General features: G+C 41.8%; 1 long non-coding RNA gene and 1 other non-coding gene across 2 annotated transcripts; one reads left to right on the forward strand and one right to left on the reverse strand.

The window, feature by feature from the left end:
* The first annotated feature begins 1,008 nt into the window (after positions 1 to 1,008).
* Positions 1,009 to 1,146, forward strand: LOC114805523. The gene has a single exon (XR_003753496.1). It is a non-coding gene; the product is annotated as a small nucleolar RNA SNORA7 (small nucleolar RNA).
* Positions 1,147 to 4,208: 3,062 nt separating this feature from the next.
* LOC114818203 lies at positions 4,209 to 42,218 on the reverse strand. The gene is made up of 4 exons (XR_003766037.2): positions 42,121 to 42,218; positions 41,257 to 41,566; positions 11,545 to 11,653; positions 4,209 to 4,801 (listed from the first exon to the last, which is right to left on the reverse strand). It is a non-coding gene; the product is annotated as an uncharacterized LOC114818203 (long non-coding RNA).
* Between the last annotated feature and the right edge of the window lie 29,871 nt (positions 42,219 to 72,089).

Consider the following 72,089-nt stretch of genomic DNA (forward strand, 5'->3'; position numbering starts at 1 on the left):
CTGCTCTCTGTGTCCCAGTGGGAAGAGGGTTTATGGAAATGAGAGAGCTCAAGCATCACTGTGCAAAAACAGTGTGTCAATCCCTTCACCCAAGTTCTTGGTCCTGAGTTTCAGGACTGAAGCTCATCCATCATATATAACAAGAGACTCCATCATCAATACTACTGTATGTGGTCTTATGTTCTTATATAGAAGGGAGATCTGTCTAACCTTGCTGCCTAAATAATATTAGTAATTATGGCATTTGTTAAGTGCTTACCATTTGCCAAGCCCTTTATTAAGCACTGGGGTAGTACAGGTATTCAAGTTAGATCTAGTTTCTGTTCAACACGGAGCTCACAGTCTAAGTAGAACTAGTAGGATTTAATTCCCATTTTACAGATGTGGAAACAGACATAGAGAATTGAAGAGATTTGCCAAAGGTCACACAGCAGACAAGCGGTGGAGCCGGGATTGCAATCCTGGTCCTCTGATTCCCAGGTCTCTGCTCTTTCCATTAGGCCACACTGCCTAAAGCTAAAGAGGGATTCTGCAGGCAACCACAAAGTTTAGACTATTTCACTTTGGTATGGTTGGTCCTACTTTATTTCTTCTTTAATTAATACAGTGATGTGGAGCTTTTCATTTCATGAAAAGATGCTCATGAGTGGAATAAGTTACTGGGAATCTGATGTTTAGACTCATTTCCAATCCTCTGGGAAGCTCTTCCAACTCAATAGACCGTGAACATATATGAATATTCTTCCTGCTGTCACTCTGGAAATTTTTGCATGCTGTTGTCTCTGCCCTGAAAGCACATATCTCAGAAGAGTCACTGCAAAGCTCAGGGAGGACGAATAATGGACACCAGAAGGCAGCCAAGGTCATTACCAAATTATACTAGGAAACCCACCGGGAAACCTACTCAAACCCTTCACTGATAAGACAGCACTGAAGCTACTACAGAATTCAGTTACCTCAACAGGACTTTGTCAAATGATACCAAATGAAGGAAACCACAGCATATTTCCCTTCTCAGAATCACATCTGGAGAGTTTTCAGTGTTCTTTCAGTCTCAACTACAGGAGGGAGAGTCAAGCAGAGGCCTACCCATTCCATTCTTAGCTTGGGCAGTGGCTAGCGAGTGGAAGGCAATCTGCTACAAGTCCAAACTCCCCTGTGCTGGGCAGCAGTTGCATGGGAGAGAGTCGAGGGTGGAGACTCAAGTTTACCGCGTGGAAGGAGGCAGTTTATTACCAAGTGTTCACCTTGGTATGGTCAGTCCTACCTTATTTCTTCTTTAATATAGTGATGTGGAGCTTTTCATTTCACTTATTTTTACTAAGAAAACTCTATTATACCCTACCAGAATGACTGTAGCTAGAGGTGGGACATTCTGGGAGAGATGTGTCCATGGAGTCACTCTAGGTCGGAGACGACTCGACAACATAAGACAAGACAGCATATTTAGAGAACCTACATGCTTCTGGAGAAATGATAGAATATAGCCTAGATCAAAACCCAGACCAACATAGAAGTAAGCTTGATTTGGGCAGAGAAGGGTCTATTATTGTTGTATTGTACCCTCCCAAATGCTTAGAACAGTGCTCTGAGCACAGTTAATGCTCAATAAATATGATAGATTGAATGAATGAATGGAGGTCAAGTAAGAGATGGGATTGAACAGTCTACTAGAGAATAGCCCAGAGCAACAGGTCCCATTTCGTTTTTCATTGCTCAATTATCAATTATATAAAAAACAGCTAATTCCTGCCTCTTGACACTTATAACACTAATAATAATTGGTTTAGGCAAATCAAAACTCATTTTTCCTATTTTATTACAATGTCTTAGCAATTCTTCAAATTAACAACTAAACCCTGACAAACTAAATGCGGGCACCGCATTTCAGTATAGGTGGTCCTGAAACAGAAGGATCTTAGTCTTTCCTGAAACTTGAGAAACTTGACTTGAAATATTCAATGGCTAGTGACAAGACAATGTCTAATGAGGAGGCAGGGGGCTTCCAGGCTGCTAGGATCAAAGCTCAGTTTTTCCCCTCTCACCGAGTTAGTCTTGAGAGCTCAGAAAGGAGATCAAAGGAACAGCTGATGATAGAGTAGAGCAAGAGAGGGTGATACAAGCAGAAGAAATGTGGCAAAATTTGGAACTGTGCAAGGAACATGCCTGGACACCATGGTTGTATTATTCTCCACCAAGCACTTAGTACAGTTACTGCACACAGTAAGTACTCGATAAATACGAATGAGTGAATGAATAATGGTTACTAAGTGGCAATCTGCTTGAAAATGAACTTGACTGCAACTTGAACTGGGCTGGGTTATGAAGTTTCTATTTCAGATTTTTCATCTTGCTTTGCCTTTCTACAGTCCCAAGCCTCTGAAAATGGAGTGCTCATTTGCTCATTTGTATACATTTTTATTACTCTATTTATTTTGTTAATGAGATGTACATCCCCTTGATTCTATTTATTGCTATTGTTTTTGTCTGTCTCCCCCGATTAGACTGTAAACCCGTCAATTGGCAGGGATTGTCTTTATCTGTTGCCAAATTGTACATTCCAAGGACTTAGTACAGTGTTCTGCACATAGAAAGCGCTCAATAAATACTATTGAATAAATGTTTGGTGATTTAAGAGACTGCTTCATATACTATCTCCCAGAAAGTTGGGTGGAAAATAGTGTCTCACCAATAAATAGGGAGACAATGAGAGGAAGCAAGGGAGAGAAGGCGGAGAAGCAAAAAGGCAGCAGAACTACAGGCCTGGCTGTTTCTCAGAGGACAAGATTCACTTGTGATCCATGTAGAACTGGCATCAAGTAGCTAATGAAGAGAGAGAAAATGGCTTAAAGAAATAAGTTATAGTCCTGTGAGGAGAGATGGAGGGTATTTGAGATGCATTAGCCTGGAAAAGGCTAAGGGATGACCAATTTACTATCTTTAAGTAAATAAAGAGGTTTCATATTAGCCAGTTGTTGTTCTCCATGTCCACAGAACCCAAAGGAAACGGCTTCATGGAAGTAAGTGTTGTTTGGGTTGGATAATAAGGAAGAAGGTCTTGATGACCAGGGTGATAGCACACTGATGAAAGGAGGGAACTAATGAAGTTTCCCCTACTGAGCATTTTAAGGAATAATAATTGTGGTGTTTGGTAAGTGATTACTGTGTCAAACACGGATCTAAGTGCTGAAGTAGCTACAAGCTAATCAGTCACTGTCCCACATGGGGCCTCACAGTCTTAATTTCCATTTTCCAGATGAGATAACTGAGGCCCAGAGAAGTTAAGAGATTTACCTAACGTCACCCAGCAGACAAGGCAGATCTGTGATTAGAACCCAGCGCCTTCTGACACCCAGGCCTTTGTTATATACATCAGGCCATGCTACTTCTCTATGAAACCTGGATGGTTTGGACGTCTATATGTCCGGAGGCAAGAGAGCTCAACCAGGGATCTCTAGAAGTTCCTGTATATCTGATTTAAGCCCATAGTAAGTTGGAAATAAATATTTTGAACAGAGCTGTGCATTTCTTCCCCAGCACCTTAAAGTTGTTCTTCAGGGATATTCTGACATCTTGGGGATCATAAGAGTGGGAAAGACAAGTGTTCGAATCCTAAGGGGAGGATATAGTCTCACCGCATTTGCCTGAATTTTAAAATATCAAGGTACAGAAAACATACGAAGTATGCATATGTTCCAAAGATCTGGGCATATTTGAGGGATTATAATTGTAAGACTATGTAATAACTTTAGTCACCAGTTTTTGACTACCTCTCCTTTACTCTCCCAGAGCTTTTTATTTGCTGACAAAACTCTGTGATCTGGATGCAAAAGATACAAAATAAATGCTTTTGATATTCATGATGATGACAATGATTAAACTGTAAGCTTGTTATGGGCAGGGACCACATCTACCAATTCTGTTGTATTATACTCTCTCAAGTGCTTATTACAGTGCTCTGCACATAATAAGCTCTCGATAAATATCTTTGGTTGATTGATGATGATGATGATGATGTGTCCTCTATGCGTGGCTCCTCTGGAGCCCTACCATTTTGCCCTCCATTCCTTCAACATTTGCTGATATTTTCCTCAACTATACAGGACACAAGGAAAGCCACAAAATCAAAGACTGTTGGAACTAAGCAGCTGATATTTTCAGCAACCCTCCAGGATAAAGGGAAAGCCACAAAATCAAAGATTGTTTGGAACTATGCAGCTGATATTTTCAGTACCATCCAGGATACAGGGAAAGCCACAAAATCAAAGATTGTTAAAACTAAGCAGGGACTTATGGTTACTCTAGCTAAGAAACGAGTTAGCTGTGTCATCTCTTTGCATGAAGAATGCTGAGAAAAATGCAGATCACTGTGGCCTCGGCAGCCATTCGTTCTGTGTCTGAACCCAGTCTCCAATTGGTTCCAGTGCTCATTTGCTTACAGGTAAATATTCCGTTCAAAGGCTTCTGCAACCGGAATGGAATCAGAGGGGGAGTTTAAGCAGGTCTTTCATCATCCACTAGGTTTCTTCTTCAGAACAAGCAATTTGAAACTCCCCTTCTGCTTTCATCCAAGGCCCAGCGGGACATCCTATTATTGATTGCTCTTGGTGTCCCAGATTTGATTCTCAGGATTTGGGTGGAAGAGCAACTTCTTTTGTAGGGAGAAGGAGATCATACAAGGCTCTAACTTCAGCAAAAAATGCTTTCAGATTATTGTCCATCTCTTCCTCTTCCAAATTCCTCTGCCAAATTCCAGTATATCTGGGAAGTCTTTCAGTGATAACTTTCCATGCACAACTCTCTGTGTTGAGATGAAAAAGTGAAGATGTGGGGAATTGTCAGGTAAGAGTGATGAAGAATTATGGGATGAAAAATTGGCTTCAAGGCAACACACCTGAATAACCATACCTTTACCTTGTTTATCCATTTTGTCTCATTTGGATTGTAGGATCCCATATCTTCCCACCTAAACCCTGTCCTCTTAACTTTCCCATCACTGTAGATGGCACCACTATCCTTCCTGCCTCACAAGCCCATAACCTTGACATTATCGTTTACTCTGCATAGTTTAATAGGAGAAGCAGCATGACTTAGTGGATAGAGCAGGGGCCTGAGAGTCAGGAGGTCAGAGGTTCTAATCCCAGCTCCGCCACTTGTCTGCTGTGCGACCTTGAGCAGTCACTTCACTTCTAACTTCTCTAGGCCTCAGTTACTTCATCTGGAAAATGGGAATTGAGACTAAGAGCCTCTCTTGGGACAGGGACTGTGTCCAACCAGATTTGCTTGTATCCACCCCAGTGCTTAGTACAGTGCCTGGCACATCGCAAGTGCTTAACAAGTCATAATAATAATAATGGTATTTGTTAAATGCTTACTATGTGTCAAGCACTGCTCTAAGCATTGAGTACCACCATTATTATTCAACCCACATATTCAATCCATCACTAAATCCTGTCAGTTCAACCTCCATAACTTGCTACAATCCATCCTTTCCTCACCATCCAAACTGCTTCCATGTTAAGCCAAGCATTTATCTTATCTCGCTTTGATTACTATATCAGCCTCCTTGCTGACCTCCCTGCCTCTTGTGTCTCCCCACTCCAATTTATACCTCACTCTGCTGTCTGGATCATTTTTCTACATAAATGTTCAAGGCCATGTTTCCCACTCCTCAAGAACCTCCGGTGGTTGTCCATCCACCTCTGCATCAAGCAGAAACTCCTTACCATCAGCTTTAAAGCACTCAGTCACCTTGCCCTCTCCTACCTCACCTCGCTACTCTACTACAACGCAGCTCACACACTTCACTCCTCCAATGTCAACCTACTCACTGTACCTTGATCTCCTCTATCTCACCCCCCAGCCTCTTGCCCATGTCTTGCCTCAGGTCTGGAACGCCCTCCCTCTTCATATCCGACAGACAATTCACTTCAAAGCTTTACTGAAAGCACATCTCCTCCAAGAGGCCTTCCTTGGCTAAGCCCTCATTTCCTCTTCTTCCACTCTCTCGGCATCACCCTGACTTTCTCCCTTTATTCACTGCACCCTCCACTCAGCCCTGCAACACTCGTGTATATATCCATAATGTATTTATTAATATTTATGTCGCCTCCCCCTCTGGACTGTAAGCTCTTTGTGGGCAGGAAAGGTGTCTGTTATATGGTTATATTATACTCTTCCAAGTGCTTAGTGCAGAGTTCTACCCACAGTGACTGCTCAATAAGTATGCTTGATTGATTGATAGGGACCAGGTTTCTCCTTCATGTTTTGCATCTTGCTAGGATAAATTTTAAAAATTAACCTAAGGAAAAATTGAAACATACTACTGTGGAAGTGACACTAAATGTGGAGACATAATAACTTCAGAATAACGTTTAGGAGATGCAATGATGAAGACCAACCATTACCATGTTGCACAAAATCTATGTTAATTTATGTGACTGCTCGTCATGCTCTAAGGAACTCATAAAATGAATAGTTTCTTTTATGGGCATCCATAAAAGACATCTGTTCTCCTGAGTGGAATCCCAAGACCCTTAGGGTTTGGCTGTGGCATCTACAGGGTTCTTGGAACCAAGAGTTCCATCGCTGGAGAAGTGGAAGAACAGAATGGGGTGAAGTTCAGGGAGTAGAAGGGATCTGACCTCACTCACATCCTGCAGAAAGGAAGCAGAACGAGTGGATGTATGAGGGAGAGGTGGGAGAGAGAGAAGAACAGGGACTGGAATGCTGTGAGGAAGAGTCCTGTGGAGAATGAGTGGAGAGGTATCGAATTTTAAAATAAATATTAGGTGGATCAAGTTTATCCTCATGGCATAGATCCTTGGTTCTAACTATTTGGCACATCCGTTTCCCTGGAATGGTTTAGTCCTGCCTCGAGATGAAATAAACCCTCTGGGTCACTTTGGGCCTACGTGAAATATTATTTTGCATACCCCACGCACAGGGAGAATGGAAGTGGCTGAAAAAAGAGAGATAGACAGTGCTGAATTGCAGTCAGAGATGAGAGGTGTATGACTTCAAAACATCCTACCCAAAAAGGCTGGCAAGGGCATAGGAGAAAACTACATCTCCCAACAGGCAAAGGGGCTGATTAACTACATTTCCCCTCAGCCACTGGGGATGAGAGGGGTTTGCCTCTGCTTGCCAGGAGTGAAATCCACACCCACATCTGAATTGGATCCAGATCTTTGAAAGGGGTTGCTTTAGGGTGGTGACAAGTTTTTTATGGGACTGGTCAGACTCCAAAAGTCCTTCCATCTGCCCTTTGACCCAGGGTTGCCCAGTGGATAGAGCACAGGCCTGGGGGTCAGAAGGACCTGGGTTCTAATCCCAGCTCTGCCTCCTGGCTGCTGTGTGACCTTAGACAAGTCACTCAACTTCTCTGTGCCCCAGGTACCTCATCTGTAAAATGGGGTTTAAGACTGTGAGCCCCATGTGGGACCTGATTAGCTTGTATCTAACCCAGCGCCTAGGAAGCTCTTAACAAAGCATAACAAAAAAACAAAACTCTGCTAGAAGACATTTTCACTCATGTTTTCCTGCCAGCCTGACCCAAGGGCAAGTAGTGAGTTTCTCTCTTTACTTAATGAGGCATGATTCATTCCTGCCTCCCAGGAGCTTACATTCCAGTGTGGTAAACAAGCATGAATATTGCTGCATTTACAAAAGTTAAAGGAATGTAGAAGCCGATAAAACACAAGTGGGTAGGTAAACAGATAAATACCTTAGATTATTCATGAATGCTGAAGACCTGAGGGGGAGCTTAATCAGAAGATATGCCTGAAGGAAGTGATTTTTGGAAGGTTTGAAAGAGGGAGGGATGTGGTTTGTTGAAGGTAAATAGGGTGGGCAGGCTAGCCAGGATGAATAGCAGAAGCAATGGATCAGAGTAAGAGAGAGCTTAGAGCCAAAGGCTTTTAGTTTTGCTTGGAAGGTGTGACAAGGGGATATAAATCCATCTAGACGGTGCCTGCTGCTAAGAAGAAGTATAGAAAATTGCCCTTTGACTTTTTTATTATTATTACCATCCAGCTTCTTTCCCTGGTTTCCATTCACCACAGGGTTCTATATCTTCCTCCCAACACTGTTCTTACTGTCCTGATAGCCCAGCTTGTACCACAGGGGAAAAGAGTGGAAAATCCCAGAGTCTGGACAAGTGCACCTGATTTTGCAGATTCAGTTTTTTGTTGTCTTAAGGGGAAGTCCTTTAGGAACTAAGCCACGGATGTGTTTTGACACCTCATCTACTTGCAGAAGGATAGAGCAGAGCCTGGCCGTTGGAACAGGAAAACTACATGGAATGGAGGGACTTGTAAGATCTCTTCCAAAGGAAATGGGCAAGGAAATTTTGGGGGTACTGTAGTATTGAAATAAGTTTGGTGCTACAAATTAAAAATGCATTTGTAAGATCCCAGAAGGCGATAAGAGCAAAGATATAGGTACTGTTATAGGATCTAATTAGTGTTGCATTTTTAACAAAATTTGAGACAATAATTAGGTCCCTGAGATCTTAAGGAATCTGAGCTGCAGCATCTTCTTCCTCTTTTCCAGTGTAAGCTCCAAAGTGCTATAATAGTAAACAAGGATGAAGGTTAGTATATCCCAGAGGGAATGTGGGCTTTGCCAGGCAGCCTGTGGCATGTTTTGTATTCATCCAGATAAGGATAATGAATACAGTATTTAAGCATTACCATGTGTCAAACACTGTTCTAAGCAATGGAGTAGAAACATGTCAATCAGGTCTGACAGAGCCCCAGTCCCACATGGGGCTCACAGTCTAAGGGAAGGCAGGTATCAAATCCCTATTTTGACAGCTGAGGAAACTGAGACACAGAGAAGTTCAGTGACTTTCCCCTGATTACATCGCAAGCAAGTGACAGAGCTGGGATTAGAACCCTGGTCCTCTGACTCCTAGGCCCTCGCTCTTTCCACTAGGCTACGCTGCTTCTAGAGAGGGGATTGAGGAACAGTGACCCCTTGGGTCAATCTCCAAGATACCCATTCCTGAAAATTCCAATCAGGTCCCTGGTATTATAGAAATTTTTCCAGCCTACTGAGGGGGAGGCAGTCCAGCCAGAGTAAACAAAATAGAAAAACCCCTTTTTTTTCCATTCCAAAGTAATGTCTAGGTAACCCTGAGGTGCTATTATTTTCATTCTTACTGCTGTTGGGAATCTCTGCTCTATTCCTTGTCATTTCCATGTGGCTTTCCTGTTTGTCTGAGATTTTGTCATCCACCTACTGACTGCTGCTGCTTATTCACAGGGAAATGAGGAAAGTGAAAGTGACTGGTCCCTTACACTCTATGGAAAAAGATCCATGCTCATTCTCTAATATGTACTGCAAGTGTCCAGTAAAGTATCAGGTAGCCGATGGGGGTCCAACAAATACCTGGAGGACTAATTGGAGGCAAGGTCCACAGGCAAAACTTTTCCCCAAAATGGAAAACTTGCACTTTTCTCATCCTGAATTACAAGAAAATGTAAATGCCTTAAGGGCAGGGATCATTACGTATGGTGTTCTGCACACAGTAAGCACTCAATAAAGACTATTGATTGGTGGGCCAACCAGTGGACCATTTTTTTTGGACTAAACAGGTGGTTTTTCTCATTTTTCTTTCTCTTCCATTGCTTGATCTCCTTTTCCCCTCTATTTTCCAGCCTCACCTCATTCTCTCTACCTCACCTGTGGTTTTTTCTTCAGAAGTTCCTTTGCCAGACTCCCTGTCTTTCTCTTTGTGATATCTCATTGGTGCTTTACCACTGCCCCCTCCCTATTTCCTAATCCAGTCTCAGTCTCCTCTCTGCCCTTACCAACTTGCCCTGCTTTTATGTACTGGCTAAATTTATGTATGTTTTACACAAGCATCCCCCGCCAAGGCATCTGGCTCCTTGCAGTCGTTAACAAAAAACACAGAGGAAAAGAGGATATTAATCTCTCCAATGAGATACTTAAAATGGCCTCAATAAACAAATTGATTACATTTCTCCACTAGACCACTGTCGGTCTCAGAGTTCCACTTCCTCCCTTTTCTCTCATTCCTCCACGCATTTCAATCTCCCATCTTCTTCTCCCTTGGGCTCCCCTACTCTCAAAGGACCTAGGATCTAATCCTGACTTCACCATTTTCAATCAGTTGTTCAATCGTATTTATTGAGTGCTTACTGTGTGCATAGCACTGTACTAAGCACTTGGGAAAGTACAATACATTTGTCTGCTGAGTGACTTTGGGCAAGTCACTTTACAGATCAGGTAACTGGGGCTCAGAGAAGTAAAATGGGGATGAAGACTATGAGCCCTGTGTCCAACTTGATTACCTTGTAGCTATCTAAGCTCTTAGCGCTTGACACATAATAAGTGCTTAACAAATATTATTATTACTATTAATTGCTTTCTCAAAGGCTCCCTGCCTTATTTAGGGTCCCTGGCCTGTGAAAGTCCAGAAATCTAGGCTTCTGAATTGAGGTCTTCTTCTCCAGTCCTGGTTCCAAGGTTCTTCTACTTGTCGGCCGACTTATCTGTTGCCTGGCCTCTTTTTCACCCACTGTCTGGACTCTGATGGGGTAAGCTTGAGTAAATATTTTTTTCTCAGCCAGGCAACATTTATCCTAACCGACATTTACCTAAATCAATACATTTTAATTGAAATTAATGGCAGTTAGCTTAAACCAACAGATTTTTCACTGAACCAAGTACATTAAGTCAATGTATTCCTCAAAACCGCTATATCTTATGTAAAATAATGCATTTCTCTCTCATCTACCACATGTTTTGAGTCCATCATGCTTTGGAAGCTAGTGAGTAGAGATGAAATTAAGGAATGGTAGTATCTTAGAATATAGGCATGCCTGCATCTGTTTCCTTATATACATGTGTGTACATGTTACTAATGGTGAGATTTCACAGGTGTTTGCATAGTCTGGTGTAAACAGTGTAGTCTAATGAGAAGCAAAGTAACCCAGTGGATAGAGCAGGGAGCTGGTAGTCAGAAGGATGATAATAATAACAATTATGGTTTTTTTTTTAGCATTTACTATGTGGTAAACATTGTACTCATTGCTGGGATAGATAACAAGGTCCCATAGGGAGCTCACATTCTAAGTAGGAGGGAGCACAGGTATTGAATTCTCATCTTGCAAATGAGGAAACTGAGGCACAGTGAAGTGACTTACCCAAGGTCACACACAACAGAGAAGTAGTAGAACCAGGATTAGATCCCAGGTCCTCTGACTCCCAGGGCTATGTTCTTTCCAATAGGCTATGCTGCTTCTCTGGGTTCTAATCTCAGCTACACCACTTGTCTGCTGTATGGCTGTGAGCAAGTTACTGAACTTCTCTTCCTCATGTGTAAAATGGGGATTAAGGTCTTGAGCCCCGTGTGGTACGTGAACTGTGTCCAACCTGATTAACTTGGATCTACCCCAGCACTTAGTACGGTGCCTGGTACATAGTAAACACTTAAAAAATACCATTTAAAAAATTGATAACTCCCTCCTCATTATGTGCATGGAAGGACAACATGCTGTTGCATTCTTTTCTTACCTTTTAAGAACCGTTTTTCATTCCTCCTCCCCAATGCTATCTTCCAAAGCCTGCAGGAGATTCATGGCAGGTCTGGTTGTTGTAGAATCATCTGAGCCTTCTTCTGCTGCTGATGGGGATCCACAATGAATTCATATTATTTAAGGTTCTTCTTCACTGTGTCTTTAAGAAATTTCTTTTAACTCCCCCACTTATCATTTCTTAATTTCAGCCCCACATACTATCCCCATTTTACTGATGAAATAACTGAAGCAAAGAGAAGTTAAATGACTTGCCCAAGGTCACACTGCAGACCAGTAATGGAGTCACAGTTAAAACCCAAAGCCTCTGACTCCTAGGTCTGTACTTCTCCCACTAGACCATGCTACTTCAACTGTTTTAGATTGCTTCCTGCCCTGTTGCCTTTCATTGGATTCAGATGGATCCTAGCGGCTGTGCTTATGGACCAGGGCAATTGCAATGGGTTTTCTAAAAGAGGCACCTGTGTTACCTGGGTAAAGTTGGCAATACCATGCTTAATTGGGCATATAATCACATTTACTCAGTGCACCTTTACCACAAGTTGGTGGCCATGAGAAATAAACTAATCCTGAGTTCTAGGGAGAACTCCAAAATGAATGGGTGGGTAAGGGGAAAGGGAACTAAAAAGTAGACTATGGTCATCTTGTTCAGCATTCAATTAAATTTATAATATAATTAGCTACCTAATTGCTTACCTAAACTTTGCTGATGAATTTGCTTGTGTAAATAATTATGATTTATTGAAAACATCAGGTTGCTAAAGCTTTTGTGCTCCATTTCCTACTTATCAAATTACCGAGGGAGAAAATTTGATTTTGATATTGTTTTGAACCTTAATTTTTGTAAATCACTCTTTGAAGATTTTATTGGTTTTTAATGAAAGAACCTAAAATAATCCACATAGAGCCACTCTAGTTTTCCTCACCAGCCACAAGGCTACCACTTTAGGGCCCCTTTTCATCAGATAACATGTCTCTTCTTCCCCCTTCAACCTTCCAAATGCTGCCCTATTGAAAGGTCAGTGTATACATGCTTTCTGAATTCTAAAGCAATTGAACCCATCAGAGTATCAATTCATGGTATCACAAGACAAGTGACAGAAGTACAATCATGTGGACATCAAATATCGGAAAAAAAATACAGCACTGAGAGAGTCGGGGAACCTGGACACTACTCCCAACTCAGCCATTGCCTGATGTGTGACCTTGGGCAATTCACTTCATGCGTCTGTGCCTTAGTTTTTTCATCTGTAAAAGAAGGAGAAAACATCTGTTTTGCCTCTCTCTTAGTACGTGAGCCATATGAGGGACAGGGAGTGTGCCCAATCTGATTATCTTCTATCAACCTCAGTGTTTAGGACAGTGCTTGGCACAGAATAAGCACTAAAAATATTATTATTACTGTTATTATTATTGTTATATTAGCCCAAACATGTTATCAGAAAGTAAAGTGCTGCATGTGAACAAGCCACCATTGGTAAGGGAAATGGTAAAGCCGCAGTAATAATATTATTTATTAAGCACACGCTGTGTGCAGATCACTGTATAAAACACTGGTAAAGAATCCACAACTGGGAATTAGGCATGGTACAGAAGATTTGAGAGGCCTTTTCTCTCCCTACATTTGGTAATGTAGTTGATGAAATGATTTATTTTGAAGTGGTGTTGTAGGGTAGAGGAGAAGGAGCAGTAGGGGAGAGGGGTTTAAAGACATCACATGAAGCTTTGTCTGTACCACCTAATAAAATGTATATAAACTTAATTAGAGCTGACTTTTCTTTTAAAAACTATGACTAAGTGTTTAGATTGATAACTGACAAGTAATAAATCCCTTCTGAATCCTTGTGACAGAAGGAAGCACCAAGACTCTTATGCAGATGCAGACTAACCTTCTAACACAAGAGCCAAAGGGTGTTGATAATAAAGGAAATCCAATGGCCATCCAAGATGGACTCAATTCCACATTCTAGTATTAAAAAGAGATAATGCTCCTTCATTTAAAATATTTTCTCTTTTTAAGGTGAGTGTCTATGAATTCAAGTTATTTATATATCGTAGTGTGGGAGGCATCTGAATTGGTCAAAATATCTTTATTCACTGGAATTTAAGATGATAACTCTATGGGATGTGTATAGGAATTTGAGGCAACAGTTAGTAAGAAGGAATTGGCCTTAGAAGGAAAACATGAAGCATTCCGACTTCATAGCTATACATGCTTCACTTTGTCAAACAATTAAACTGACATGATGAATTGTAAATATTAAGATTGAATCACGATTTTAGATGGAAAACACATTTTGAGGATGATCATATGAACTGTGGAGAATTTAGTCTGTACATACAATGTAGAATATATCGCTGACAGTAAGTAAAACTGTAGGTAAGAACGTTATCCATGCACAGCATAATAATAGAGCTGGAATCATATAACCAAGATGGAAATCTTCATGTGATTGGAAGCTGTTTGCAAAGAAAATGGATGTTTAGAAAACATCTGGAAACACTGTGTGCTAATATCAAGAGGAGAATCATCAGATTGAAGGCACTTTTTCCTCCACTTTTTGTACTAACCCTACAATTTTCTTCACATCTTTTCTGTTCCTTGTGGAGGAACAAGTGATTATATACATATCAACTGCCAGGCAAAACAGTGAGTCCCATAAAAAATGGGCAGAATTTCTTAGTACAATGAATAGTTTCCAAGCTGGAATTGTTTCAGGATTCAGTGTTAAATACCTCCCTGTCAGTGTATTTATGGCCATGTCTGCAAGGCCAGGCATATTTTTTGAAAGGCTTTTTTTCCAGTGGAAAATTCCTCTTTGGACCTGAATCTACATGGGACAAATGTAACTCTTAACCCCAACCTAATGTTAGCAGAGTTTGCCCCAGTTGGACAAGATTAATATTTTTAGATTTAGTCACCTCAGGTCCTGTCCCAGAAAACCCTTTGTTGGGCCATTCCCATTAATTAACATCGAGCATTTTGGACTCTCCCAGCCTCTCAGCCCTGTTCTTTCAATCTGCTGCCAATTGAGGAGGTTTCAAATGGGGGCACTGGCTCTCAATTCTCCCGCCTTCTTTTCCTTGCTCACACTGTTCCCCCAAGCCCAGAAAATCCACCCCTCACACTCAGCAGATCACAGATCTCCCTACCATCCAAAGCCCTCCTAAAATGCCACCACCTCCAACAGGCCTTCTGGTAATAACCACAGAGAAGCAGCCTAATCTAGTGGATAAAGTGCAGACCTGGAAACCAGAGGTCTTGGGTTCTAAATTTGGCTCTGCCACTTGCCTGCTGTGTGACCTTGGGTAGGTCACTTAGCATCTCTGTGTCTTGGTTTCCTCAACTTGCATCTACTCCAATGCTTAACATATAGTAAGTGCTTAATGAACACCACAAAAGAAATGAAAACAAACCCACATCACCCTAGCCTCCACAACCCAACTTCCAGCTAAGCATTGTTTTTCATTTTATTCCTGCCCAAAGCCCTTATATCTATCTATCATTTTTATTTGGATTTATGTTTATATATTCAATTCCTTATTCTGCTAATTCCTATGAGATCTTCCTATGCAAATAATAATAATAATGGTATTTGTTAAGCACTTACCATGTACCAAGCATTGTTCCAAGTGCTGGGGTAGATACAAGGTGATCAGGTTGTTCCACATGGGGCTCATAGTCTTAATCCCCATTTTACAGATGAGGTAATTGAGGCACAGAGAAGGTAAGTGATTTGCCCAAAGTCACACAGCTGATAAGTGGCGGAGCCAGAATTAGAACCCATGACCTCTGACTCCCAGGTCTGTGCTCTTACCACTAAGCCACATACATTTTTGATAGTTTTGTCCATCTCTCACTTTGGATTGCAAGCTCTTTGAAGGCAGGAAGCCTATGTCTTGCTTCTCTTTCACAATGCAGGGCTTTATACTGGGTAGGTGCTCAATAAATAGCACTGATCAAGAGTGTCCAGTCCCTCCTGGGTGTCTGGACCAATCAAGAACCAGCTAGGAGGACACAGTCTCTTAGGAAAACAAATCCTGTCTGCATGGCCTCAAACTGCATATGTGCTATTTTACAGGAACCAATACAGAGCAGAGGAAGGAAAACCCCTCTTTGTTTTAATCAGAAACATCAACTACTCAGCACTTTCATTTCCCGTACACATACCCTTGGGCCTGATTTTCTTATGAACCAGGGAAAGCAAAACACTAACAGAGAACAAAATGCTTGACTCAACAGATAAGAGACCGGGTTTCCTTTAAGTGCAGTCTGCAAATAAGTACCCATCTTTTACCTGTTTGCTGAATAATTTTCCCTCCAAAGTCTCATTCAGCCTTTTTTTGTATGGTTCTGGCCAAAATTGTTACCCAACCTAAGCGGATGAGTGATGTTAACAAGGACAATTTAGTGCCTTGGAAAAGTGATTTACGTGGCATCATGTGTCCTGGCTTTATGTCTTTTGGCCATTGTAGCCCCAGTGGAAATTGAATTCACTTAGTTCTGCATCTGTATAAATTATCATCCCCATCCTCCCTTTGCATCACCTATGCAGTTGCATCAATGCCCCCTTAGCACTTTGATACTCAATACATCCCCTGAACACTTACATACATATTCTTATGCTCAACTGTTTCACCAATCACCAATTTACTGTAATGTCTGTCTCCCTCCCTGGATTGTAAGCACCTTTAGGCCCTTTCCCAAGACCACTACACAAAGTAAGTGCTCAGTAAATACCACTCATCGACCCCAGATACATTCATGAATAAAGCCTCTAAAACCCAGTTCTATGACCAAAGATTTTTAGGAAACTGGAGGTACTAATGTCATTTAAAAGTTACAGATGCACGACAGTGAATATTACTTACATTTGTCTCACTGGTTCTAAACTGGGGTGGAAGAGAACCCAACATCAGCACTTTTTAATTATACTATTATGGTGTATAAGGTGGACCGGCAAGATGGCCCTCAAGAGGAAGTCAGCACTTTTTGAGTGAGCACCAGCATATTTCTACTTCACGCTCCATCCCCCTATTCTCTTTCAAATGGATCAAATTCCTTTTCTTTGGATCTTTAGCTTTTGTCCATTAGCGTTTCCCTGAAGACTATTTTATCAAACAAAGCAAAACACTTTAGAGAAGATTTTAAGTTCTTCCCAGAGTTATAGCCAATGCTTTGTTTATGTATAGTGAGCATTTACTGAGTTAGCACTCCCCAAAGGAAAATCTGGGTGGATATCAGAAAAATGTTTTAGGTAATTGCTACTTGGTTTGACCTCCTGGTATTTTGTGGTGTTTTAAGCAGTCTTAATGGTATCACCTGAGATATTTCTGGTTCAAATGAAGTTTGAAAGAGGGGTCTGTTATAAATTGTGAGGGAATCATTTTAAGCCTCTGCAAAAACCAGTGAAGTTGATATTTTAATGCTGTCCTTCAGGTAATATGGCATTCTCCACGAGAAGTCTCAGAGTTCATGATTCCTAGCAATTCCTTTAGAAAGAAACTTTCTTTTTGATCAGTGGATATCTCTTAGTCAGACCAGGGAGATTGGCATCAAGTTTTCCTCAGGGACTTGTTGATCACTTTTGTAAAGTTCAGAACTATTAGGACTTTTTTTCCATGGTAGCAGCCGAGCTTGAATAATACCCTTTGGGGGGGATTTGTTTTGTTGTTTTGGAGAGCAAATGAAGCCTTCTCATTCACTAATCCCATTTTTATTTCCATAGGTGGACAATGAGAACTATCATAAGCAAAGAGGGTGGAACAAACATTTAAAAAGCAGTGAGAAGCCCAGTCTTAACCCTTGGGGCAGAGCACCAGATTCTTGGGAAACCACCATAGGCAGAGAGAGTCCCCTTCTAGACTCTGAGCCTGTTGTTGGGTAGGGATTGTCTTTATCTGTTGTTGAATTGTACTTTCCATGCGCTTAGTATGGTGCGCTGCACACAGTAACCCTCAATAAATATGATTGAATGAATGAATACTTTAATAAGGAGACAAATATGAAAATATTTACAACTAGAGAGATCAAAAATCATTGAAAAAAGTGGATAGAGCTGCCATATACCTATTTTTCAAAATATAGTCCAATTCATTAAGATGTATGGGGCAAGGGTGCCATTCTTGCTAACTGGCATCATGAATCATCCTGAAAAGCAACTTATGGCATCAACAACGATTATTCACTACTCAAAATTCTTCAGTTCTTCCTCTACACCCACGCTGGAAATTACATGATTTGTATATCCCCAGTTTTGCTGATTGCCCTGATAAACTGTCTACTCAGAGTGCTCCACTGCTATTTCTGGTGACATCCTCAACCTGCATGTTGAAAAATCATATTCAAGAGATAGAGTCAGGATAAAGCCCTTCCAATTTGGGTAGTTTAAATTCAGTAAAGACTTTGAGGGGTGGGACTCTTAATCATTAGACCTTTTTAAAAATAATTAAATGAAGAAAGCAGTATTGCTCATATACAAAGTCATCAGCTGCATTTGCATATGCCTGAGTCAAAAGCTTCCTGGTAATCAATAAGGCACACGGAAAGCATAGGAAATTACCCACTTTCTCTAAAAACCCCTTCCCTTCTTTTTTTTTTTCTTATGTGCCCAGAGATCACATAATATCAGTAGTTGCCACATGGACATTATGAGTAATTTAGAACTTGTGTATCTTATTTGGCCTTTTACATTGTGAATAAATTAAAACTCAAAGAGATGAGAGTTCGATTAGGTGACCCCTTGATGACTCTTTCTAAACCTATGATCCCTAAGACTATAATTGGGGCTGAAAAGAAATGAACACTAAATCATTTTTCTTCAAATAAATGTGTCAGGGCAAACAATTCTCCTGTGGGAGGAACCGTAACCACTAGGAGATTGGATTTGCGTGCAAGAGTGTAGGCAAATGTAGGCAGGAATGAATTTGTGCTCCCCAGTGGTCTGAAAGAGGTGATGTTTCTTCTAAGTTACTTGACTTGGATATGGGGAGAATTGAGTTCATTCCTCAAAGCTATTTTGCAAAGGCTGACTTGAGTTCTCTAAGCTATAAGGCCCATATGGGCAGGGAACAGGCCTACTAACTCGGTTGTATTGTACTCTCTCAAGCATTACTACAGTGTCAAAGAAGCAGCATGGCTCAGTGGAAAGAGCCCGGGCTTGGGAGTCAGAGGTCATGGGTTCGAATTCTGACTCCGCCACTAGTCAGCTGTGTGACTTTGAGCAAGTCACTTAACTTCTCTGCACCTCAGTTACCTCATCTGTAAAATGGGGATTAAAACTGTTGAGCCCCACGTGGGACAACCTGATCACCTTGTATTCCCCCAGCGCTTAGAGCAGTGCTTTGCACATAGTAAATACTTAACAAATACCACCATTATTATTATTAATGCAGTGCTCTGGCTTCAGTAAGTGCTTAATAAATACTATGGAATGTTCACTTGACTATATGTTTTATCACCACCTAAAGGTAAAATGATATCTGCCCCAGATTTTGCATCTCTAGAGAAGCAGCATGGCTCAGTGGAAAAAGCCCAGGCTTGAGAGTCAGAGGTCATGGGTTCGAATCCTGGCTCTGCCACTTGTCAGCTGTGTGACTGTGGGCAACTCACTTAACTTCTCTGTGCCTCAGTTACCTGATCTATAAAATGGGGATTAACTGTGAGCCTCAGGTGGGACAATCTGATTACCCTGTATCTACCCCAGCGCCAAAAACAGTGCTCTGCACATAGTAAGCACTTAACAAATACCAACATCATTATTATTATTATCTCTGAGCCACAGTCTAGCCTCCTGTACCAGGTAATTAGGCTGTCAGTTATCTCTGATTTGGTCTAGGGTGGAAAGCTGATCTCTGAGAAGGATCTGGGTTCAGATGGCCTGCATCTTAGAAGCCTTTTTAAATCCAGTTTATGCATTGAGCATCCAACTCTAACCTGATGAGAGGTTGTGTTCTCACTGTCTTACACCTGACACAGTGAATATCCCAAACCCTTTAACAGCAATGGAGCATTTATATTCTTTCTTTAAAGTGTGTTATTGTCTTAATTGTGCCTTTAATAAACTTGCAGCTTGGAAGACTCAATTTGGGTTGTGATTGTGAAGCCCTGGGTGTCAGTCCGTTTGGCTGGGATGTATGACAGGACCAACCCAACCGATGATCTCCTGTGGTGCCAGTAGACAAGCCAGAATCTGCTTAACACGAAACTTTAGTGGCCCTGGAAAATTTGAGTGGTTTTCCAAGACTCTCTTTCCATTGAAAAATAATTTCTGGTGGGAAAATTCCAGAGATTTTTATATTTTTATTTCCAATTAATCCCCAAAATTCATTGAGCTTTTACTGTGCGCAGAACATTGCACTAAGTGCTTGGGGGAATACAGTGAAAGGAGTAGGTAGGCATGATCCCTAACCTCAAAGAGCTTCCAGTAAATATGCCACTTTGCCCCTCACATGATCATGTGGCTTTTCTCTTCCTTTGCCTCAGTCTTCATCATCAGAATAGCTTGGTAAACCAGGGAAAACATAGTCGGAACAGAGTTTCAGGATTCTGGGAGGGATTCCTAATGTTGGATCTCAATAGCTGCAGGGAAGTCTGTAGGGAAATCATCAAAACCTGGACTAAACACCTCACCCTCACCAGAGGGATTGGTGTCCCATAGAAATCCACATTCTTCTTTCATTGTGCCCAACAATACCAATGGACCAATCAATCTCAAACATCTCCAGAGGTCATCACAGAATTGAGGGGGATCAACTTTATATTAATGTCCCCTTCTAGACTGTAAGTTCATTGTGGTTAGGGAATGTATCTGTTACATTGTACTCTCTCAAGTGTTTAGTACAGTGATCTGCATGCAGCAAACTTGCAATGAATATGATTGACTGACTGACTGACTGACTGAATGACTAACCACAGTGGAATGGCCAGGCCAGTGGATAACAGTAGGAGAGGGATTTGCTCTTCTTGAGCAAAGTCTTCCTGAAGATCAGAACATCAGTAGCCAACCCTGAAATAATAATAATAATTGTGGTATTTGTTAAGCTCTTACTACAGTGCTCTGCACATAGTAAGCACTCAATAAATACTATTGAATAAATAAGCCAGCCACTGTACTAAGTGCTGGGGTGGATACAAGCAAATCTGGTTGGTCACAGTCCCTGGTCCACATGGGGCTCACAGTCTCAATCCCCATTTGACAGATGAGGTAACTGAGGCCCAGAGAAATGAAGTGACTTGCCCAAGGTCACACAGAAGCCTAGCGACACTGGGATTAAAACTCACAACCTTCTGACTCCCAGGTCTTTGTTCTATCCGCTATTCAATTCAATTCAATTTAATCATATTTATTGCGTGCTTACTGTGTGCAGAGCTCTGTATTAAGCACTTAGGAGAGTACAGTATAGCAACTGACATACATATTTCCTGCCCACAACGAGCTTACAGTCTAGAGGGGGAGACAGGCATTAATGTGCCATGCTGTCTTCCTTGAACAAAGGAAAAACAAAGGCAGGTCCACCACTACAGCGCGAGTCAATCTTGAATTGCAGACACAGTGACAGTGTACATGTTGATGCCACAGTGCTCTCTCTAGTTACTCTTGCAAATGTGAATAGGCTCTTATCTGTTTATGTATTTATATTAATGTCTGTCTCCCTCTCTAGACTGTAAGCTCCTTGTGAGGAGGGAATGTCTATCAACTCTATTGTATTGTGCTCTCCTAAACACTTAGTAAAGTGAGGGCTCTGCACACAGTAACCCCTCAATAAATACCACTGATCATCATTATTATTATTCTGGCATTTGTTAAGTGCTTACTATGCATCAAATACAGTTCTAACCACTGGGGTAGATACAAGTTAATCAGGTTGGACATAGTCCATGTACCTCAGTGGGGCTCAGAAGCTGAGTAGGAGGAAGATTGATTGATTCATCTTACCTACAGTACCGCTGTCTTCTAAAATGAAGGACAGATATAATAACATCTTGGTATTGTATAGGGACTTTATTTTCAAAATGTTCTCCCATTACTCATCTCATTTTTGCTCACACAACAGCCCTGTGAGGTAGGTAAAAAGGCAAGTATCATCTCCATTGTACAGATGGGGAAACTGAGGGTAAGCGACGGGCAGACTGGTGGCAGAGCTCAAATTCGGTTCTTACGTCTTTCAGATCGACACCCTTCCACTACACCACCCTATCTAATGTTAATAAGGCAGCTCATAATTCTGGGGTTTTGCACAAATAATAATAATAATATCATTATGGTACTTATTAAGTGCTTACTACATGCCAAGCACTGTTCTAAGCGCTGGGGTACATTCAAGTTAGTTGGGTTGGACACAGTCCCTGTCTCACATAGGGCTCACACTCTTAATCCCCATTTTACAGAGAAGGTAACTGAGGCACAGAGAAGTAAAGTGACTTGCCCTAGGTCACACAGCAGACATGTGGCAGAGCTGGGATTAGAACCAATGACCTTCTGACTCCTGGGACCCTTTTTTTATCCACTAAGCCATGAATCTGTAGTGTCTCTATCCACAGAAATTTCGGGGTTTGCTATATACCATAAGCCATTCCAACTCCCAGAGAAAAAGACTGTTTGATCTTAGGTGGAATAAAAAAATTTTAAATATGAAAATGAATATTGAGCAAATGGAGACTGGCTCCTTTTTAATCTGTCAGCATGTACTTTACATCAGTGCATAAACATTATTATCACACTCAGTGTGTAACTGCAAAAATTATCGAAGTCCTAAAAATGACTTTCGGTAGCTTTCTGTGGAATACAAACTCCAATGCAGTTAATGTAAAAACAAGCAGGTTTAGGAGGAAAAATAGACTTTTCATTTTCACAGAAGATTAGCCAAGGTTTCCTTCATTATCATCATACATACAAGGGTAAGTATTTTGTATTGAGTAAAATACTGTCTTATGACACATACTTGGCCTTGATAACAATTTCCTCTGTAGTCACATAAAATATTAACTGTTGGTGAAAAGACAGCAGGAAACAAGAAGATAGAGAGGCCCGACCCGGATCAGAGATTTTTTAACATTAACCTTCGAGTATTAAACTCTTGTAGTTGTGTATTTGTGGGTACATTTGGGCAGAAATATTACTGGTATTTTTTTTTCATGTTTATAGGCGTGACCTTTGTATTATAGTAGCCTGCTTTGAAGCAGAGTTATTTTTAATTGCTTTATGCGCCTATGGAGACCATTTTTTTGTCTCCTCGAGTTATATACAGTACTCAGGCACATATGCTTGGACAATGAATCTTTCAGCGCCTTGATATTTATGGTACCATTTGAATATGAGAGGAGGAAATGTTGTGTTTTGTTCTGGGTGTGTATGTTTGTGGGTGAGCGTGTGTGAGGAAGAATGTGTTTTCCTGTCAGCATTGCTGTATACTTAATGAGGTGACAGAAAGAATTAAAAATGACAGATTGTTTTGACTGCACTGGGGCCATCTGAGATATATTTTCCTCTAATACAGCTCAATAAACCCAGCTTGGGTGACGCTCTCTGTGTATGATTCATGGTTGCAGCAGTGGGGGTCATGGGAGTTTAACAAGAGGTGGTTTAGGGCCAGGCTGCAGGCAAATGGAAATTGAGGTCAAGAGACGAGGCAGGTGATTATGGACCAGATCTGCTGCAAAAATCACCATCAACGAATCAAATCGATAGTATTTAGTGAATGCCCTCTGCTTGCAGAACACTGTACTGAGTGCTTGGGCAAGTACAATAGAGGTAAAAGGCTTCTCTGTACCCTAGTATCCTCCTCTGTAAAATGGTCATAAACTACCTGTTCTCCCTCTCCCTTACACTGTGAGCCACACGTGGGACGGGCACTGTCTGATTTAATTTTTTTTCCCTCAACACTAGTGCTTGGCACAAAGGAAGAGCTTAACAAATACCACAATTACTATGATTCGCTTTGTACAGGCATGGATGATGATCTTTTCAATGAATCCTTAGAGGTTCAAATCGCAGCAATCTGCCAAAATAAACTTCTTCCATCTGTGGTCTCCTGGGTTTCAAGTGAACCCTAAAAACTCAACAGAGGAAATCCTCTGGACATCCCACAGCCCCCCCACCCTTACACTGACAGGAGATATAATTAAGTCAATAAGAACTATGAAGAGAATTATAATTTCGGTTAATGGAAAATAAATTGCAGGTATCGGGTGCGTAAAGTCTGATTATCATATTTTTTGTTTATGAGGCACAGATCTAAAATGAAAGATCAAGAAATATTTGAACCGGAGTAATTTCAGATGTCAGGAACTAGTTATTCTTACAACAAGCTCTCAGGTCCTGACAATATAAGCTGTTCGGTGTTAAGTTTGATTCCTCTTGGGAAAGAGAAGCAGGGCTAGGAGAATTAAAGTGACTTTGTACTGTAGAATCAACATATGCTATTGAGACCTCCAGTTGACACTGACTTTCTGGGGGTTTTTTCTTTCTTGAGAAACCTGTCGAGTCATCGCAGCCTGCCATGCCGGTAGGTTTCTATTTAAACTATACACTAAAGGGGTAGGAACAAGGACAAAAAAAGAGGGTGAAAAACCCAGGGGAAGAAAGTCATATATCAAAACCTGTTCTGGATTTAAAAAAAAAAGCAGCATCCCACTGACAAAATGATTGCCATTCCAATCATGAAGCTAGAGAAGAGGTGTGGCCCAGATGATTTGGCACAGGCCTGGAAGTCAGGAGACCTGGGTTCTAACCCCCACTTGCCTGCTCTGTTAGCTTGGGCAAATCACTTATCTTGTCTTTGCCTCAGTGTCCTCTGTAAAATGGGATTAAATAGCTTTTCTCTCTTCCCCTTAGACCGAGAGCTCCCTGCGGACAGGGTCTATTTCTGAACTGACCATCCTGTATCTACCCTAGTGCTTGACATCATAATAAGTGTTTAATAAGTGAATATCGCTATTGTTATTATTATTAATAATCGTAGTAGTACCACCAATAGAGAAGTAGAAGTAATTAGGAAAGAGGCCGGAAAACCTGAAGAGAGGTTATGTGACCCTATTTGGAGTCATGTTCTTTTTCCTCTGTGGCCCTTCATGGAAAAGAAGTAGGCAAATGAAGGAAACAAAACAGAGGCTGGGTGGCTCATCCAAATAGCATCCAAGGGACAATCTCTGTGAAAAGGGCCCATTTGAGACTATAATTGAGGATAACTACATCTTTGATTTCTGTAAAATCCTAGGACTCAGTCCATTAGTGACTCTCTTAAATGTTCCTCAGATTTTAACTGCTGGTGTTGAAAATGGAATTAGGAGGCGGATGATTTTAGGTTATCTTAAAACAGTTTGACCGTACACAAATCTCAACTTTCCACTATTTCTTAGGGGTTATGGGGTGATGGAGATGTAAGAGCGAACTCAAGGTATTATACCTGTGTCTGCTTTAAAATCCAGAGGAAGTGTAGAGGAAATATACTGTAACCTGAGTTGACAGTTGACAGGGAGGGCAACATTTTCTTAAACAACATTTTAAGCTTGGCAATGTGTGGCTGTAACAAATTGGATATAGAGGAAGAAAAAAATGAAGATCTTTCTTGGAGTTTTACATTTTAGAAATGTAATGTAGGCAATGGGAGAAATTTCCCCCTCACACGTGTGTGTTTCCTTGCAACTTCAATATGAGTGAGTTGCGGGTGCACATCTAAGGGTATAATTTAACCCAGAGCAAGTAAATCAATATATACCCATTTTAGAACGAAAAGAGAAGTGGATGGAAAAATACTGAAAGTAATCAGGCAAAGTAGTATTCTGAGGATAGCTTCGAGAGAACAAAACAAAACTGTTTTCATTGGAATCAATCATGTCAGTTTTCTTTAGTTTTTTTAAGCTGTAATTATCAGCGCCAAGTGGGAATCAGAGATTAGACCTCATTGGTGCTATTTTAAGTTGTGCTTCTTGACACCTGTGTCTTTTGGTGAATATGTTCTGGACCAACTTAAGTATTCCTGAGAATTCCCCCAGAGGGGCTGATATGGAGGTTGCTGGGTAGCTCTCTTGAGAAAACCAAAGTGAGAAAATAAAGACATCACACACCCAGAAGAGAAGAGGCTGGGATCTGAGGGACCTGTAGATTTTTGCATCCATCTCTTTGGATCGGAAGATGGGTTATTTGACAAAACAGTTCCATCTGGAAGCTGTTCTTTGAACAGTGGGTCCAGAAAGGGAAGAGAAAGAGAGATAATCCTCAGGAAGAAAGAATAGTGTCAGAAATGGGAAAAACTTCAGGGGGAAATTTGGGGAGTGGAATCTGGCAGGTGGAAAACAAGAGGTGAAATTGCTGAAAGGGGACATAAGAACTTAGACTTAGATAGGACCTGGAGGTCCAAGAAAAATTCCCCCAGCTAGGAAATTTTCTTGCTACCTGTTAGTGTACATTAAATATATCTTTTGTTCATTTATTCATGCATTCGTTTGTACATTCATTCATTCACTCCATCACCATCATCACCATCATCATCATCAATGTGCAGAGCACTATACTAAATGCTTGGGAGACTACAATTCAACAGTGTAGACAGACATGTTCCCTGCCCACAAGGAGCTTACAATTATTCATTCAGTAGCATTTATAGGATGCTTACCACTTATGAGCAGTGTTCTGAGCACCTACTATGAGCAGAGCACTGTACTAGGAGCTTGGAGAGTAGAATGAAAGTAAAAGACATGGGAGGGATACAGGTCAGATAGATACATTTTATACACACAGCGGGAGCCGGAGGAAAATACAGTAATAGCAAGAGTATGGGGAAATGAATAAATGAATAACTAAATGGAATATAAAAATCAACACGTATATGGAAGTGCTAAAAATAGCTGTGGAACCAAGAGCAAGGGGGTGGGAAGGAATGTGGGGAGTCAGCAGGGGGTTGTGTCCGGGAGGAAGTGGGTTTTCAAAATGGTTCTAAAAATGGGAAGATTTGGGACAAAGTCCCAGCGGGGGAAGGGCAAGAGTCAGAGAGGGGAGAGTCAAAAGCAAGGTCCAGTCAAGTGTGTTGCAGAGAAGCAAAGAGCGTGAACTTCCAGGTCCAGACTCCTCAGGAATCTTGGTGGTATCTCTAAGCCACAGTGCCATCTAGGACCTCTCCTTGAGTCCCGAGAGACGAAGCAGGCGGCCTGAGTGTGTTCCTATCTCCCTATCCATGTCAAAGACCTTGACAGGTGGATATCAGCTGTCCGTACAAGAGAAAGAGTGGCTTTCATTTTAGATCATTTCCCCCACAAATATACAGATATTCAGCCTTTGTCCAAAAATCCTTGAATGGCGCTTTTACCGTCAACTAAGCCTCCAAAAGGTTGGTGCATAATTAATGAGCCAGTGGAAGTGCTCAAGAGTCAGCTTTCATCTAAATAAAGGTGATGATGTTTATCTGTACCCTTTGTCCTCATTGTTGCCTTGAGTGCACAGAGCTTCCTGTTGCCACTGGGCTATTGATTTGCTGACTAATCTTTTTATCTGATCATTATAGATTGGAACTCTTCGTCCATAACCTTTACACCTCCAGCTATTGTGGTTAAATAAAGCCAGATACTAAAGAATTAACATTTTTCCAGATTGATATTTCCATCCTGGTTTAAAGCGGTGCAAAGTTTCCATCTGACAACCCCAAGTAGTATTTTTAGAGAAATGTGTGAATAGAAGATGAATATACAGTCTTTAGTTCCCTAATGTAAATTACTCGGGGAAGAAATGTTATGTTACCTTGGGGAAATCAACACCTTCTTCAATTGGGTAGCTTCTGTCACGGCGTGGACACAGTCCTATTTGATGTCCTTCTACCATTTGTCTTGTACGAAGTCTTTTATCTAAATCCAAAGCAATGCAGTCATCACTGCCGCGATTCAATAATGACTCCCCAGGAGCTGTCATCCACAGTTTGCTATTCATCTCAGAAAAGGCTTTGAGTTTTCAAAGTGCCAACTAAGGTTGGTATTTCAATGCTGTGGACAGATCACTTAAGGTTCCTTTGTGTTTAGAAAAAAACCCTCTAAATTGAGAATGGACCCATATTAAACATCCCACCTGTGTCTCTCGCTGACGACCGAGGGATGGGACCTGGATAGGAGAGACCGTTAGCTAGCATGACCTATCCAGGAGTGGGATACAGTGGGGAGAGGGGGACGGGCAGTTTCGCTTAATGAGATTTAACACAACTGCACTGTTGGGAGGGAAGCAGACAAAACCAGGGAAATGCATTAGAGGATCAATCGGGAGAGCATCAGGAGAGAAAGAAACTGTCTTGGCATTCCTGGGTGCCTGTTCAAAGTTGCCACGTGCTGCTTTTTAACATAGTCCTCAGACTTCAGCGACGTTGAAGCTGTCTGTGTTGATCCTAATAGGTACAAGGAGCCTGTCTTGCAACACAAGATTGCATGTGCAGTCTGTCATGCCTAGAACACGCTAAAACAGAGTCTCCGACAATGCTGCAAACCAGCTGAAGTCTGGGAGTCGATTGCTGAGGAGAGATAGACCAGCATGATGCACTTATAGCAAGAAACAGGAGGCTCTTTTTGAGCAAAAGCAAAGAGAGACAAGAGCGCAAAAGAGAAAACAGGTGCTGCAAACGTTAAGGATGACAACACAATAAGGAACAGCCTTTCTAAGTGTACAGTGTAGCCAGGACTGGATTCCCATATTGGTCATTTCAACCGCCCATGGGCTTATTGGTGAATATCACCTCCAAGAACGTCTTCTATGAAAGCGAAGGACAATTCTCTATTCAGTGCCTAGAGGCATATAGTAGTGTAACTTCTGTCTTCTCATTTGGCTCTTACATTAGAGTTCACATCGCTAGAAGAACCAAGAGCATTGAGCGACAATGAGAATGCCAGCAGATGACCTTACTCCATGTCTTCCTTGCTATGACTTTGCTCTGTAATGTGATGTTCACTAGAGGTAGCATCTAGGGAGCACAGAGAAAACTCTCCAGAAGCTGAATTTAATATCTCTCATATAGCATCATTTGTTGGAAATGCTTGCGCTTATTCAGAAATTTGCTGTCATACAGAGTGTCTGTCCAACAAAAATATATTAGGCTCTCTTGAAACTTTTTTCCACTTCCTTGTCTAGTAAATTCAGCCTTGTACGTTAACAGCGTTTGATGATTACAAGCAAGACTGAGATGATAATGAAGGTAATGAGAAGCAGATGGCCTGGTGGAAAGAGCTCGGGCCTAGGAGTCAGAGGATGTGGGTTCTGCCACTCATCTGCTGTGTGACCTTGGGCAAGTCATTTAACTTCTCTGTGCCTCAGTTCCCCTATCTGTAAAATGGGGATCAAAACTATAAGCCCTGTGTGGGACAGGGACTGGGTCCAAACTGATTACCTAGTATGTACCTCAGCACTTAGAACAGTGCTTGCCATATAGTAAGCGCTTAACAAATACCACAATTAGTATTATTATTGTTTTTTGTTTGTTCCTAGGCAGTTAATACTTTATTTTTTTTTAATTCTTCAAGCAGATTGTTAGTCCATGCAGCTGTGATCATTAATCTAATAATCTAATAATCATATTATTATTATTATAATTGTGGCATTTAAGTCCTTAATAATCAGTCAATTCATCAGTGGTATTTATAGAGTGCTTACTGTGTACAGAGTACCATACTAAGTGCTTAAGAGACTACAGTACAACTGAGTTGGTAGATACATTCCCACCCATAAGGAGCTTACTATCTACAGGGGAAGACAGATAGTTGTATATATTTGTGTATGTGTGTGTGTGTGTGTGTGTACAGAGATGTATATGTACGCATATCTGAATAGTACTTTCCAAGATCTCAGTACAGTGCTCTGCACACAGTAAGCGCTCAATAAATACGATTGAAGCACTGTACTAAGCACTGGGGTAGACACAAGATAATTAGGTTAGACATAGTCCCTATCTTAGTCAGGGCTCACAGTCCAAGGTAGGATTTAACCCCCATTTTACAGATGAGGAAACTGATGCATAGAGAAGTTAAGTAAGCTGACCAACGTCACCCAGCTGTCAAGTGGCAGAGCCAGCTTTAGAACCCAGCTCCTCTGACAAGACCACACTGCTTTCTGAGTCTTTTGGGGTGTTGGCTCTCCACTCATGAGTATTAAGCATTTCCTAACTGTTAATTTCTGTGAGAATCTCTAGGACAATTTCAAACGATTAGAAATATAGTCTCCAGAATTCTTGGGGCAACCTCAATTCAAACCGTGTGAAGTAGTTTGAGTGAAACTGGTCCAGTTACTAGTCCTTACTAATTACCTTTTACGAATGAAGCAGATGAGACACTGCTGTTCTAACATGACTGACTAATCCTGTGAAACGCCCTTGGTAAACCTCTCTGGATCCAAACCTACTGAGACACTGGATCTGGATCTGGATCTGTTAAACATAACCAACTTATCCATCGGTTAAGTTAAAGGCCAAAAGACTATCTCACGAATGTGACCTGGCTCACCTTGGACTTTGTCCAATCTGGCCCAGGTTAGGGTCAGTCTAACTCAGGCATTGGCCACACTGGTCGTGGTCTGGGAGCCACCAGTTCAGAAGCGAGTCAGGCCAAAGGTGAAGTGGGTTAGGACTCACTTCGGGAGCATGTGCAGTTTTTCTGTGAGTCCTATGAAGATGACCTTAGAATCAATCAATGGTATTTATTGAGCTCTTAGAATAGCAAACCTCTCCGATTCAACTGACTAAACAGATACTCAAACACTTCCAGATCATCCCAGCTTTCCTCTTCCAGTTTCTTTCTTTTCAGGCTTGAACAATATTAAGAGAAACATAAATTTAATACCACCTCTTCTGTTCTGGTGGCCTTCTTTCCTCCTCCATCTCCTTTTCTAATTAGAGATAATAAAAAGGAAATATGAGGATGCATTTTCCTCTGGAATGAGGTTTACAATCCTTTAAAATACCAAAAAATTCACCCTAACATTAAAATGTAAAATGCCAGCCATAGAAAATTATTCAGTCGCTGCAATATAAAATATAATCGAAACGAGAACATTTCAGGAGCACAGGGAGACCTCACCCCAGACCTAATAATGTAATAGATCTATCTAACCAACGGTTCCAAAGTTGGAAGAGAATTGTATTCACAGAGGACTGTCCTGGCCTACTTTACGAAATACCTTGGGAGACTCTGAAAGTATCAATACATCTGAACCAGACAATTTATTAAGCTGTCTCTTACTTTTTTCTCTGGGAATTTTTGCCGCTTGTCTCAAAGTCATATACTGTTATCTTATATTTAAAGAAGAAGAAATAGTTCCCCGGGAAACATTTTCTCACTGACACTTCAATGTCACGGGTGCAGCTCTTTGCTGTAATAAATAACCGTTTTCTAAGGTTCCCCGCAGTGATGGGTGCATATTAGAATTGGAGTTTTGGTATGGATTCAGGGAAGAGGGCTGAGTTACCTTTTCAGGGGGCCCAGAAGAGGGTGGAACTGGTCCCGAAGGGGTAACTTTGTTGAGGGGAACTGAGCCAGTTTCCCAGGGCTCAGACCCTAGCTACCAAGGCTCGAAATCCCTCTTCTCCCACAATGCTTGCTTCTCCTAACATTTTTTTGTGGAAACCATTCCTGAATCCTTCATCCATACCCTTCTTAAACTTGCTGATATTTTAGGGCTGCACAACTCCCCGCAGGAATGGATTCCTTATACTTGCCCCCAGTATGTGAAGAAATATTTCCCTTTGATTTTTTGAGTCTGCCTTCTTTGAGTTGCAGTGGGTACTGGCTAGGGAACCAGTGGGCCATTGATGATTTTGGAGTCAAAGATGCCCCTGATGCTTCTGAAGAAACTTGGAGGAGAAGCAGCAGAGTTTCTAGATAGAGTATATGGCCTATCATTACAAATAACTATCAGATCAATCAATCAATTATATTTATTGAGCTTTCACTAGGTGCAGAGCACTGCACTAAGAGGTTGGGATCAATCAATTGTATTTATTGAGTGCTTACTGTGTTCAAAGCACAGTACTAAGCACTTGGGGGAGTACAATATAAACTAATGTGATCTTGGGAAGTATAGGATCATCTGTTCTAATCCTGGTTCTGCCACTCATCTGCCGTGTGACCTTGGGCACGTCACTTCATTTCTCTGTGCCTCAGTTACTTCATCTGTAAAAAGGGGATTGAGATTATGAGCCCCAGGTGAGACAGGGACTGTGTCCAACCTGATTAGCTTGTATCCACCCCAACGCTTAGTACAATGCCTGGCACATAGTAAGCGCTTAACAAATACCACAGTTATTATTATTGTTTGGCTCCACTGGTTCCATATCCAGCTTCCTCCTTTTGAAGTTTTTGAATACTTTTAAAAAATTATTTGCTATGCTGTGCTTTGTTAGGGACTTTTTAAACTTCCTTTTTGTTGCGTAGATTTTCCAACCCTAATTAGTCCTTCCAAGTCTCCTCACTTGGGTAAGCTTTCCAGTTCTAAAAGAATGGCTCTTCACTAAAACAGCATCTCTTCCCTCTGGTGACCTCTTTTACTTTCATTCATTCATTCATTCAACAATATTTATTGAGCGCTTACTATGTGCAGAGCACTGTACTTTGACATTGAGAGAGTACGATATACCAATAAACAGATATATTCCCTGTCCACAGTGAGCTTAATCTGCTGGTTAGCCTTGCAAGGTTGCATACAGGATTGCTGTCAGCTCAGAGCTGCCATTCTTTCCCAGAACCCACTCTGCTCTTGGCCCTGACTAATAATAATCATAATAAATGTACTTGTTAAGCACTTACTATGTGCCAAACACTGTTCTAAGCAGTGGGGTAGATACAAGTTAATCAGGTTGGACACAGTCCCTGTCCCACATGGGGCTCACAGTCTTAGGGCCCATTTTATAGATGAGGTAACTGAGGCACAGAGAAGTTAATTGAGTTGCCCAAGGTCACACAGCAGGCAAGTGACAGAACCGGGATTAGAACTGAAGTCCTTATGATTCCCAGGCCTGCACTCTAACCATTAAGCTATACTGCTTCTCGTGCCCTAGGAGGTTGCTTAGTCTCAATGTGCTGGGAAAGGGGCAGAAGGAGAGTTAAGGAAATTATTCCCAATTATTTCCCTATCCCACCACCCATAAATGCACAGAGCATGCTCTCTTTGGAGTTACAGCACATTGGTGATCCCCAGTACAGGGAGAGGGGAAAGGAGAAAATCAGTGTCAATAAGTCATATTCAATCTAGTCCTTTTCCTTTTAAATTGTCTATATCCTGTTTGGTTTATTTTAGTCTATTTAAAAGGACCCTGACTGTAACAGTACTCATATATAAATGATGACAAAACCTATTTGGGAAGAAAGAAATAAAAATGTTCAATTCCAGGTTGAGATTTTGTATCCTTCACGTTATTCCCCCCCCCAAATGCATATGCTGCTAAGGTAAGAGGTTAACTGGGTAATGGTGGTGGATGTTGGCAACCAAACACTTTCATGAACAGTTCTATAATTTTCAGGAAGACTGAATTTCACAGGGTAATCATTCCATCAATCGATCAATGGAATTCATTGAGCACTTGGAGTATGCAGAACACTATACAAAGTGATCGGGATGGTACAGTGCAATAGAGTTAGTAGAGACCAACCCTGCCTTCAAGGAGCTCACAATCTAGTAGATAATTAACCTGTCATTCTGGTTATTTCAATTTTTGTTGCAGCAGATCTTATGGAGATTTGTCTCTCTTTTCTCTGCCCCACTGACTGAATTTCATAGACTTTAGGACGATTTAGGTCTTGTAATAAAAGGAAGAACATCAGAGTGCTTGTCCTGATTTTCAACCCATTTTTTATTTGTTTGTTTTTAGTTATTCTCTTGGCGTTCTGCATTATTTGATCTACTTCAATTAAATTTGATCCTCGTGTTAAAATGAAAGCAAACGCTTTTGTTGGCAGAGAAGGGTTCTCGTCTTAATAAAAGACATTTTTGATGGTAGGCTTGTGTGTCCTTTCTCCCCTGCTCCATTTTTCTGTGACAAATCCAAATGCAATCTAAAATGCCAGTGAGTGCTCCTCTTTGCTAGATTATGTGCTGAAGTTTTAATGCCATTCCAATTCAAGACAGACTGAACCTCCCAAACTGGTTTGACAGTGAAATTTCCTCAGAAAATGGCATCTTACAATGCTTGGCAACCTCTTTGGAGAAGCCTCTCACACTGGAGGCTGATTTCTCATAATGTGTTTTATTTGAACTGCCTAAGCGTTAATTTTGATTTCATTATATTTCTTTCATCACTTCAATGTCAAGATGATGTCTGTATCTCATGCACACAAAGCACGTATGGAAAAGTTGCAGCAGTGATACATTTTTCATTTGTGATACATTCTTTTGTCTGAAAAAAAATTGGAAATTGGCTTTTGACCTGTATTAGTTAAATCACACAGTTCTCTGCATACTTTGCACTGTGGAATTTCTATTTTCCTCTCCCCGGTGCTTTCCCATCTGCTGCAGTACAGACCCTAGGCGGGGACTACGTTAGCCAAACAGCAGAAAAGTCACGCATACTTCATCCGTGGGATTTCACTTCCTCCTCAAAATCAAATTTGGGAATCTTGGAACAAAGGTTCCCTGGCCCACTTTTTATGATTAGACTGTAAGCCTGTCATTGGGCAGGGACTGTCTTCTATCTGTTGCCGAATTGTACATTCCAAGTGCTTAGTACAGTGCTCTGCACATAGTAAGCGCTCATTAAATCCTATTGAATGAATAAGCAAAACATTTTTCAACTTCAAACGACCATGGTTATTCATTGTGGTAACCGTAATGGCGGTAACCAAGTTTATTTTCCTTTTAGCAAGTGTAAGGCACGACAAACTTTTCAACCCTACGCTCGAGAGGGATAAGGGAGCCTCGTGCACTGAGAGGATTTAATAACTATCATCTATTGTGAATTGTGCTTAATGTTCAAGTTCTTTCTAGATGACCTTCCATTAATCCACGTTCTAAATAATTCAATTTCAAAAGAGAATATAAGTCCATTAGGCTGCGATAAATGTTGGAGTCACACCGTGTGCTCTGTTTATAGATGCTGCAATGGCCCATTATAGATATTTAAAACCTCTTTTGCAATACCGGGCCTATTTTAATTTTTTTTTTTTAGTTTGATGGTTAGGTAAAAATCCAATTGTAAGCTGTTAATTCAGTAGCAGTTTCAAGGATGTTTCACTCCAGTAACAATAACTAACTGGTATCTTCGGGAAAGTCTTGGGACAATGTTCATTTATCATTTAGGACCAATTGGCCCCCTCTAGTGGGACGATTGGAATGTTGCACCCTCTAGGCCTTCCCATCCCTTAGACTCCTCAAATCCATGATGGCTCTTTGCGGGTTTGCTATTAAGTGTGGCTCACTAGAGAAATCTCTTCAAAATGTAAATTTACTTCCCTATTTTGAGACACAGAGACATGTCTGCAGCTATAAAGAAGCAGCGTAGCTCAGTGGAAAGAGCCCGGGCTTGGGAGATCATGGGTTCGAATGCCGGCTCCTCCACTTGTCAGCTGTGTGACTGTGGGCAAGTCACTTCACTTCTCTGGGACTCAGTTACCTCATCTGGAAAATGGGGATGAAGACTGTGAGCCTCACGTGGGACAACCTGATGACGCTGTATCTACCCCAGTGCTTAGAACAGTGCTCTGCACATAATAAGCACTTAACAAATACCAACATTATTATTAATATTATAAACTGGCACTACCCACACCGACTAATGTGCCTCATTTATGCTCATCTCCCTTTTTAGCTTGGTTCCATTCACACAGGGACTGTTGGAAAATGGTGTCCTGTGGACTTTGCGGTCAGAGAATAATGGACTCACTTTTCGGCAGCTGTCCTAACTAGATGCCTCCCGTGTTCGACTCGGGTGGGGTGGTTTAGCGGGTAGAGCATAGGATTGGGGAGCAGAAGGTTGGGGGTTCTAATCCCCGCTCTGTCACTTGTCTGCCGTGTGACCAGGGGCAAGTCACTCTACTTCTCTGTGCCTCGGTTATCTCGTTTGTAAAATGGGGATTGAGACCGGGAGCCCCATGTGAGACAAAGACTATTTCCAACCCAATTTGCTTGTGTCCACCCCAGAGCTTAGTACAGGGCCTGACACACCGTAAGCGCTTAATGAATACCATAATGTATCATTATTATTATTAATGATTAAGTGTTTTAGTTATGAAACAAAATGGAGCAATGAACATGGGGTTCTGCTAAAGACATAGAGATCTTGGGGAATAACTGACAGAGAAATACAAGTAGCTACAGTTAAGTTAAATTTCCATCTTGGAGTCTGTAATCTGTTCTATTCTCCCTCTTAAACAGGAAGGTGCAGGGCAGAAGCTCCCCTAGCCACTGAGAGAGTGTGAACTAGGCTGAATCTGCCTGATGTTTGATCAAAACCTGGGTCACCCCTTTGAGACCTGACTGATCTGGCAGAAGATTCTGATCAATCACTCGTATTTATTGAGGGCTCACTTGTCCAGAACACTGTACTCTGTCTCATAGTAAGGCCATTCAGGGGGAGGAATACAAAATCATCTTTTCTCCCTCCATCCCCAACTCATGCTCACAGAAGGAAAAAAAAAGAATGGAACATTGGGAGAATTTTGAGATTTCACTCTCCGTTCTAATGAACTCTTAATATTTCAAGGTTGTGGGGCCATACTAAATCTTATCTTTCAGGCAGCAGCAATAGTGGAGGGCAGCTGCAGGGTTAAAAGTGAGAAGGGATTGGGCTTTTTGCCAAACACTGATTCCAATTTCTTTTCTGCTCCTGGGCTAGCCTTCCAAAAAATCATTTCAGTAGAGTTTTCTCAGTCTTGAAAATGATGCAGCGTTTTAGGGACGACACATCACTTCGACGTAAATGAAACATATTCCTTGCTGACATCATAAGTGTTCATCCTGAGTCATTTCAGTCTCCATAGAAATATGTCACACAATCATAACTCCTCTGATCATGACATAGGAGACCACTAATGACTTCTTTGGAGAACTTCTGGTCTGAGATGTTAATGAATGCTTGGGGAATCCTAAATCTGGCAATCACTGACAGGTCATTCAGACCGGAACAGAATCTTCTGAGCTATTGCAGTGTATCATGTCAGTTTCCATTAAGGAGCATCTTAATTCCCCAATCATTAACATAATAGAAGGGCTTGTTCTAAAGTACTGTACTCAGGGAATCCTTACATCATAAATCCATTCTGAGGACTCCCTCCTAATTTTCAAACAGCTCTGGAGCACAGGGAAGATTCCCAAGTGGATAGCCTTGTAGCCAAATAGTTTAGAGAAAACTTTGCTTATAAGCGTATTATCTTCTTCCCCAAAAGGGGAGATTGGAATGAATACTCTGAAGCCCATTAATGATAAACTACCATGACTGGGTCTGGCAGGGTGAAATTTAAATAGATGAGGTAAATAAATTTAACTAATTAGAGAGCAGGTTGGTTTGAAGGACTGGACACTAATTGGATATGTTTCCCAACCCAGAACCAACATCTATCTTGGTGACCTTCGCGCAACTTAACTCTGGCTCACCTAACTGCTTCTCCGTTCTTCGGTTTTTGAAATGAGGGTAATAAGACCAGCTGCTAGATAATGGCTCTAAAATATTTTTTGATCAAGTTATTAGACATATTATTATTGCTACAAGAGGAGATAATTACCAGCCACATGGTGATAGATGCTGTAGAAAAACATAGATAGGAAGATAATGTGAACTTGATGACTGTATGGGAAGTCGGCGATTGTGACCTACCTCAAAAATTACTGCGGGGAGAAAAAAGAAAAAGCGCGGAACACACCATGAACTGAAGTGCTGTTGGAAATCAAAGAATCCATGCTGTTGAACTTGAATGTTTCAGAAACTTAAGCCTCCTTCATTTTCTTTTGATAGAACCAGAGTTTTGATCTAAATTTCATTTGACCTTGAGCAAACATGCATGGGGTTTATTACAGACATTTTGTGTGAGATGTTCTGTAATCGGGAGTAAAATCTACAAAAAAAAAATCTCCCCTACAAGGGAGAAGAGATTCATGTAGAGATTCTTCAAAGGGGCTCTACAGAAGTAACCGGGCTCTGCACAAATTATTTTAATTGTAGACCTGTCCAGAGTTAGGAAGCACATGTTTTTTGGATGCTGCCTAATATTACTTAGTATAATAGTAATTGTGGAATTTGTTAAGCCTTTACTGTAGGCCAAGCACTGTACTAAGAACTGAGCTAGATGCAAGATAATTAGGTGCCACAGGGGCCTCACGGCTAAGTAGAAGAGAGAAGAGGTAGTGAATCCCCATTTAGCAGATGAAGAGATTGAGAGGCAGAGGAATTAAGTGATTTGCCCAAGATCACACTACAGACAGGTGGTGGAGCTGAGACTATAGAACCCAGATCCTCTGACTCCCAGCTCCAGGCTATTTCAACTAGGTCACACTGCTTCTCTAGTTATTGTGCTGTCCAAATACTAGGGGCTCAATAAATGCTGAAGACAATGGCAGTTTTTGACAACTCTAAGTGGCTTGAAAATGAATGAACAGGCCAGAGTTTGCCAGTAAACACTAATAAGAAGCTCTTGAATTTGCTTCTTTAACTTTATATGATTAGACTGAATTCTAATCCAATTCAGAAGCAATATTCTTGGGTGTTTGAATCTTCTTTTTATATGTCTGATTTATTTTCTTTAATCCAATAATACCCAGTTTATTTGCATAATTGTCTCCTCCATATAAAACCACCACCCAATGTTCAAGGAGGAAATAAAAAGATTATTTTTTGTATCATATAATTATAAGCAGTGCTGACAGTGGCTGTGGTCGGGTGGCAGGGAGGGGAGGAGGGTGAGAAAGGAAGAAACTATCTGAGAAGCGGAGTTAATTCACTGAATAAGTACAAAAAAAAAGTGCAGCAGTCTTTCATGCCACTTACTTTTCTCTTCCTCCTCCAGGTTTTCCTCCTCCTTTTTTTTAAAGGTATTTGCTAAGCACTTGCTATGTGACGAACATTGCTCTAAGTACTGGGGAACCTACAAGTTAATTAGGTCAGATGTGGTCCCTCTCCTGCATGGGACTCACAGTCCAAGTGAGAGGGAGAACAGCTCTCTGTATTTCGCAGTTGAGGAAACCAAGGCACAGAACATTTAAGTGACTTGTCCAAGGCCACACAGCAGGTAATTGGCTGAGCCAGGATTAGAACCGAGGCCATGCTGTGCTCTCTCGGGCCTGCATTCTCTCCACTAGGCCTTGCTGCTTTTCTTCTTCTTCTCTTTTTTTCCTCTTCTTCCCCTCACTGTTAGACTAATTAGGAAAACTTCATGCGGACCAGGGCCTCCTTTCAGAAACGTTTTTACTCCAGGCATCCCTAAACTAAGGAAGATCTGCAGCCCAATATATTTAGGCATTCCCATAAAACCTCAAAAGATAACAGAAACGAGAGAAACAGAGGGTTCGATTTCCACTTTGCTCATTAGCTGATTTGTAGGAATGGATTCATTTTCACGGTCATCCACCATCGTTGCTCTCTGCCGCACCTTGTACAAACCCCTCTGATGGACCTGGAACTCGAGATTGGGGACAACTTGTGTAGTAGAGTTAGTCTCCTTCCCATCAGTCAGGGTTCCACTCTGACAAGTATGTTGTAGCCCTGCTGTGGATTAAGTGGTAAGACCTCTGATCTGGGAATCAGGACACTGTGGTTCTAGTTCTCCTTCTACCTGTAACTATCGTGGACAAAGACTACCCACGCTCTCCCCTCTGCCCCTCCTACTTGTTCATCACACCCCGTGCCCCAGTGGAAATGTGACTATTGGGAAATGAGAGCATGTAAAAAAATAAATAAATAACATAAATAAATAAATTACTGGTGTAGCACCATTCAAAGAGAGAGTTTGAATGGTGCTATACCGGTAATTTATTTATGTTATCTGTCTCTCACTCTAGACTGTAAACTCATTATGGCAGGGAATGTGTCTGTTATATTGTGTTGTTCTCTCTTAAGTTCTTAGTCCATTGCTCTGCACATAGTAAGTACTCAATAAAAGAGAAGCAGCGTGGCGCAGTGGAAAGAGCACGGGCTTTGGAGTCAGGGCTCAAGAGTTCGAATCCCAGCTCTGCCACTTGTCGGCTGTGTGACTGTGGGCAAGTCACTTAACTACTCTGTGCCTCAGTTCCCTCATCTGTAAAATGGGGATTAAGACTGTGAGCCCCACGTGGGACAACCTGATTCCCCTATGTCTACCCCAGCGCTTAGAACAGTGCTTGGCACATAGTAAGCGCTTAACAAATACCAACATTATTATTATTATTATTATGTGACTGGTTGGTGCTGTGCAAACCAATTCATTCATTCCTCCTCTGTGCAACTTATTAGTCCTGAAAGTCTCATGACTGAAGCTTATCTTCCATTCCTGATGGAAGATTCCATCCAATAGTCTTATCCAATAATCTTGTGATATCTGATATCATTATTATTATTACAGATTCATTATATTTATGTATAGTCAAATAATTATTTCTGATATGATCATACTCCTATGTGTTTTATTCTTTCTCTTCCCTCTTATAATAACAATAAGAATGATGGTATTTGTTAAGCACTTACTATGTGTCAAGCGATGTTCTAAACCCTGGGGTAGATACAAGGTAATCAGGTTGTCCCACATGGGGCTCACTGTTCTTAATCCCCATTTTACAGATGAGGTAACTGAAGCACAGAGAAGTTAATAGATTTGCCCAAGGTCACACAGCAGACAAGTGGCGGAGCTGGGATTAGAAGCCACGTCCTCTGACTCCCAGACCCGTGTTCTTGCCACTAGGCCAAGCTGCTCTTCCCTGACTTTCTGTAAACAATTTTTGTCTATTTTCCCCATTGGAACCTAAGATCCTTGAGGGTAAAGAGCTTGTGCTTTGTTTTGGGTGCATTGTCCCAAATGCCTGGCACTCAGTAGGAGCTCGATAAAAAGTCATTGATTAAAATAAATCATGTCTAGCCTTTCATTTCCAAGAATCAGTGGAGGCACACAAACATGGATTATTCTGCTGACAAATTTCAAGAATGTCTCCCTGACATTGTGGCCATAAGTAATATACAGTTGACATTACACAACTAAGTGTAATTGAAGGAGTAGAAGATGGAAGGTTCAAAGAACAAAGAGATGGTTACCCTTTCTTCTGGAAGGGTAAACTGGAAGAGAGATGCCAACTTCATGGAGTTTGATTTGCTATTAAGAGAAAAGTTATAAACCAACTCAGTGAACCCTCAACTAGAATTAATGAGAGTATTATAGCCCTCCATCTTAAACTGGCAGATACCATAATCATCAGTGTGAATGCCTTGATGCTTGATGATGCTGATGAAACCCAAGAGGAATATTTTTTCAATATCGAGCAAGTCCCCTCTTATGTTCCAAAGGAAGACAGATCTATCCTGTTCAGTGACTTTGCCATCAGATTGGAAGGAACTTGAACCTTTGGAACGAAATCATCTGGAAGAAGTCAGAAAGATTCATTCCACTACTATCGTCCTTCCGAGCAAATGCACAGGCTCTGAAACGGTCATCTCCCATTCTCTCTTTTCTCAGAACGGTAAGTATCCACCACCCAGGATTCCAGGTGCCTCACCTAGAATCTAATTAGAGACATTTGGTTGATTATGCCACTGTCCAACTTGGAAATTTCAAAGATGTACAAATTACCTGTTCTCTGATAGAACTGAAGTTACTTGAACTGATCACCGATTCATCCACTCAGCTTCAAATGGAGACTGCATGAACATGCTGCTGCTACGTTGGCGGCCGCTCAAGGTCGTGCTTGAAAGACTCAAGGACTGCAACAGATAGAATCTCCTCCCCCGATGCTTAGGTAGAATGTCTGGGAAATGTAGCAGCATTGGAGAGGTCTTCAAATTTATTGTCACTGGTTTTATCTGAAGAGAGCTGAATTTCTCTTTCAGGAAGCACCAAGATTGTCTTGGTGAGAATGAGTGGGCAGTCCAAGAAATCTTTCCTTTTGGGGAAAAAAAAACCCAACTATAAAATCACCATCGAGACTATGATTAATAAAAGAACCCATGAGAGGAAAAAAATAAGTGATAGGAAAACAAAGCAAAGTGACTTACTGAAATCATCTATTCTCCCAAATCTAAAGACGTATCCTCTTGATATCAGGAGTTTAAAGACAATATCAAACTAAGGAGGGTGCTTGGATAGAGCATTTTGAAGACCTCCTCATTCATGGACTTGAAACTTGGTGACAGTGTATTCGACTCCATTTCCCCTAATGTACTTTAATATTCAGCCAGAGAAGATCTCACAATACCATCTATCCCAGATGAGGCCAGGGTGAAAAAGCAACAAAGCAATTGAAAAATGTCCAGGCTCCCAAGGCACATGAAATGCCCATTGAAATATCAAGTGGGAAAGGAACAATCATCCCGTTCCTATGCCTTTTGCTAAAGATGTAGATTGATGAGGGAATTCTGAGCAAAATTAAGAATGGGAAGATTGTGATAGTAAATGAGAAGAGAGGTTGATTGGATGTTGGATCCCCAGAGGCCTCACCTTGTCTTCTACCTTGGGAAAGATCAGTGAAAGAAACTCAGTCTCAGTACTGTCATCTTTGAATCCCCAAGATGGTGCTTTAAGACGTGAACGTGCTCTCTCCCTGGGCAGCTGCAGAGACGCTGATGCAATAATGGCCATTGGCAGCTTCCACAAGGCATTCTTAATTCCAAATAGCCAAAGTCCTAAACTCCCAATTAAGCCAAGAGGAGATATTAAGAAGAAAATAATCAGTGTTGGGAAGTAGCATAACCTAGTGGAAAGAACACGGGCCTGGGAGTCAAAGGATCTGGGTTCTAATCCCGCCTTCCCTATTTGCCTGCTGGATGATCTTGGGAAAGTCACTTATCTTCTCTGACCCTCAGTTTCCTCAACTGTAAAATGGGAATTCAATACCTGTTTTCTCTCCATGAGTACCATGTGGACAGGGAATGTGTCGAATATGATAACCCAGTGCTTAGAACAGTGTTTGACTTAACAAATCACATAATAAAAAAATGATAATAATAACAACAAACCAGGGCAAATGATCTGAAGATGGCTTCCTCTAATTGTTAAAGATGTATAGGAAATAGAGTCCTCGGAAGTACTCAGCCAAGGATTACTCCATATAGAAGAACTGCATCACTAAGGAGCCAAACTTTTTAAAGCTTCTCGCTTCCGGAGAGATGTTTGGAGCAGAGTGAGGTAGAAAGAGTAAATGGAGATCCTTGAGCCACCCCCCCATCCCCAATAAGGAAACTATGTGACAATTAGGCTCGGCCCACACTGCAGAAAAATAATTCTTATTCATGAGACACTGCTGCTGCTGCTGCTGCTAATGCTCTGTACAACAGATTTCCAGCCTCACTGAGGAATTCTTCTATTTTGGGAAATCAGAACAGAATCAAACTCTCCCAGACCAAAATCTGAAGAGTTCTTGGATTCAATTCCAAACTTGAACTGAAATACTCAGCAGCCTATATCTAAATAATTGCAATAATAATAATGCTTATTATTATTGTTTGCATTAGGCATTTACAATATGTTGAGTGTTGGGGTACAGGGATTGAATCTAATCTGATGACCTTGTATCAGTCCAAGGTTATCAAATTGCATACAGTCCCTATCTCACATAGACCTCACAACTTATCTTACCTCTCTTTTTCAGATAAGGAAACTGAGGCTCCGAGAGGTTAAATAATTTGCCCAGGGTCACTCAGCAGGCCTGCAGGCCGGTGGTAGAGCTGAGACTAGGATCCACCTTTCTCCACTCCCACTCCTGTTCTCTGACAGCTACACGTGTAATCCATATCTACATTCAGACCCAATGAACACAGAGTCATCTCTCTCTGTAAATGCAAGCGTGTATATATGCACAAAAAGAGGCACATTCCATAGTTGCTGAGAAAAGATCTGACATCAGTCTGAGATCAAATTAAAGATAAAAGGCCAAATCTGTAGGAAATACAAATCTTTGAAGGGTAGATGTAAATTGGATAAGCTAAAATCCTACAAGGCTAGCAGAATGGAATGCAAAAAGGCATTCAAAGGCAAAGATAAAAAGCACAATAGGAAAGTGGTTGCTTCTATTATATACTAAATATGAAAAAAACCCATAAAGACATAATTGGCCTGATTCACTGCACTCCCTACAAGAGCATAAGGATGTTAGAAGAGTTCCCCTACACAAACACTCTGAAAATGTCCACAGTCAATCAATCATTGAAATTTATTGACTGCTTATTGTGTGCAAAACACTGAACTACACACTTGGGAGAATACAAGCAATTGACTTGGTAGTCATGACTCCTGTCCTCAAGGAGCTTAAAATCTAGCAAGATGCTTTGCTCAAATGGAGAATACAGGAACCTGCGGGGGTTGTTTAGCAAATCACCTTCTGTGGAAACAGCAACCTCCAGGATGTTGTCTTAGGGAGTAAAGAAAGTCGGGTAGGTGGCAGAAGGTAGAGTGCAGCAGGGGTTCAGGGAAAAATCCAACCCTCACCACCTTCCAGTCCCCTTGATGACCTGTTCAGAGCCTAGCCAGTCAGGTCAATAGCTAGACTTCTTTTGCTGCCCATCGAGAACTTTCTCCTCCAGCCTCCAGCCTTTCCTCTGCCATCCTAAGAGCTTTCCTAGTAAATGAAAGCAGAAGAGAGATGCATGGCCACCTGAACAGATGTGCCTTTCCTCCAGTCTGGTAAACTGCAAGGAAAAGGTGGACAGGTGGAAGAATGGCTGCTACTTCCTGTCTCTAGTGGCCTCTGACATGCTCCTCTCTCCCCTCTTAAATAATAATAATAATAATAATTGTGGTATTTGTTAAGTGCTTACCATGTGTCAGGCACTGTACTAAGTGCTGGGGCATATACAAGCAAATTATATTGGGCAAATCCCCGTCCCACTTGGGCTACAGTCTCAACCCCCATTTTACAGATGAGGTAACCAAGGCACAGAGAAGTGAAATGACTTAACCAGGTCACATAGCAGACAAATGGCAGAGCTGAGATTCCAACTCAGGTCCTTCTGACTACCAGGCCCATGCTCTATCCACTAGGTGATGCTGCTTCAGTACTAATACTCTCTTTGTGGGCATTTGCTAGTTATACAACGACTTGGCACTCCTGGCATAAGGGAAAGAGTGAGCCTTAACATCCCTCCCATACTGATGACATTTATTGAGGATTTCCTATTCACCAAACTCAGAGCTAAATTCTAGTCTAGAAGCAAGATGACCCAATTAAAAGCGTCTCTCATTCTAAGGGGTAGGAAGAGTGGGGATTGAATATTCATTTTACAGGTGAAGAAATCGAAGTCCAGAACCCAGGGTCACACAGCAGCCCAATGGAAGAGTTGGGATTAGAATTCAGATCTCCTAATTTCCAATCCCAAACTCTATTAGGCCAGACTGCCTCCCTATCCCAAAGGGCACTTTATATTTTTAGGCTTCACTTTATGAGAGCTTCTCCTCCTCCTCATTTCCCATCTTCTCGATTGTAAGCTCCGCGTGGAGCCTGTCTTCAATAATGTTATATTGTATTCTCCCAAACACCTAATACAGTGTTCTGTACGAAGTAAGCACTCAGTATGATTGATAGATTCTACATGGGCAGAGTGAGGGAGGGCAGGATGGCTCATCGTGGAAATTCAGAATACAAGCATACAAGAGCAACACTAACCTAAAGTCTCCAAGGTAGGACGAATGATAGTCTAGGTGCATCTGTAGTTTGGGTGGAAATGAAAGAGGTAAGACCACATCTCTCTCTGGATAAATCAGGGTAGGTCAGTCATTATGTGAAAGCTTAATTCTAAGCATATGTGACTCGCATGTTTTAAGTAGCAAATTCACCATCTAGATTTGAAGACTTATTTAGAGAAGCCAGTATGACAGAAACCTGAAACTTGGAATACAGGTAAATTAGAGTTATTAACATCTAATAGATTGAATTCTGGGGAAAGATGTTCAAGGCCTGTTTTGAAACTGAGGCAGGCATACAGGTGATATATCAAAAGTTAAAGAAAATAGAGTGTATATGGCATTTTTATTTTGCCAAAGCATTTTCCCCATCAATTTTATTTTTACAACATCCCTGTAATATAGGAAGATGAATGTTTTATTACTCCTCTCTTACAGATGAGGAAATAGGGATCCAAAAAGGTTAAGTGACTCGAATGAAATCACAAGCAGGCAAGTGTCAGATTTGGGAATAGAACCCAGGACTCAAGACTTCCAGGTATGGGCACCATCCATTAGACTAATCTGAGTTCCCACAGTCTATTAATCAATTAAAAATACTTATTGAGCACTTACTGGCTGCAGAGTTCTGTACTAAGCACTTGGGAAAGTACAATAAACAGGGTTGGTAGATATGTTCCCTGCTCACAAGGAGCTTACAGACCAGAACATCAGAGAATCTAGCAAGTTTGGATGGACTCTTTTAATTACAAAGATCTGGTGAAACATGGAAAAGCAAATTATTTTTCTGAATGTGAGCAATGCTAGGGATTTATGAGCAAGTAACTATTGTCTTAAGTTGCCCAGGTCATGTTGACAAAGAAGTGATATGAAAATAGGCCTACAAATATGTTAAGCCAGGGTAGTTTCTCAGTCAATCACCGTGTTTGCAATGAAAATTGGGTGTTTATTATTTGATGTAGAAAATCCTCTATTAATCCTCCATTCTACTCCTCTGTGAGCTCTTCTTCTGTGGATTGCAAAGTCAACCCAAACATTAACTCTTTCATCATCAAGGGACTATTTGTGTTCAGAGGCCAGTTTCCCTGTCTGGCTTACATTGAGAGGTGAAAAGTCTTAGCTGTACGGTAAATCTGTTGAGGAGTCTGGGAAAAAAACCCAAATCTTTGGACTTCTGGTCTTTTAAAAATATTTTTATGTTATTTGTTAAGCACTTACTATGTGCCAAACACTGTTCAAAACACTGGGATAGATACAAAGACATAGTCTATGCCCCACATGGGGCTCAAAGCATTAATCCCCATTTTACAGATGAGGTAACTGATGCACAGAGAAATTGAGTGACTTGACCAAGGTCACACAGCAGACAAGCATAGGAGCCAGAACTAGAACCCAGATCCTTCTGGCTTCCAGACCCATGCTCTACCCAAAAGGCCATCCTGCTTCTTATGCCCTTAATTTATACCATTAAATTTGGTTCCTTTTCCTTACGGAACAACACAAGTGGTCATAGCCCCTTCCATTAAGACACTTAAAAGCACAGCCAACATAAACATCTGCATTTTCCAGTGAACAAAGTGAGTCCAGCAGCAGCAAGTGGTTAGAGCAAGGACCTGGGAGTCAGACGGGACCTGGTTCCTAATCCTGGCTCTGCTGCTTGTCTGCTGTGTGCCCTTGGGCAAGTCACTTAACTTCTCTGTGCCTCAGTTACCTCATCTGTAAAACGGGGATTAAGACAGTGAGTGCCATATAGGACTGCGTCCAACTGAATTACCTTGTATCTACCCCAGAGTTTGGAACAGTGTCTGGCAGATAGTGTGCTTAACAAATGCCATTAAAAGAAAAAAAAATCAACTGTAGTGGTCCTTGAGTCAGTAAACATCGTAGTTAGGTAAAGATCACAAGGGCTCCTAAGACCAGTCCCATTTCACTCCTACCAGACTCCTTAGACTGGGAAGGAGCATGGCATAGTGGAAAGAGTACTGGCCTGGGAGTCAGAAGTTCATGGGTTCTAATCCTTACTCCGCCACTTGTCTGCTGTGTGACCTTAGGCAAGTCACTTCACTTCTCTGGGCCTCAGTTCCCTCATCTGTAAAATGGGGATTGAGACTGTAAGCCCCTCGTGGGACAGGGACTGTGTCCAACCCGATTTGCTCGTATCCACCCCAGCACTTAATACAGTGCCTGGCACTAAGTGTTTAACAAATACCATTATTATTATCAATACTCAACCTCATGAAGATAGAGTTTATTTTATTTCAAACAGAAACTCATTCAGGCATAGAGGCCTTTGGAAAATCACACTTTCTGGAGCCATAGGAGGGAGAACTATTGCCTAAGTTCTCCTCTGGAACCTGGCTCTGGCCAAGGTGAACAGAAAATCATGGAAACTGGCAAAGATGTGTAAGTGGGCAGCATGGCTACTGCAGCTGCTTGACTCCCTACCCCTGTTCCATTAGGACTGGAACATCACCACCCTGAGGACCCATCTTATCTGAGGATTGGAGAATTGAGCACAATAAAAACTCCACTTGCCCAATAATGCAACAGTAAGGCCATTTGCAACTGTCGCCCTTTTAGATCCTCATTTAGCTTGTGCCTTGGCCAGATTACGAAAGCAAGAACAGTTCTAAAAGCCCTGGCATTTATTGAAAGCCAAGGCAATTGGTGAGGCCTGACATTTTCAGGTTTCAAACCAAAAGGTGGTTGAAAATAACAGTAGCTGGTTCCCTATCTGAAATGTAATGGCCTAATTGTTGGTGTTTATGTGCCAATTATTACTATGTTTGGCTTTCCATATCATTAAAGTTCCAACTCCTCTATCACCACAGCACCTTGTTCTCATTTCTTCATAACTTTTTCCATTTACAAATTGGGCTGAAATTGGGATGGTTTCATTCATCTCAGAGGGCATTTCCTTCAAAAGTCTGAAGAAAAGACTATTTTTCAGAGTAAAGAAAGCCAAACTGAGTACATAAATGAGTGTGTGTGTATGTGAATGTGTGAGTTTGAGTGAGTGTAGATATATATATTTCGCAGATCGTTTCAAGTCTGTAAGCTTGAGAGCTTCAAATTTCACCTAATCTTGTCATCCAATATAAAGAAGTTCTTCCCTAGGTTATCATCACCACACAATAATATTCTTAAGTGCCCACTTAGCACTGCATTCAACTCTTGACAAAGAATGACTATTTGTAACGTAGTTCTTTGTGGTGCAAAGATGACACCAGCAATGGGGAACACTTTCTAAATTTATAAGTGGGGGGTGCCCATGTCTCCCTTCCAGCATGCACCTTATAAAAGATCATCTTTTGCTGAGTTTGCATCTGCTGTTTGCAGCATCAGGGGGTTGAATTTGAGTAAAGCTACCCCAGAATCAAGCTCAATTTGATCAAAGCTCTTCCTGCCCATCCCTAATGTAATAAAAATAATAAGGAAGGTAGTTGTCAAGCGCTTTCTCTTTGTCAAGCACTGGAATAGATACAAGCTAATCTGGTTGGACACAGTCCCTGTCCCACATGGGGCTCACAGTCTTAATCCCCATTTTACAGATGAGGTAAGTGAGGCACAGAGAAGTGATTTGCCCAAGGTCACACAACAGACAATTGACAGAGCAGGATTAGAACCTAGGCCCTTCTGACTCCTAGGTCTGTGCTCTATCCACTGGGCCGTGCTGCTTCTCAATTTGAAGCTGTGAATCTTTAAAACCCTTATTCTACATCCCTGTCTGAAGTGAACTCTTTCCAACTGATCGACTAGCGGCTGTTTGGGCCAGAAAATGGGTCACCTTCCCCTCATCAGCTTTTGTGCCCAAAGGTAGGTCTATCAACATGGGCATGTATATAAACAGAGGCATTGGAATAGAAAAGAGATAAAAAATAGAACAAGAATAACCCCGTAGAGCAATAGGGGAACACGTGTCAGAGGTGCTGGAGCGGGGGAGTGAGATGGTAGGGCCCTGGCAGATGCTGATTTTGAGGGTCAGTGTTTTGCTCCTGTCTACTGCTTCTCGGAAGTCAATTCCTTCTTGTGTCTGGTTCCTAGAGCCCTGCAGCTGTGCAGATGTGAGCAGAAGCATAGGTTATGTATCTTTCTCTGCTCATTCACACCTCAAGCAGAGGGTGAGCAGGGAGAAAGGGAGGAGGGATTATTTCCTCACTTCCCCACCTTGTCCTCCATCCCTTCCCTGTTGCCTATACAGTTGGGCTGTATCCCTTGAGCACTTGGCTACTCACCCCACTCCCAGCCCCACAGCACTTAGCTACGTCATACCCTTATACTCTGCAACTTTCCCTTTCTCTAATTTACTTTAATATCTGTCACTATTTGATAGTAAATTACTTTCTTGGAGCAAATCAGAGAAGCAGCTTGACTTAGTGGGTAGAGCAAGGGCTTAGGAGTCAGAAGGACCTGGGTTCTAATCCTGACTCCGCCATATGTCTGCTGTGGGACCTTGGGCCAGTCACTCAAACTCTCTGTGCCTCAGTTACCTCATCTCTAAAAAGGGCATTAAGAGTTTGGGACAGGGACTGTGTCCAATCTGATTAACTCGTATCAACCCCAGCACTTAGAATGGTACTCGGCACATAGTAAGTACTTAACAAGTACCATAATTATAATAATTATTCTTATTCTTACTTAAAGGCAGGGATTGTGTCTACCAACTGTACTGTACTGAACCCTCCCAAGGACTTAGTTCAGTGCTCTGCACATTGTAAGCACTCAATAAGTACCACTGCCTGATTGAGGAGAAATTTAAAACTCTCTGGGACTTCTCATTAGTAGCTTGGAGCAAAGAGGATAAAATCATTGAGATTTGGGGATCACCTGTGGACCTATCCTGACCTCTGATCTCAGGTAGCTAAAAGTTCACTAGTAGGTTTTTATTTTTTTAGTCAGTGAATCATATTTTTTGAGTGCTCACTGTATGAAGAGTGCGGTACTAAGTGTTCAGGAAAGTACAATATAACAAATTAAAAGATGCACTCCCTGTCCACAGTGATCTTACAGTCTAGAGGGGCAGGCAGACATTAATATAAATAACTAAATCACAGGCATGCATATATGAAATCAATCCTTGCCCCCACACCCCAAACCTGGCTAATTAAAGGACCTGTGGCTGAAAGTTTGGGAAAATAAAAATATTAAAAACTGGAATTTCATAAGAACCAGCTAATCTCCAGCTCTCCAAGCAGCAAAATAAAACTTGGAAAAAACATCAGAAAAGAAAGCAAAAAAGTGGTTATCTGCATCCCCACTCCCTCCCTAAGAAACTCATTCTGCATGAGTAGTCCTGAATCTGAATGTTAGATGAAAGAGCAGATAGAAGAAATCTTCTCCTCTTTGAGGGGAGGAGGGTAGGGAGGAAGGGAATGCCAGGTAGCTCAGTTGGTATGGGTGAATGAGAAAACTCCTTTGGCTTTTCAGTGAATGCAGAATAAATGTCACTTTCTTTGGAAATGACCTTTCTGTTATCCTCATCTTTGTCTATAAAGTTGCTGCATGAGAAAACTATGTTGAGCAAATTCATTTTGGGAGGAAAAACAGTACCGTTCCACAGACTGTTTAATGATGTTTAGTTGAAAGGATTTGACAACCTGAGGTTTGATCAGAAGTTCTAGAAACAATCACCTCTATTAGCTTTTTCACCCTTCTGAGGGAGATTTGGGGCTCACAAAATAATAATAAAAATGATGATTGTGGTGATTAAGTGCTTCCTTCCTCAGTGTCTAGCGTAGTGCTAAACCCTGGCATAGGTACAATACCATCAGGTCAATTATAATAATAATAACAATAATCATGGTATTTGTTAAGTGCTTACTATGTGCCAAACACTGTTCTAAGCGCCAGGGTAGATACAAAATAATCAAGTTGCTCCATGTGGGGCTCACAGTCTTAATCCCCATTTTACAGATGAGGCAACTGAGGCCCAGAGAAGTGAGGTGTCTTGCCCAAAGTCACACAGCAGACAAGTGGTGGAGCTGGGATTAGAACCCACAACCTCCGACTCCTAAGCCCTTGCTCTTTCCACTAAGCCATGCTGTTTCTCCAGGAAGAATCAATCAATGGTATTTACTGAGTGCTTACAGTGTGCGGAGCACTGTATTTTAGAGCTTGGAAGACAATTCTCTGCCCACAAGGAGCTTACAGCCTAGAGGGGGAAACAGAGATTACTATAGAGAAGCAGCATTGCCTACTGGAAAGAACATGATCCTGGGAATCACAGGACCTGGGTTCTAATTTTGGCTCTGCCAGTTGCTTGCTGTGAGATCTTCTCTTAGCCTCATTTTCCTCAACTGTAAAATGAGGAGCTGTGGGGTCAAGGGAGAGTTTTTTTAGGGTAGGGGATACATATGCATTTTTGAAAGCAGGGAGAATGTTATGACAAAGTTTGCAAAATATCACCATGACAATTTAGATGTACATCTTTAAATATTCTAGTGAGCAGGTTTTTCTAGGGGGCTTGTTTTTTTAATCCTTGAAGAATAAAGTCACTCATGAATTCACCTGAAAATCTTTGTGCCTGGCCCGCTCCTCCTTCCTCATCCACCTTAAAAAATGGCTCCCAGCAGTTTTTCTCCAGCGATTAAGGTCTCTTCATTAATTAAGTAATTAATTCATTAAGGGCCAGTCACAGTGGTTGCCCCAAACCACCGATGGCCAGGGCAGGGCATGGGTGGGGATTCTGGAAGTCTAAGCAGAGAATTAATTTGGATGCCTCTTTTCATTCCAGAGTGACCACATGATGCCAAAAGCAATCAAGCTCTCTTAAAGTCTCAGCTGTCCAGCAAATGGATGACCCTTATTATAGCAAATCATTATGCACCTTGGAACAAATGAAGTTTAGAGTTCAGTGGAATTCAATGGCCCAATTTCATCTCAGAGCCCATAAAGTCGGGCAATAGATCATCAGAGCAAAACCAACAGGCAGTTTACAGCTGCAGACCTGGGATGGATGGTCTTCCCAAGGGATGGATAATAATAATAACAACAATGTTACTGTTATATTATCATTATCTGGGGGTATTTGTTTATAATTTTTCATTGCCAAGGACTGTATTAACCAGAGGAGTAGGTACTATACAGTCATTTGAGAGACAGTCTTTGGCCCATACAGTGACTAAATAGCACTTCCATTCATTCATTCAATAGTATTTATTGAGCGCTTACTATGTGCAGAGTACTGTACTAAGCACTTGAAATGAACAAGTCGGTAACAGCACTTACTAGGTACCGAGTACTGTTAAGCACTGGGGGAGATAAAAAATAATCAGATTAGACACAGACTTTGGCCTATATGGAGCTCACATCACATTTGATCCCGGATGCCATACACCATACATATCTATCCCATAGACCCTGAAAGAATAGATTTTCCCGGGAACTATCATCTGTGTCAAAGCTTTCCAATAGGATTTACCAACACTGAGGCCGCATGTTCAGCTCAAAGCAAAGTAGTGTGTAGTAGGAAACCGATATTCTATTGGACAGGATTGATACTTCTAGGCTCTAGGTTAGGATGAGAGCAAGATCTGACTAAAACTGAGACTTTTTAATAGAGCAGCATTATAGGAAGAAGACCAGACAAACTCTACCCACCAACTGCTTCCCACATCACTTTTAACTCTTGAGTGAGCTCTTCTTACTACTGCAACTAACAATAATAATAATAATGATTATAGTAATTGTTAAGCACCTACAAGTGCCAATCACTGTACTAAGTGCTGGGGAAGGATTCAAGCAAACCAGGTTGGACACAGTGCTTGTCCCATGTTGGGCTCACAGTCTTAATCCCCATTTTACAGATAAGATAACTGAGACAGAGAAGTGAAATGACTTGTCCAAGGTCACCCAGAGAACAAGTGGAAGAGCTGGGATTAGAACCCATGTCCTTCTGACTCCCAGACCCATGTTATAGCCATTAGACCATGCTGCGTCTCTAAATTCCTAAATTCGGCATCCCTGTTGTTCTCGAAGTTTTACTCTAAGCTTACTTGATTTTTGTTTTGTTTTTCAGATTTGTAATGAGGCTTTCATTATCAGTAAGGGTTCATTTAGCACTCTTGAGGCATTGCTTACACTAGAAACTTGGGGCATTCTAGCGTAATAAAAATAATAGTGGTATTTGTTAAACACTATGTGCTAGGTACTGTATTAAGTGCTGGGGTGGATAACAATGCTGGTATTTGTAAAGTGCTTACTATGTGCCAAGCACTGTTCTAAGCACTGGGGGAGATACAAGGTAATCAGGTTGTCCCACATGGGGCTCACAGTCTTTAATCCCCATTTTACTGATGAGGCAACTAAGGCTCAGAGAAGTTAAGTGACTTGCCCATAGTCACACAGCTGACAAGTGGAAGAGCTGGGATTAGAACCCATGACCTCTGACTCCTAAACCCATGCTCTTTCCACTGAGCCATGCTGCTTATACAGGGCAATTGGGTTGAACACAGTTTCTGTCCCACATTAGGTTCACAGTCTTAATCCCCGTTTTATGGATGAGGTAACTAAGGCAAAGAGAAATTAAGCGACTTGCCCAAGATCACACATTAGATAAGTGGGGAACCTGGATTAGAACCCAGGTCCTTCTGACTCTCAGGCCCGTGTTATATCCTCTAGGCCATGCTGCTTTCCACAGAATAGAAATGTTCCTTCACCTCAGCAGAGGAAGGTGACAGATTTTAGCCACCAGTAAAATAAGCCCATGATCCCAGAAATTGAAAAAGACCAGTAAGGGTCACAGATGCAAATTGAAGGGTGCGATTAATAAAGGAAGGTTTCCTGGAGGAGGTGGGCTTTATCCGTGATTTAAAGGGGAGATTTTGGAATGGTAAGCAGAAGCAGGAAGGTTGAGTCTGCTGTCCTCTCCCAAGTGCTTAGTACATGCTCTGGACACAGTAAGGACTCAATAAATATCACCTAATACTCTGTAGCCCCAGAACCCCATTACCAAAGGTCAAAATAGCAAGACTGCCATCCTGTAGAGAAGCAGAGAATGATAGTAACAACTTTCTTTGTTTCCTCTAGAAGATCGTTTCCTAAAGAATATCTTGGATTTAATTTCAGAGGCAGGAAAGTCAATGCTGAGAGCCGGGGGCTCCAAGAGAACCAGGTTGGTTGGGACAGGGAGGGGGATTATGGAAGAAAAGTACAGTCAGGCAGAGTGGGGCCGGCTGGTGGAATGTTTTGAGGGTCCCAGTCTGAAGCCTGTTAATCTAATAAAAAAATTGCCATATTTGAAGGGATATGCCAGTTTTAATAGCTAAACTGGCATATGCCTTCAAATGTGGCTAATTTTTTATGCAAATATCATAATATTAGGTTTAGTTCTTCTCAAATCTGAACACTGGATAACTTGTCTCCCTAAGGGAGCTCTGGGACCAGGTCTTTGGCTTATCTGCTGGTATAGTCTGTTAAGAAGGTACAAATACCTTCCACTCAACTCCCTCATATACTGAAAAATATGAGGGTGCTGGGATTTATAGAGCCATATTTGGCAGCCTTTTCCTGTTTACAGGAACTCAGATATAAATTGGAAGCTCTCTTTCCAAGAATAAGATATTTGTTATATGAATGTGTTGGTAGTCCAGACATGCAGAAGGTGTTTATGCTCTAACTATTCTTACTCAGTGTGATTTACATCTTCTATATTGTTTTATGCAATTTCTTAGTTTTGATTAATTCATTTTTCTTTCCATGGTTGGTGGGAGGGGCAGAAGGTTTTAAGGATTGGCTTTGGAGCTTGGCAACACTGTAAGGCCAAAGCAAATTTCAAGCCAATACTGAAAAAAAAATCAAAACTGGTCACAATCATATGTGTTCTAAAGACATTTGAGCTGTTATTTTTTTAATGAATCTCAGAAAATAATGAAGAGAAAATACTTTTTAGGGGTTCACGATTTCCTACACAGAAGGCGGCTAATGAGGAAGTGGTGTGTGTGGAGGGGGTTTGGGGGAAGAGACAGTGTTCAATTAGTCAGTGATATTTATTGAGCACTTACTATTTGCGGAACACTGTGTTAAGTGCTAAGGTGAGTACAATCGAGTTAGTTGACATGATCTCTGCCATCAAGAAGCTTCCAATTTAGGGGATGAGGGCAGAGGACTCATCGACAACAAAATAATGAGTGATAAAATGACAACATCCATATATCAGTGGGTAAAATTTATTACAACTCAGAACAGAATGGCTCACTTTGAACAGACGCAATGGGGTGAAGAAGTAACTAGACAATTGACAGGAAGAATCCACGATCTTCAACAAAACATCTGATATAGTCGAGAGGGGCAAGGGAAGACAGCCCACCTCGTGCTTGGTCTTTGACAAATTTGGAATGGAGTTTTGTCCTTTGAATCTCCATCTGCTGGAATTAACATGAACCTAATACTCCGCAACCCCAGAACCCCAAGACCAAAACTCAACAGAGCAAGACTGTCATCCTGTAGAGAAGCAGAGAATGAGAGTAATGACTTTCTTCATTTTCTCTAGAAGAAAGACTAGCAAGAGGTTGATAATGATGGCAGGGTACTAAGGAGAAGTGAGGGAATCTATATGTTGGCTGAGGAAAAAGAAGGGGGATGACTAGGAGAGAGCCTCTTAGGCAGTGATCTGTTTTCAGTGCTGCCCAGCACCCAAAATCTAGGGAGAGTTTCACCAATCTGTTCTCCAAACCACTTCAGAAAATATTTAATAACTAGGTGCAGCCAACAATGGTAGCAAGCTAGCAAACTGTAAATTCTCATTATTTTATATTTGACACTTCTAAAGCAATGGCCTGCTCTGAAGCTTCTGGTGTTGAAAAGAGATCTACTCTCTCCCAATCTTCAAAGTTTTACTAAAATCAGATCTCCATGAAGCCTTCCTTGATCGACCCCTCATTTCCCCACCCAATTCACCCTCCCTTCTGTGCTGTCTTTGAACTTGAGTTTGTACCCATTAGGCATTTTATTACTTACCCCAACCCAACTCCACAGCACTTACATATTCATCCTTATTTCAATTTATTTTAACGTATTTTAATGTTCGTCTCCCCCCACTAGACAGGGGACCAACTCTATGATACTGTACTCTCCCAAGCATTTAGTACTGTCTTCTGACTGTAATTTTGTTGTGGGCAGGAAAGGTGTTTACTAACTGTGATATTACATTGTACTCTCCCAAGTGCTTAGTACAGTACTATATACACAGTAAGTGCTCAATGATCGATCGACTACTCTACACCAGTAAACGCTCAATAAATACTGTTGATAGACTGACTGAATAATCCTTATTGTAAGACTAACCCCTAAAATGCCTCGCCTTCCTACCAGTTTAAGAAACTGTGCTGAATCTCCCCTTACTCTCTAAGGCTCTCTGGAACTTTCCCCGCACACTGTTTCTGTGACTAGCCTTCCCCTTTACTTCCACAATTCTTTTCCAATCTCCCCAGATTTTTGCCCCCCAAACAAGTGCCTCAGCATTTCTGTTCCATCTGAGCACTTCGCCCCATCACTCCATCGTGTACAAATGTTACAAAGCTTATTATTTAAGCCCTAACTCTTGTTCATATTCACTTTTCCTTCCTCATCCTACTTGAAAATTATTGTAATTTTTTGGTCTTCTAGATTATAAGCAGGGACCATGTCTACTAACTCTTGTGCTCTGTCAGGGTCTTAGTATAATGCTCCCCATACAGTCATCACTCAACTAAGATAACTGATTGATTTAAATTAGCTCTCTCCCCACACACTGCCAGTAGACATAAAAGCATTTGTTGAGCACCCACCAGGTGCAATGCATTGTTCTAAGCAACTGGAAAAGTGCAATATTTTTTCTTCATGCCACACACCAGGCGCTGTTCTAAGCATTGGGGCAGATACAAAGTAACCAGGTTGGACACAGTCCATGTCCCACATGGGGCTCATAGTCTTAATCTCCAGATGAGATAATTGAGGCACAGAGAAGTGAAAAAACTTGCCCAAGGTCACACAGCAGACAGGTGGCAGAGTCAGAATTAGGTCCCATGTCCTTCTGGCTCCCAGGCCTGTGCTCTACCCATTAGGCCACGTTGCATTCTCAGAGATGCACACAAGGAGGTTATACTCCCTTCTCCCGAGACTCCGAGAAGAGCCGCACAATGAAGATGCTTCTGCTGCCACAGTGCAAATCTCCAGTCCTGACCCTGATACTCTTCCCAATTTCCTGGAAAGAAAGAAGCTGTTCAAAAACACCTGCTAACTATCTTTCCTAATGATGGCTTCTGAATGACGGAAATCTCACCCATTCTATGATCTGATGTGGCAGCCGGAAAGGAGACTCACTACGGATCAGAAGCTATTCCTGAAGCTCCCAGGCAGGGGTCTCCAAAGGTTGTGTGGCCTCTGGAGAAGAAAAGGAGATGGGAACGGACAAGAAGAACAGCCAAAGGGGACATAGATGACTTGCAGAGATCAAGTTAGGGGGGAGAGCTGCCCTTTCTTGTGAAGCACCAGCTGTGAAGTAGTGACTTCAGTGCAACTAAAGGAAGCTTCTGAATTACCTGGTGGGATTTCATTTAAAATACATCAGAGATGTGTAGAAGCAGCGTGGCTCAATGGAAAGAGCCCAGTCTTGGGAATCAGAGGTCATGGGTTCTAATTCCAGCTCTGCCACCTGTCTTCTGTGTGAGCTGGGGCAAGTCATTTCACTTCTCTGTGCCTCAGTTATCTCATCTGTGAAATGGGGATTAAGACTGTGAGCCCCACGTGGGGCAAACCGAGCGCTTAGGACAGTGTTTGGCACATAGTAAGCGCTTAACAAGTACCTTCATGTTAAAAGTCAGTGATTAATATATCATATTTATTGAGCACTTACTGTGTGCCAAACACTGTACTAACCACTTAATGATAAAATTATTCATTTTGTGGAAACAGAATTTTAGGTGATTTTCTTTTCCTCTATCTGGGTCAAGGAAATAATTATAAGATAATTAGGGCTTGAGGAATATGTTGATTGATTGATTGATTCAATTTATTAAGCTCTTCCTGTGTGCAGAGCTCTGTACTAGATAGCCCAAATCAAGAAAATTCCCATCACCCAAAGTAACTGAGGCCAATGTGAACCGTGAGCAGACCCAAATTATCCAGATTATTTGCTAGTGTGTACTCAGTCAATGAAACATGGTCTAAACAAGATGGCTCCCAGAAAAAATTTTCCAGTCCTCTATCAATAACATTATTGTATCAGACCCAGCATGCACCTGGGCTCAGCTGCTTCCCTTCCCATCCCTTCAAAGATTCCAGTTAATATAAATAAATATAATCACTTTATAAATTCCTCAGAGATAGCCATATTTCTCAGGTGATTAAAACCATTTGGCTCATGGGCTCACACCTTAAAACCCCCAAGATGTGTGATAATAGCCCAGAAGCACACTCCCGTCATGTTTTTATTGCTTAATTAAAGCAATTTGCTTAATAGAGAATCACTAATGTGGGACTGTTTAACATGAGGTACTTAGGAATTGATATACAGGAAATTTTATTATATCCTTTATGAATTGTAGAGCTGAGGCTCTATTCTGAATTTGAAGAGCTTGAGGCAAAAGGCTGGGGCCTCCTGGCCTGGCCTTTCAGATCCCTGTGTGAGATCTTCCAGCCCATTTTCCTCTCCCTTGCCACAGGTCCAGCTTCGGCTCTCAGATTCACTAACCAAATGGTCCATGAGATCTCAAACCAACTTCTTCCTTCATGGGCTAGTCCAGTGCATCCTACAGCCCTGATCCATACCTCACCGTCTAGTCATTTCAATGCTCCAGAAAACCAGCCTTTACCACAAGGATCTGAGAAGGCCTTGCTTCAGTCACAGTAGTGCACAACAGTTGCATAAACTTTAGGCTTTCACTCATTTGGTTTGCTAAGAAGCAGCATGAGGTAGTGGACTGAGAGTCAGAAGGTCATGGGTTGTCTGATGTGTGTCCTTATCTGGGCCTCATTTACCTCATCTGTAAAATGGGGATTAAGATTGGGAACGATTTGTGGGACAGGGACTGTATCTAAGCTGATTAACTTTTATCTACCCCAGGGTTAGAAAAGTGCTTGGCACATAGTAAGTGCTCAACAAGTACCATTATTATCATTATTAGGTTAAATCTAAATTTGATTTTAGACTACCTTTTTGAAGCACTAATGATGTCTGACCCCACCATTTCTAGCTTCCTTTGATGGCTACTCCTTACTTGGGTTGAGGGAGAGGGGCATTTTAATAAGGAACAGATCAAGGCTGGATGCTTCCCTTCCAAACAGCCATATTTCATTGCCCTCAATTTCCATCACAACATATCCTTGCCCTCACGAGCCCACTCACTGGTTGAAGTTGAGTCTTCAGGTAAAAGGTAAGGCCAGGAAATAAGTTGTCAGAGTGAGGCAGGGGTCCAGGTTGTCCTCCAGGACCAATTGCACTCTAAACAAAGGATTTCTTGGGCCAGGACTTCACATCATTGAATCTTAATACTACTAATAATATTTATTAAACACCTTCTAAGTGTTGAGAACTGCGTTAAGCATTATGGTAGATAGAAAATAATCAGATTTTATTTTAATAATCAGGCCACAGCCCCTGGCCCACATGGAGTCACAGTCTAAGTAGGAGGGAGAGCAGGTATTTATTCCTATTTTTCAGAAGAGGAAAACAGGGCCCAGAGAGGTAAGTGACTTACCAAAGGTCAAACAACCAGACCGCGGCAGAGCTGGGACTAGAATCTGAGTCTCCTGACTCCCAAGTCCCGTGCTCTTTCCACTAACACATGCTGCCTTGCTCTCCAAGTGACCTTCGGGATCAGGGCTGTTATGGTCTCAGTGTTTAAAATTGAGAACAGGAAGACCACATGTGACAATTGAAAAAGAGGCACATGAAGAACTAGATTCAGGCATTTTCTTGTCTTCACTCATTCCTCACCTTTTCCTCCACCAGCTGAAAGGAGTCCCAAAGCAGCAAAAGAAGCAAGAAGTGTTTGACGAACTCTTCCCCTGAGGAAAAAGAAAAGGAAGAGCAAGTGTTTTATATGCCAGCACTTGCTCTTTATTTGTTGAATTGTGAGTTCGTAAGTCAAACCTCTTTTGTAATGTTCCCGGAAATATATTTTTACTATATAAAAAATATAGTATTTTTTAAGTGCTTCCTATATGTCTAACACTGTTCTAAGAGCTCGAGTAGGTAAAAATCAATTAGTTCAGACACAGTCTCCATCCAGCATGGGGCTCCCAGTCTGAGTAGGAGGGAGAACAAGTACTCTCATTTTACAGGTGAGGAAACTGAGGCGTAGAGAAATTAAGTGGGTGAGGAAACTGAGGCATAGAGAAATTAAGTGGCTTATCCAAGTTCATGCAGAAGACAAATGGCAGAGCCAGGATTAGAACGCAGGTCCTTGTGATTCCCAGGCCCACGCTTTATCCACTAGGCACACTGCTTCTAAGCACTGGGGTAGATACAAGATACTTTGGGTGGCCACAGTTGCCCACAGTCCTTGTCCCACATGGGACTCACAGTCTAAATCCAGGGAAGAAGATTTAATCTCCAGATGACATGGCAGAGTTGGGATTAGAATTTAGAACCTCTGACTCTTAGGGAATCACAGCACCTGAGTTCTAATCCTAGCTCTGTCCCTCATCTGCCATATGACCTTAGACAGGTCACTTAACTTATCCATGCCTCAGATTCCTCATCTGTAGAATGGAGATTTAATACCTGATCTCTCTCCTATGTAGACTCTGAGCCCATGTGGGACAGGGAATGCATCCAATCTGATTAACTTGTATCTACCAGTGCTAACTTGTATCTACCAGTGTTTAGAACAGTGCTTGACACAAAGAAAGCACTTAACTATCACTATTGTCATTATCATTATAAATCTATTTCTCATCTGAGCTCTTCATTGCTGCGTGACTTAACAGTTGAATCCATGCCTCACTAACCTAATACTTTCATCTAACAACCTGAATGCACTTTGACACTGTGGTAAGGATTCCTGGGTCTCCACGGAAGGTTTCCACAGCTGATTACAAGAATCTGTGATTATGTTTTGGAATACAAAGGAGGAACTTCTGCAATGGGATCAAGACTAAGCCACCTTTTTCTTCAGCTCTCCCTCCCTCCCTGTCACCCCCACTCTCTCCCTTTGCTCTACCCACCACCCACCACCCCACAGCACTTGTGCATATATGTACATATCTAAAATTCGATTTATCTATATTAATACCTGTTTACTTGTTTTGATGAGCATATATCTATAATTCTATTTATAATGATGCCTGTTCACTTATTTTGAGGTCTGTCTCCCCCCTTCTAAACTATAAGCCCGTTGAGGGCAGGGATTGTCTCTCTTTATTGCTGAATTGTACTTTCCAAGCACTTTACCGTGCTCTGCAAACAGCAAGTGCTCAATAAATACGACTGACTGCATGAATGAATCAAGCATACTGATCACTTATCTCAACAGACAATGATAAGATGGGCCCGTTTTCAGTGTAAGACAAGTGAGTATTTGCTTCTCTGATTCCAGAGATTCATTTAACTTCCATCATTTTGCTTAGCCTCTATAAGATAGTTTTGGGGAATTTGCATTTAAATGGCCCCTACCTACAATGAGCAATGTATTCGGAGAAGAAGTAAGGACAAGGAGAAAGTAGAGGGAAGAGAAGCTAACAGAGAAGTGAATGAAGCGAAAAGAGGGGTGGTCTGCTTAGTGCAAATCCTGGGAAACCAAATGAAGGACAGGATAAAGTAAAGATGAAGCGAAAGGAAAATCAATCAAAAAAAGTCAATATTTGTGATAACTCTGAAGAGGGAGAAGAGAATTAAGACAGCCAGAAGAGTAAATGGAAAAATGTGTTGATGATCTAGAAGGAGTAGACAGGAAGAGGAATTGTGACAGAGACAAATCCCTCTACTTCCTAGTCTTTGACACTAGATTTTGGACTGATATTCCTTAAGGAATGGCCCTTTTCCTTTTTGTCAAAATTTGAGATAAAGTAATTAGGACAAGGCAAGTGGAACAATTAAAGCAGTTTCAACAGCAAAAGAAGGTGCAGAAAGGGGCCTTCCGTCCCCCCATCTAATTTTGTTTTGGCTGCGTAAGTTAATGGCATAATTACCCCAGCTCTCTGAGAGCAAATCTACCTCATCCCCTTCCCTGGTTCAAACCAATTCTGTAAGGAAACAATAACCTCTGCTGGAGAAAGAACTACATTACAGGCGGTGGATAATTCTGTTATTCACTGATGGAGTGCTTCATATTCATTCATTCATTCATTCATTCATTCAATCAATCGTATTTATTGAGTGCTTACTGCGTGCAGAGCACTGTACTAACCACTTGGGAAAGTACAACAAGAAAATAAAAATCCATAGATGGTCCAGAAACCTCATCTGAATGATTAATAACCCTCTTCTCTTCCCTCTATAGATATATTTTATGGGTTTGTTCCAATAATTTGGGTTTCATACATCTGTATATATCTAGGTTTGTCCTTGTAATCGATAGGGAACAAATCTGCTTATTGTGTTATATTGTACTTTCCCAAGCACTTAGTACAGTCCTCTGCACATAGTAAGCACTCAATAAATAACACTGATTGATTGATTAGACTGTAAGTGCCTTGAGGTCAGGGTTAGTGATGGGACAGGTATCTACCCAAGTTTTTTCCTCTTCAATGGCTCCTCTTAATGCTGCTCTCACCACTATTGGACTTTCCCCATTTTCTCCTCTTCCATCACTTTCTCCTTTTTCTTCTCCTCCTCTTCCTTCTCCTTCACCTTTTTCTCCTCCTCCTCCTTTTCCTTTTTCTCTTCTTTCTCCTCCTCCTCGCTCTCTTCTTTTCTTCCTCTTCCTCCTCCTTATCCTCCTCCTTTTCCTTCTCTCCTTTCTCCTCCTCCTCTTCCTTCTCTCCTTTCTCCTCCTCCTCTTCTTCCTTGTCCTCCCTTCCTACCCCTCCTCCTCCTTCTGTATTGATGCCCAATTATCCAGAAGGCAAAATGTCCACACTATTTGACTTTGGCCTACAAATCAGTGGAAGAATCTGTCTTTCCCTCAACCCCGTGACTTCCATACTCAGCTGAACAAGGAACTCCATTCCCAGAAAAAAAAAACCCACCAAAAAAACACAAGAGTCAGAGTTGAACCAACATGCCACCTTTTTGGCATGAATCCGGAGAGTTAATGCCAGCCTGGCTCAATCCTGTATGTTTTTGATCAAAGGCTCAGAGAAGGAAGCACCCTTCAGTGTGAATTTGGGAATTCTTCAGAAGAGACAAAAAGTACACCAAAAGTATGAGTCTAACTCTATAGAATCATTTTTCACCTTGGTTTCAAACTGTTCAGAGACAGTCACTTGCCAATCGCCCCAGGAAAGTTTAAGATGAATGCACATCTGTGAGAAAATCTACAGAATCATCTATTTCAGATGAGATAAGAATCTTTTGTCAGCATGTCATAGTCGTTCATAGAATCCTCCCTCTTCTTCCACTGGCTGATCTGGGCAGTATTTCAATCGGGGACCCTCAAATTTCATTAATGTGTTCGATATTCCCTTTTTCTTAGATTATTCTTCATTTATCAAGAGATGCAAGAAACAGCATTAAAATGCTGCCTGGCATCCTCTCTCTATTCTACTGGGGAGAAAATAATTGGGACTCTGGAGCAAAACCCAGGGAACCCTCCCTCATTTGGAAGATCAAAAAAACCCACTGACAAAGGTTCTGTCTTGGTAAACGGATCACAGAGGAAAGTGAGTGTCAACCAAGAGTGTACTGTCAGTGTTTCAATTAACAATCAGGAATGGATAATACCCTTTTACCAGTTGTTAACTAGAGCTTTGAAACACTGGGGAGGGAGCCACATAAACAAACTCTTTTAGGTCCATGGAGAGCTTCTTGGTTCCAACCAGGGCTCTGTCCAAAATCAAAGAAATGAAAAATGTAAAGATGGAGCCTAGTCTACTCACAACCCATTATTCATTCATTCATTTATTCAATAGTATTTATTGAGCGCTTACTATGTGCAGAGCACTGTACTAAGCGCTTGGAATGAACAAGTCGGCAACAGATAGAGACAGTCCCTGACGGGCTTACGGTCTAATCGGGGGAGATGGACAGACAAGAACAATGGCAATAAATAGAGTCGAGGGGAAGAACATCTCGTAAAAACAATGGCAACTAAATAGAATCAAGGCGATGTACATTTCATTAACAAAATAAATAGGGTAATGGAAATATATACAGTTGAGTGGACGAGTACAGTGCTGAGGGGATGGGAAGGGAAGGGGGAGGAGCAGAGGGAAAGGGGGAAAAGAGGGTTTAGCTGTGGAGAGGTGAGGGGGGGTGGTAGAGGGAGTAGAGGGAGAAGAGGAGCTCAGTCTGGGAAGGCCTCTTGGAGGAGGTGAGTTTTAAGTAGGGTTTTGAAGAGGGGAAGAGAATCAGTTTGGCGGAGGTGAGGAGGGAGGGCGTACCAGGACCGCGGGAGGACGTGGTCCAGGGGTCAATGGCGGGATAGGCGAGACCGAGGAGCGGTGAGGAGGTGGGCGGCAGAGGAGCGGAGCGTGCGGGGTGGGCGGTAGAAAGAGATAAGGGAAGAGAGGTAGGAAGGGACAAGGTGATGTAGAGCCTTGAAGCCTAGAGTGAGGAGTTTTTGTTTGGAGCGGAGGTCGATAGGCAACCACTGGAGTTGTTTAAGAAGGGGAGTGACATGCCCAGATGGTTTCTGCAGCAAGATGAGCCGGGCAGCGGAGTGAAGAATAGACTGGAGCGGGGCGAGAGAGGAGGAAGGGAGGTCAGAGAGAAGGCTGACACGGTAGTCTAGCCAGGATATAACGAGAGCCCGTAGCAGTAAGGTAGCCGTTTGGGTGGAGAGGAAAGGGCGGATCTTGGCGATATTGTAAAGGTGAAACCGGCAGGTCTTGGTAACGGATAGGATGTGTGGGGTGAACGAGAGAGACGAGTCAAGGATGACACCGAGATTGCGGGCCGAAGAGACAGGAAGGATGGTCCTGCCATCCACGGTGATAGAGAAGTCTGGGAGAGGACCGGGTTTGGGAGGGAAGATGAGGAGCTCAGTCTTGCTCATGGTGAGTTTTAGGTGGCAGGCCAACATCCAGGTGGAGACTTCCCGGAGGCAGGAGGAGATGCGAGCCTGAAGGGAGGGGGAGAGGACAGGGGCGGAGATGTAGATCTGCGTGTCATCTGCGTAGAGATGGTAGTCAAAGCCGTGAGAGCGAATGAGTTCACCGAGGGAGTGAGTGTAAATGGAGAACAGAAGAGGGCCAAGAACTGACCCTTGAGGAACTCTAACAGTTAAAGGATGAGAGGGGGAGGAGGCGCCAGCGAAGGAGACCGAGAATGACCAGCCAGAGAGGTAAGAGGAGAACCAGGAGAGGACGGAGTCCATGAAGCTAAGGTAAGATAAGGTATGGAGGAGGAGGGGATGGTCGACAGTGTCAAAGGCAGCAGAGAGGTCAAGGAGGATCAGAATGGAGTAGGAACCATTGGATTTGGCAAGAAGGAGGTCATGGGTTACCTTAGAGAGAGCAGTCTTGGAACAGCTACTAGCTGAACACCCTCAGAACTATCCCACCCACCCCCTTTCTTTTTTTTTTTTTTTAGCTCTGAACATGTCATCAGGAAGACACTGATCTAGGCTAGATTTGTTACTGTTACTGACTTGAAACTATAGTTTTGGAAATGAAACTGTGCAAGGAGAGTCTCTTTTCTATCATTTTCTTCCATTTTTCCCCCCTGGGGTGAGGGTTTGGAAGAAGGAATAATGATTAAAGGGTGATCGAGTCTGGCCCCACAGGCCCAGAGCTCAACTGCATCTCACAGAGTTCATGGGTGTTTTGGAGATGATCGGTTAATATTGGTCTTCTAATGTCTCCTGTAGACAAGAGTGTAATGAGCTGAGGAGGATTGCCAATTGGTTCCTGTTTGGTTTCCTTCCAAGACCCTCAAAAAAAAAGGGTATCTAGCTAGCCCTTGGGGTCTGGGTAATATTCTTTTTTGGACAAAAAAGATATTTTAGAACATATCTGCGAACTATAATTATGAGTGAAGAGGGAGACCACTCACTGCAGTCCTTCTCTCTGTTTTCCTTATTTAAGTACCTGCCAAAGGATGAGAGATGGAGAGCTGGAGAGCATTTTGTACCAGCAAGCAGAATGCAGCAAGTTTTCAGGATAAATTCCATCTGCTGAGAACAGTTTTGTCTAGTAAGAACCAATGGATCTATTAATCTGTTCTACAAGACAATGGATAGCAAAGTGCTGCCAGCTTATGGGATACATCATTGCCCCTCCTCAGCCTTGCGTGAGACCCTCTACAAGCTGGGTTCCATTAATGCTGTGCAATCTGTGCTCATTTTTTAAATCTCCTGCCCTACATACTTCAATCAGTCAATCAGTGGTATTTATAGAGCACTTAATATGTTCAGAGCACTGTATTAAATGCTTGGGAGGGGAGAGTACAATACAAAAGAGTTGGTAGACTCCTTTGCTCATTTTGGTAATAATGCTTCCAGATTTGTTTTCAGTCAAGTAGGAATTCAGACACTGGCTCTCTCTGTCAGTAATGATAATAATAATAATAATAATTGTGGTATTTGGCAAGCACTTCTTTTTATGGTATTCTTTAAGCACATACTATGTGCCAGGCACGGGGGTGGATAAAGGGAAATCAGGTGGGACACAGTCCCTGTCCCTTGTGGGCTCACAGTCTCAATCCTTTTTACAGGTGAGGTAAGTGAGGCACAGGGAAGTGAAGTGATTTGCCCAAGGTCAAACAGCAGACAAGTGGTGGAGTTGGGATGAGAACCCATGACCTTCCGACTCCCAGGCCAGTGCTCTATGCACTATACCATTCTGCTTCTCATACACCATGCTGCTTAACAGTATTTCAGGCCCGGTTAAAAACTATTGGTTTGAGCTTGGTCACACCTGGATTTGGGGCTATGACTCCCAATTGGGCTGGGAACCCAGCTGATTGACAGTTATGGCCCGAGATTAGTGAGAGTTTTATGCCACTCTCTTCACCCTGCTGCCAGCCGGTTTGGACTTTGGGGAATCAATCAATCAGCCATATTTATTGAGCTCTTGGGGAATGTCTGAAGCTCCTCCCCTCACACCCCCAGCCAAGGTAGGAAGGAAGTTGGAGGGTGGGACTGAGGGCTAGGATTAGTGAAAATGCCACTGTCCAACAGCAGACAGCTCGTCAGGGCTCCAGAGGTAGGCTTCCCCTAAAAGGAGCATTCTTTGTTGTCAATGACTTGTCAAAGTTGAAGTTTGCCCCCATGCAGAATTAGATCAAGAAAGGAATTGTCCGCTTGGAATAGCATAAGAACATTGGGAACAACACATACAATATCCTATTTTTCTGTAGTTCTTAACTCTTGGGCAATTTTAAAATATCCCCTCTGTCTTTATAAGACAGTAGTTGCTCTCTTTCAACTAATTCAAACAATTCAATTTAACTCTATGTAATGAGACTTTTAAAATGATGGCATACTTTTTACTTGAGAAGCTCAGGATACCTTCCTGACATGAATTCACATATCTTCGCAACCCCCAAGAGAGGGAGATACCCAGCTTTATTACCCTGCTTTTCCACTTGGTGAACCGGAAGCTTGGGGAGGTTAAGTGAATTGCTCAAGGTCATTTAGCTGGACAGCTGCAGAGCAGGAAGAAGATCTCCTGGGCCCTAACTTGGTTTGGGTTTCTAATCCCAAACCATCTTTCCCTCCTTGTCTTTTTTACAGCCACCGATCTATAAAATCTCTAGTTTAGCTAAGCCACGCTCATTTTCTGCTGGTGGAGCTTTGATAGAACACCCACAGCTGGAACCATAGTGAGCTGCTGTAATTTTCAAAAAATTTCCCACGTTTCTCTTCAAACTTCTAGTAACTAGAATAATTTTTGGAATGTCATAATAATAACTGAAGCATCCATTAAGCACTCACTCCATTCCAAGCACTGTGCTAAGTGCTGGTGGAGAAATAAGATAATCAGATCAAACACAGTCCCCACAGGGTTCACAGTCTAAAGGAAAATCTGATAGTAATCTGACGGTGCTAAAATAAGGTCTATTTTTATATTAGATTTTAGAACGGAAACACTGTTTATCCTCTCTGTAAGAGTTAAAACATTTATAGTGCTATAAAGAGCTTATCCTTGTACCTCATATTTGTGATCTTCTAGACTGGAAGCTTGTCCCTAGATGGTAAGCGCACCTCTGGACCGTAAGCTCGCCTCTAGGCTGTGAGCTCGTTGTGAGCAGGGAATATGTCTAGCAACTCTGTTGGTACTCCCTCAAGCACTTAGTACAGAACTGTGCACACAGTAAGCACTCAGTAAATACCAATGATTGATTGAGTGATTGATTTCAAAGTTGTGAAATGAAGAAAGAAGAGAAGGGCATGATGGACACTATTTTTCAAGATGAACCATACTATATTAAACTGGCTAGAGACAGGGCTTCTGAAGAGCAAAACAAATAAAGAACACAGCTGACTGCCAAGAGGAGTGAATTGGATTCAGAAATAGGTGGCGTTTTTAAGCAGGGTCCCTCAAAAAGCCTGAAGAATAGGGGTAGACAGGATAAGGAAGCAAATGGACTTCAGAAGTTTAGTGACAGTGGGCCCCTTGTGGGACAGGGACTGTGTCTGATCCAATTTCCTTGGGTCTATTCAGAGCTCAACACAGTGATTGGCATATAGTAATCACTTAATAACTACCCTCATTATTATGATGATGATGATTCTGCTACTTTTAATTGGCACTCATCAGTGGAAAGACCCAAGCTACAGTTCCAACTTTCTTTCATTCACCTGAGGTCTTGTGACGGTACTTGCCTAGGCCTTCTGGTTTCTGGGAGAAGGATTGTTCAGAGCCTGTAAACTGCCCGAACTAGAGTGTATTTAAACTCAAACATAAACACGGGTGTCACCTCGGAAAGGAAAGTTATGTCTGATTGACTTCCTCCCACTGTATGTGGTCCCAATGAATGGCTATTGCAATCTGGAAAAGGCCTCCTCGGTTCTCCATCTGACATTATCCCCTACAGCTTATCTATCCTTTCTAGCTCTCTTACATATTTACAAACCTTTACCTGCCAGAAACCAGGCTGCAGCATTCTATTGGATGAGCTCAGAGCTACAGAGGTGCTCCAGGAATTCCTCCATTCCTCTTCCCCTGACCTGACCAATGAGGGATGATCACACCAAGGGATGCTTTAATGATACCTGCACTATCGCTCCAGGAAGCGACACCCAATCCACTCTAACTCCATGAGCCAAGGAAACTCTAATAACCCTTCACCAGCACTACCTCCCACCCCAAAAATTGCTGGCTAGACTACCCAGATACTATGGTTTATTGCTTGGAGTGATTAGATACTTACTTCCATCCAGCGGAGACAATGGTCATTTTTTTTTCCTCAGTTTCTATTTTCCTTTGGGAATACCAGCATGCCAATTTGAAGAAATTTCAATCAGTTCTCTCTTTGGGGGTTTGGTCCTGCTTTTATTCTATGAAAACCTAGGATATGTTCTTTTATGTCTATAACTCTTTCTAAGGTTCATTCTAAATCTGAACCCCACTGCTTCTATGATTGACAATATACCTGAAACTAGAGGATTCAGCCTGATAAACACTCTCGGTTGCAAAATTTTAAAAGTGACATATTTTTTCTTTAAATATATATATACAAAAATTTCTTATGGCTCTTATGGTGATTTAGAACCTGAGGGTATATGAAATAAGCTTTCAGCCATGCAAGTATTCTGATAAATCAACTCCTGAGACCATGAATGTTAACTTTACATAACGTGAGTCTTTTTCTCCATCTCGCCAAAGCCCTCTCTGCAAAAAGGGTACTGGATTGCTGATGTGAGTCAGCCCCTATACTGAGTGAGGGTAAAGCTTACAGATCATGAGATGGAAAATGAACTAAGAACAACGATTAGAAAGAGCATAAAGCAGGGGTGGGTGAAATATGGTCGCCAGGGATGAATTCAGCCCTCTGATTTAATCAATCAGTCATATATGTCGAATGCTTACAGCATACGATGTTGAGAGTTTGGGAGAGCACAATGGAGTTATTGTTCACTCATTCATTTAATCGTATTGATGGAGCTCTTACTATGTGCAGAGCACTGTACTAAGCACTGGGGAGAGTACAATACAACTATAAACAGACACATTCCCTGCTCAGAATGAGCTTACAGTCTAGGCAAAAACCCTGCCCTCAAGGAACTTAGAATCTAGCAGATACATGATGGTGTGTCTAATGATTCATGGAGAGAGGCATGCTTGGAGCTATGGAAGTCTGATGGCTCTGAGCCTGTGGTGTATGGCTCAGAGCCATCAAGAAGCCACTGGGGATGAAGAAACACTATTTTCACATCTTAAACCTTACGCCTCACCCCAACTCGTTACTATAGTAGTAAGGAGCTCTGCACATAGTAGGAGCTCAATTGATGCTGCTGCTGCCAATACTAATAATCATTCCCTTTGTTGCTAGTGTCTGAAAATTCCTATATAGTAGCAGAGAAACAGAACAAGGAACTGTAAAATAAATTGTTTAAACGTGAAGCCTTCTCTTCCGACTAGCAAGTAGGAGTAAAATAAACTGGTCTTTTGGCCGAGAAGTGGCAAGGAGTTTAAACAAATTCAGTAAGGCAGCAGTAAAGTGAGATACTTAAACAAACTCAGCCCTTCCTAAACAACAACCACTTTGAATTTATTTTAATGCTAACTGGGTCATTTTTGTCTGGAAGGTAAGCACTGGCTGATGTTAACCGAAGGAATTTTCATGGCATTTGTTTTCAGTGCCTCTCAACGCTCTTGCAATCACCTAACTCAAATAGTAGCTGCTTGCTCCAAATTCTCTGTTCTCTGACACTCTCTTCTTCCTCCAACTTTTCTTTCTCCCACTCTCTCTCTTTCCTTTGCTCTCCTTGTTTTTCTTCTTTCCATTCTTTCCTCCTTCTCTCCCTCTCTCTTTCAAACTCTTATTACTTTATGTATATATAGACTCTAGAGATCAATCAGTAGTATTTATTTGCTTATTGTGTGCGGAGCACCGTACTAAGCACTTGGGAGAGAACATTATAACAGTTCGTAGACACATATTCCCGGCTCACCACAGGCTTACAGTCTAGAGGGGGAGAGAGACATTAATATAAATAAGTAAATTATGGTTATATATCTAAGCTCTGTAGGGCTGAGGGAATGTTGAATCAAGGGAGCAAATCAGGGCAATGCAGAAGGGAGAGGGAGAAGAAGCAATGAGGGCTTAGTCAAATATAGGAATAGAGATAGAAAAAATACTCATAAACACACACACATACTTAAATAAATGATACCATCTCTGCCATGGAAAAAGAGCACTGCTCCGGAAATCAAGATCTCAACTTGATTCCTCCTGCTGGGAGGAATGCCAATGAGTGGTGAAATTTTCTGATCAAAGAACCACCTAGAGTTTTCAAGGAGGTGGGCAAGCTCAGCAGGAATCCCAAAAAAAGCTGGCTAACATGGACACCAAAGACCACAGCAGCTACCGAGCCTGGGTCACGGTGCTTTGCTCAGCATCAGCATTAAGCTCTGGTCAGCACTGAACAGTAAACGGGTCCAGTCGCTAAACAACCTTGGCACGCATTTCCCAATGTGCTGTACCATCAATTCACTTGTTGCATTCTGTGCCCGAGGGAGACCATGATGAAGCAGCGTGGCCCAGTGGATAGAGCATGGGTCAGGGAGTCAGAAGGTCAAGCATTCTAATCGCAGCTCTGCTACTT

The sequence above is a fragment of the Ornithorhynchus anatinus genome, chromosome 18 (assembly GCF_004115215.2).
Source record: "Ornithorhynchus anatinus isolate Pmale09 chromosome 18, mOrnAna1.pri.v4, whole genome shotgun sequence".
NCBI classification, from domain to species: Eukaryota; Metazoa; Chordata; class Mammalia; order Monotremata; family Ornithorhynchidae; genus Ornithorhynchus; species Ornithorhynchus anatinus.